Source organism: Arachis hypogaea, chromosome 18 (genome assembly GCF_003086295.3).
Source record: "Arachis hypogaea cultivar Tifrunner chromosome 18, arahy.Tifrunner.gnm2.J5K5, whole genome shotgun sequence".
In the NCBI taxonomy this organism is placed as follows: domain Eukaryota; kingdom Viridiplantae; phylum Streptophyta; class Magnoliopsida; order Fabales; family Fabaceae; genus Arachis; species Arachis hypogaea.
In genome coordinates this window covers 682,522-754,610 of record NC_092053.1, presented here as the reverse complement: position 1 = coordinate 754,610, position 72,089 = coordinate 682,522, and the positions used below count along the sequence as shown (strand labels likewise).

At 37.6% G+C, this 72,089-nt stretch overlaps 5 protein-coding genes across 9 annotated transcripts; all 5 read right to left on the bottom strand.

Moving 5' to 3' along the window:
* Positions 1–15,640: 15,640 nt before the first annotated feature.
* On the bottom strand, positions 15,641–24,030 carry LOC112772005 (receptor-like protein EIX2). Of its 5 annotated transcripts, XM_072225555.1 has the most exons (5): positions 23,388–24,030; positions 21,607–21,748; positions 21,262–21,416; positions 16,125–18,644; positions 15,641–15,904 (listed from the first exon to the last, which is right to left on the bottom strand). In XM_072225555.1, the coding sequence occupies exon 4, from the start codon at positions 18,395–18,397 to the stop codon at positions 16,142–16,144; it is 2,256 nt and encodes a 751-aa protein (XP_072081656.1). In that variant the 5' UTR covers positions 18,398–18,644; positions 21,262–21,416; positions 21,607–21,748; positions 23,388–24,030; the 3' UTR covers positions 15,641–15,904; positions 16,125–16,141. The 5 variants fall into 5 exon arrangements, 3 of the variants coding, with proteins under 3 accessions (XP_072081656.1, XP_025672669.1, XP_025672668.1); XR_003187301.3 differs by lacking the exon at positions 16,125–18,644 and having other exon boundaries at positions 23,388–23,954; XR_011876406.1 differs by lacking the exon at positions 16,125–18,644 and having other exon boundaries at positions 21,607–21,781; positions 23,365–23,931.
* A 792-nt stretch (positions 24,031–24,822) lies between these two features.
* Positions 24,823–28,184, bottom strand: LOC112772543 (receptor-like protein EIX2). Its single transcript, XM_072225556.1, has 2 exons — positions 25,290–28,184; positions 24,823–25,073 (listed from the first exon to the last, which is right to left on the bottom strand). The coding sequence occupies exon 1, from the start codon at positions 26,401–26,403 to the stop codon at positions 25,312–25,314; it is 1,092 nt and encodes a 363-aa protein (XP_072081657.1). The 5' UTR covers positions 26,404–28,184; the 3' UTR covers positions 24,823–25,073; positions 25,290–25,311.
* An 8,807-nt stretch (positions 28,185–36,991) lies between these two features.
* LOC112769127 (receptor-like protein EIX1) lies at positions 36,992–40,007 on the bottom strand. Its single transcript, XM_025813542.3, has 2 exons — positions 37,390–40,007; positions 36,992–37,162 (listed from the first exon to the last, which is right to left on the bottom strand). The coding sequence occupies exon 1, from the start codon at positions 39,990–39,992 to the stop codon at positions 37,407–37,409; it is 2,586 nt and encodes an 861-aa protein (XP_025669327.3). The 5' UTR covers positions 39,993–40,007; the 3' UTR covers positions 36,992–37,162; positions 37,390–37,406.
* Positions 40,008–48,759: 8,752 nt separating this feature from the next.
* Positions 48,760–51,957, bottom strand: LOC112769097 (receptor-like protein EIX1). Its single transcript, XM_025813513.3, has 2 exons — positions 49,340–51,957; positions 48,760–49,112 (listed from the first exon to the last, which is right to left on the bottom strand). Exon 1 carries the CDS (start codon positions 51,940–51,942, stop codon positions 49,357–49,359), a length of 2,586 nt encoding a protein of 861 aa, XP_025669298.3. The 5' UTR covers positions 51,943–51,957; the 3' UTR covers positions 48,760–49,112; positions 49,340–49,356.
* An 8,752-nt stretch (positions 51,958–60,709) lies between these two features.
* Positions 60,710–64,294, bottom strand: LOC112769092 (receptor-like protein EIX1). The gene is made up of 2 exons (XM_025813508.3): positions 61,290–64,294; positions 60,710–61,062 (listed from the first exon to the last, which is right to left on the bottom strand). The coding sequence occupies exon 1, from the start codon at positions 63,890–63,892 to the stop codon at positions 61,307–61,309; it is 2,586 nt and encodes an 861-aa protein (XP_025669293.3). The 5' UTR covers positions 63,893–64,294; the 3' UTR covers positions 60,710–61,062; positions 61,290–61,306.
* Positions 64,295–72,089: the final 7,795 nt, after the last annotated feature.

Below are 72,089 nucleotides of genomic sequence, written 5' to 3'. Positions count from 1 at the left end.
CTGAACCATGAGCAACTAATCCTTCATTGTTAAGGTTAGGAGATCTGTCTATTTGTATGGATTGATTCGTTTGATCTTTCTAATTTAATCCATGTTTTGATTTATATTTCAATAATTTGTTTTCGTTCTTTATTTTATGAATTTGGGTGGAACGGAAGTATGACCCGTGTTCTAATTGAGTTCTTGTATAACTTGGAAAAGCTCTATATTTGAACAACAGCTTGAAAACATGTTATCCTGAATTTCTAATTGTTTGTATTTAACGGGATACGTGACATATAATCCCTTTATTTTTAGATAATTAGGATTCTTGTGACATATAAACTGGAATTTGATCATCACCTTCTAATTGGAATTAATTGACCAAGGAATTGGCAGTTAATGAATTTTAGAGGAGACTAAGAAGGTCTACGGAATTAGGGTCTAGTCACATATAGTTTGCCATGAATTAAATCTTGCATGATTAAAATAGTTAGTAAGAAAAATTAATCCAAGAAATAGATAACTCTGAAGCCTTAACTGTTTTCTCCATATTTTATTCCCAACTCATTGTTGCTTGCTTTCTGAAATTCTTAATTTACTGTTTAATGCTCTTTGAATACCAAAACACTCTTTTCTTGTTTTTTGTTTGTTTATGCACAGGAACAGAGACAAAGAACATCTCTTAGACTTTGATCCTGAATCTGAAAGGACTTTCAGGCGATGTTTACAACAAGCAAGACTTTACAAAGCTGCAGAATCCACTATGGATCCAAATAATACTGATAATGTCAATGTGGCAAACCCGAATGGAAATGAACAACAAAGGAGAGTACTTGGCTCTTTCTCCGCTCCTACAGCAGATCTGTATGGAAAAAGCATCGTGGTGCCTCCTATTGCTGCGAACAACTTTAAGTTGAAGCCTCAACTGGTCACCCTGGTGCAACAAAACTGCCAGTATCACGGTCTTCCCCACGAAGACCCAAATCAATTTATTTCTAGTTTTCTGTAAATTTGTGATACTGTGAAGACAAATGGAGTAAACCCAGATGTGTACAAACTCATGCTCTTCCCGTTTGCTCTGAGGGATAGAGCAAAGCTATGGCTAGATTTTCAACTCAATGAGAGTTTGGATACTTGGAACAAGGTGGTTACTGAGTTTCTCACTAAATTTTTCCCACCATAGAAGCTGACTAAGCTTAGGGTGGAGGTTCAGACCTTTAGGCAAAAGGATGGTGAGACTCTGTATGAAGTTTGGGAGAGATACAAGCTACTGATTAGGCAATGCCCTCCAGACATGTTCTCCAAATGGACTCAACTAGATATCTTTTATGAGGCTTGGGTGAAATGTCCAAGATGTGCTTAGACAATTCTGCAGGAGGTTCATTGCACAAGAAGAAGACACCGGAGGAGACTATTGAGCTTATTGAATTGGTTGCTAGCAATCAATATTTATACTCATCTAACAGGAATCCTATGAACTCTAAGGCTCCTCAGAAGAAGGGTGTCATGGAAGTGGAAGCTCTTAATGCTATTCTTGCTCAGAACAAGCTTATGTCTCAGCAAATAAATATACTTACTCAACACATGGGTGGCATGCAAGTCTCAGCTATCAACACCCAAAATCCACCTCAAGAGATCTCCTATGACATGGGAGGAAATTTAGTACAAAATGATAATTATGATTATGCTCAATCCTCTTCTGAACAGGTCAATTACATGGGGAGTGGTTCTAGAAATTCCAATAATGACCCCTATTCTCAGACATACAATCAAGGATGGAGAAATCACTCAAATTTTGGGTGGAGAGACCAACCTCAGAGACCTCAGAATTTCAACAATAATTCTCAGGGCAGCTTCCAATAGAATAGTTACAATAATCACCAATCTCAGCCTCAGCAGGCTAACTCTAAATCTAAGGAAAATTCTAATTGGGAGATGATGAGGAGTTTTATGCAGGAAATCAAAGCCTCCATTAGAAACTTGGAAGTGCAAATGGGCCAGCTGAGCAAGCAAATACCTGAGAGGTCTGCGAATACATTTCCAGGTGATACAGTGGTGAACCCAAGAGAGGACTGCAAGGTTATTCACTTAAGAAGTGGTAAAACAGCTGGCTCTGAGACAAGGGCCAGTGAAGAGCTAGTTGAAAAGAAAGCTCCAGAGGAGAAAAAGGAAGAAGTGGAGCACGCCCCTCTAAAGTGTGCAGACAACCCATTCCCTGACTCTCTAGACATACATCCTACATTGTCAAAGGCTCCTGAATACAAGCCAAAAATGCCATATCCTCAGAGACTTCAGAAGGCTTCCAAAGAAAAGCAGTTCTCTAAATTTTTAGATTTCTTCAAGAAGCTACAGATCAACATTCCCTTTGCAGAGGCTCTGGAGCAAATGCCTCTCTATGCTAAATTTATGAAAGAATTGTTGACCCACAAGAGGAACTGGAAGGAACAAGAAACAGTGGTGTTAACCAAGGAATGCAATGCCATTATTCAACACAACCTTCCCAAGAAGATGCCAAACCCAGGGAGCTTTGTCATTCCTTGCACCATTGGAGATGTCACCATTCAGAGAGCTTTATGTGACCTTGGAGCTAGCATCAATCTAATGCCACTTTTAGTAATGAATAAGCTTCAAATTGAGGAGGTAAAACACACTTGTATTTCTCTTCAACTTGCTGATCTTTCTATTAAATTACGTGTGGGTGTTATTGAGGATTTACTTGTTAAAGTAGGACCATTCATCTTTCCTGTTGATTTCGTTATATTAGACATGAAAGAGGAGGTAAAATTCTCTATTATACTTGGTAGACCCTTTTTAGCTACAGATAGAGCTCTGATTGATGTACAAAATGGTGAATTAACCCTGAGGGTCAATGAAGAACAGGTGGTCCTTCATGTTTTTAAAGTTCTCAAGCACCCTAATGATTCTAAAGGGTGTATGAAAATAGATGTTATTGAACCACTTGTTCAAGAGGTACTGAAAGCTGAGGTGCTTGATGACATTCTGAATCCTATCTCTGAGTATGAATTAGTTGAAGTTGATAATTCACCACCCCAGAAGACTATGGTTTACAGGCCTAGAGCAGAGGAGGAAACCCCCAAGCTTGAGCTCAAATCCTTACCTCCTTCTCTGAAATATGTGTTCTTGGGTGAGAATGACTCATATCCAGTGATTATTAGCTCCTCCCTGAAGCCTGAAGAGGAAGAGGCGCTTATTTCAGTGCTCAAGAGCCATAAAATAGCTCTTGGGTGGACCATTAGTGACTTGAAGGGGATTAGTCCAACTAAGTGTATGCACAAGATCCTCCTTGAAGATGATGCTAAACCAGTTGTGCAACCACAAAGGAGACTCAATCCAACTATAAAAGGGGTGGTCCAAAAAGAGGTAATGAAACTATGGGAAGCAGGAATTATTTATCCTATTTCTGACAGTCCTTGGGTAAGTCATGTGCAGGTAGTTCCCAAGAAAGGAGGGATGACAATGATCAATAATGAAAAGAATGAGCTTATCCCCACAAGAACAGTCACAGGATGGATAATGTGTATAGACTACAGGAGGCTCAACACTGCTACAAGGAAGGATCATTTCCCCCTGCCTTTCATTGATCAGATGCTTGAGAGGTTAGCTGGTCATGCATTTTATTATTTTCTAGATGGATATTCTGGATATAATCAAATTGCAGTGGACCTCAAGATCAAGAGAAGACAGCATTCACATGCCCCTTTGGAGTATTTGCCTACAGAAGAATGTCTTTTGGACTTTGCAATGCTCCAGCAACTTTTCAGAGGTGCATGCTTTCAATTTTTTCTGATATGGTTGAAAGGTTTATTGAAGTATTTATGGATGACTTTTCTGTTTTTGGTAATTCTTTTGAATCCTGCCTTAAGCATTTATCTCTTGTTTTGAAACGGTGTCAAGAATCAAACCTTGTTTTAAATTGGGAAAAATGTCATTTTATGGTTACAGAAGGTATTATTTTTGGACACCGGATTTCAAGTAAGGGAATTGAGGTTGATAGAGCAAAGGTGGAGGTAATTGAAAAATTACCACCACCAACTAGTGTTAAGGCAGTCAGGAGTTTCTTGGGTCATGTAGGATTTTATAGAAGATTTATAAAGGATTTTTCTAAAATTTCTAAACCTCTAAGCAACATCTTGGTTGCTGATGTTCCTTTTGTCTTTGATTCTGATTGTTTGCATGCTTTTAAAACTCTAAAAGCAAACCTTACCTCTGCTCCCATTATAGCTCCTCTTGACTGGGATCTACCATTTGAATTAATGTGTGATGCTAGTAACTTTGCTATAGGAGCTGTTTTAGGACAGAGGCATGGTAAGCTTGTACATGTCATTTACTATGCCATTCGTGTGTTAAATGATGCCCAAAAGAATTACACAACTACAGAAAAGAAATTATTAGCTGTTGTGTATGCTGTTGATAAGTTTAGGTCCTATTTACTTGGTTCAAAGGTTATTATTTACACTGATCATGCTACTTTGGAGTACCTTCTAACCAAACAGGATTCTAAACCAAGATTAATCAGATGGGTGTTGCTCCTTCAGGAGTTTGATATTGAGATAAAAGACAGGAAAGGGTCAGAGAATCAAGTAGCTGACCATCTTTCCAGAATTGAGCCTAAAGCAGGAGTACAACCACCCACAGCTGTGACTGAGACGTTTTTGGATGAACAATTGTTCCTCATTCAGCAGGCTCCATGGTTTGCAGACATTGCAAATTATAAGGCCATGAATTTTATCCCAAGGGAGTACAGTAGGCAACAAGTGAAGAAGCTATTGACTGATGCAAAGTACTATATTTAGGAAGAACCATACCTTTTTAAAAGGTGTTCAGATGGAATCATCCGGAGGTGTGTCCCAAATGAAGAAAAACAGCAGATTCTTTGGTACTGTCATGATTCTAAGTATGGAGGCCACTTTGGTGGTGAAAGGACAGCTACAAAGGTCCTTCAGAGCGGGTTTTACTGGCCGACTCTCTTCAGGGACTCAAGGGCATTTGTAAAGCACTGTGACAGATGTGAAAAAGCCACGAATCTCCCTGCCAACCATAAAATGCCACAGCAGGGAATTCTTGAGGTTGAGTTATTTTGATGTGTAGGGTATTGATTTCATGGGACCTTTCCCCCCTCACATTCAAACAACTATATTCTAGTGGCAGTTGACTATGTGTCCAAGTGGATGGAAGTTGTGGCTTTGCCCACCAATGATGCCAAAGTGGTAATGAGCTTTCTTCAGAGATATATTTTTAGCCGGTTTGGTGTTCCAAGGACACTCATTAGTGATGGAGGAAGCCATTTCTGCAACAGACAGTTGGACTCTCTTCTGCAGAGATATGGAGTCCGTCATAAAGTGGCAACCCCCTATCACCCTCAGAAAAGAGGACATGTTGAAGTTTTCAACAGGGAACTTAAGAGGATTCTAGAGAAGACCGTCAATGTTTCAAGAAAGAACTGGTCTAGGAAGCTTGATGATGCTCTCTGGGCATACCGGACAGCATACAAGACTCCCATTGGCATGTCCCCTTATCAGTTGGTCTATGGCAAAGCCTGTCACTTGCCAGTTGAGCTGGAGCATAAAGCTTACTGGGCAATCAGGTATCTGAATCTTGATTCAAAAGCTGCAGGAATCAAGCGAATGCTTCAGTTGAATGAGCTTGATGAATTCAAATATTCAGCCTATGAGAATGCCAAGCTCTATAAGGAGAGAACCAAGCTACTGCATGACAAAAAGATTGCCATCAGAGTCTTTGAGCTAGGACAAAGAGTGCTTCTATATTATTCAAGACTCAAATTCATTTCCGGGAAGTTGAAGTCCCGATGGTCAGGACCGTTTGTGGTTATCAAAACTTTACCATATGGTCATGTGGAAATACAGGAAGAGAATTCTGATAGGAAATTTACAGTGAATGGACAGAGGTTGAAGCACTATCTTGGAGGCGAGATTGATCGCCAGATGTCCACTCATCTGATGGACTAGCAGAGCTGACCGTCAAGCTAGTGACGTTAAAGAAGCACTTGTCGGGAGGCAACCCGATAAATTCGTATCCTTAGCTATTTTTCTTAGTAGTAGTTTTTCTTTTTTAGTTTTTACTGTTTCTCTGATCATGCAGCTATGTTATTCCAGGGACCGAACACCTCAAGCTAAAAAAAACGCACACAACGCGCAAGCGTCCGTGACGCGAACGCGTCAATCATGTGTGCGTGAAAAAACAAAATTAGCAGAGAGTCACGCGGGAGTGGCGCTGGACCCATGCTTGACGCACAAACATGACCGCGCGTACGCGTACCCCACGCGTGCGCGTAGTTTGCAATTATCGCCATCCACGCGTGTGCGTCATTGATGCGTACGCGTGACCTGAAAAATCGACGTAAAAGAGTGATTAGGCAGAGAGTTATGCTGGTTTGGGGCTGGAAGTGTGCTAGACGCACAAAGTTACTCATGCGTATGCATCCCTGATGGGTGCGCGTCATTTGCAAAAATGGTTCTCCACGTGTGCGCGTGCATGACGCGAACGCTTCGTATGAAATTATTGGTTCCCAAGCCACGCGAACAGAGAGTTATGCGTACACACGGTTGGCTTCGAATCACACAAAATCCATGGCACGTGAACGCGTGCCTGATGCTAACGCGTCATTTAGAAAATTTGCGACTCACGCGTACGCGTGCTGCACGCGTACGTGTCGCCTTCGCCGCACAACTACACTTGTTTGCCGCACAGTTTTCACTTTTCTTTCTCTCTCTCCCAATCCTAATTCTCTCTTGTTCTTTTATCTTCATATTCTTCTTTCCTCTTGTTAAGTGTATAAACAATAGTAATACTGAGATAACTTGACTAAGCAAGAAAATCAAGATTTATTGTGTTAAGACTCTGTTTTAGCTATCAACTCTGCTATCAATTAGTTATTGGGCCAGGATTGAGTTCTACGTATAGGATTTATGTGGCCCATTTCATGTACATATAAAACTTCTTCTATTTCATTGAATAATAATATACACAGTACCAATTTCATTGTTACTTGCGAAATCTCCTCTGCAACATTCATCTTCAATCTTCATCTTCTTCACTCTTGATCTCTGGTATCTAACATGGTATCAGAACAAGACTCCGATCCATAAGTAAATTCCCCAGAAATCACATCTTCCAAAACCCTAACCATGACTAACAATCTTCCTCTTCTCACAAATAATTCTCAGAAATTCATGCCGATTGGTGACAAGCTTGATGAAGCAAGCTTCTTTACTTGGGAACAACTTGCTTTATTCACAATAGGAGCCAATGATCTTGAAGATCACCTCCAGAAAGAATTGGTCCCCTCCATGTTTGATTCTGAAGCAGATCGTGCATCCAACACAGTTTCAAAGAGCTACAAGCAGTGGAAACAACGTGATAATCTTCTCACTGCATGGCTTCTTCAATCCATGGATGAATCTTTCAAAACAAAAATGATTGGTTGCAAATTTGCTTATCAGATGTGGGAAAGAATTCAAGAGCACTTTGCAAAATTTTCGAAAATCAAAATCAAGCAATTGAGGACAGAATTGAAAAGCATCAAGAAAGGAGGAAGCTCAGCTAGTGAGTATCTCAAGAAAATTCGAAAAACTGCTGATTCTTTAGCTGCCATGGGTCATCATTTAACACTTGATGAGCACTTTGAAGCCATTACTGAGGGTTTAAATGAAGAATAAAAAGTCTACATCTCGATGATGTCAAAATCAGACTCTATGAGTCTAATAGATGCTGAAGCATTACTGATCTCTCATAAAAGTATGTTGGAAAAATTCATGAAACCTGATCTTGGAATCATACAATCAAACTTCACTCAAACCAGCTATCAATTCAACAATAGAGGAAATGGTAGAGGTTTTGCAGCAAGAAGAGGACGAGGAAGAACCTTTAGAGGTGGCAGATCGAATTGGAATTCTACAAATCGTCCTCAATGTCAACTCTGTGAAAGATTTGGACACACTGTAGCTTCATGTTTTCATCGGTTCGACCAGAATTTTCACACAAATTCAAACAACAATTCCAATTCCTCATCCTCAGTAACACCACCACCAAACTCTTTTCACAACCCCAGAGCCTATTTTACAACACCTAAATCTGATGTTGAATCCTCCTGGTTTCTAGACACTGGAGCCTCACATCATATCACCAATGATCAGACCAATCTTTACTCCTCTTCGGATTTTCAAGGGGCAGAACAGGTAGTGCTAGGTAATGGTTCTCAAACTCCTATTGCACACATTGGTCATTCCTATCTCATCTCTTTAGATAATAATAATCAAAGATTTATTTTAAAACAATTACTTCATGCACCAGATATCTCTCATAATCTAATCAGTGTACATCAATTCACAGTTGACAACAATTGCTATTTTGAATTTCATCCTGATGCATGTTATGTAAAATCACAGGGCACCCACCAGATTCTACTCCAAGGATCTCCTAAGCAAGGAGTGTATGAATTTGAGAGGGTTGCTATAACTAAATCATCTAAAATTCAATCCAATCCTCTTACTTTTACTGCTGTTTGTATTGATTTTCAGGTCTGGCATCAAAGATTGGGTCATTGTGCCCCTAAAATTGTATCTTCAGTACTTAATTCTTGTAATCTTTCTTCGATTCGTATGAATAAAAATGATATTAACCATTCATCTCTATGCAAGTCTTGTTGTATGTCCAAAATGCATTCACTGCCTTTTACCATTGACAATTTTAAATTCAATCATCCATTAGAAATGGTCTACACTGATATTTGGGGACCCTCATCAGTCATTTCTCATCATGGTTTCTCATATTATGTTTCATTTCTAGATGCATGCACAAGATATCTTTGCATCTACTTAATATCCTCAAAGTCACAAGTGTTCGCTGCTTTTCAGCAATACAAAAATCAGATGGAAAATTTTACTGGTTTGAGAATTAAACAATTACAATCTGATCATGGTCAAGAGTATTTGTCTCATTCTTTTAAATCCTTTTTAGCAACAAATGGCATCATACATCGATTTTCATGTCCCTATACTCATCAACAAAATAGTAGAGTTAAGAGGAAACATAGACATTTAGTCGAAGTAGGCCTTTCATTATTAGCTACTGCATCCATGCCTCTTAAACACTGGGATGATGCATTTTTAGCTGCTGCATTCATTATAAATAGATTACCTTCCACTGTAACATCAAAAAAATCACCATTTGAACTTTTACATAAACAAGTGTCAGATTATAGTTTTTTTAAAGTGTTTGGATGTGGATGCTATCCTCTACTTACACCTTATAACTCTACTAAATTTCAATTTAAATCTGATTTGTGTGTCTTTATAGGATATGCCCCACATCACAAAGGCTATAAGTGTATGAATTCTCAAGGTAAGATATTTATTACTCGTCATGTGCTTTTTGATGAAACGATTTTTCCATATAGTTCTATGTTTTCAGCACAGTGCAACATGCCAGCCAGAAATCCTACTGTCACTTCTATATTGTCGGTTCCTATATTGACTACCACTACCGATTCTACACCTAATTTAGTTTCTCCTTCACTCATCACTCACACATCTACCACACCAATTCCTAGTACTAGCACTCCAGCCTCCTCCTCAGATACAATAGCTAATTCTCCAACCCCAAATCCTATCTCTATAGGGGACATTGAAATTCCACCTCCGTCCATTGCCAACTCCAACACCACCAATGTTCATTCTATGGTCACACGCTCAAAGACTGGGTCCCTAAAGCCTAAAGCTTTGCAATCCACAGTGAAAGCTCCTCCTGATCTTCTCAATGAAATACCCCCCAATACTAAACTTGCTCTTACAACAACACATTGGACCAAAGCCATGGAGGAGGAGTTGGCTGCTCTGCATCGAAATCAAACTTGGACAATGGTTGAACCACCAAAAAATAGCACAGTGATAGGTTGTCGTTGGGTCTTTGCTATCAAACGACATCCCGATGGAACAATTCTCAAATATAAAGCACGACTAGTGGCCAAAGGCTTTCATCAACGAGAAGGAATTGACTATGATCAAGTTTTCAGCCCTGTCATCAAGCCAGCAACTATTCGTATCATTTTAACACTTGCAATTTCTCAATCTTGGCCAATTCGACAATTCGATTTCAACAATGCTTTTCTCAATGGTGACCTTCAAGAAACTGTTTACATGCAACAACCTCCCTCCTTTCCCCAAGGCTCCCCAAATCAAGATTGCAAATTTCATAAATCAATTTATGGTTTGAAACAGGCCCCTCGAGCCTGGTTCACTAAATGGGCTGCCACTTTGTCTCGATTTGGCTTTCAGAATACCAGGTCAGATCCTTCTTTGTTCTTACGATTTACTAAATCTTCTACTATGTATGTTTTAGTGTATGTTGATGATATTCTTGTTACTTATAATAGTGATTCTGAGATTGTTCAACTTATATCACAACTTAATTCCATTTTTGCTTTGAAGGACTTGGGAGAATTCAATTTCTTTTTAGGCATAGAAGCAACAAAAACAACATCAGGATCTTACATATTATCACAATCAAAGTATATTAGAGACCTTTTAGTTAGATCTAAGATGCATAAATCTCATCCTATGCCTACTCCCATGATTACTAGTACTAAACTCTCAACTCATGGCAGTGATGTATTTGATAATCCAACTCATTACAGATCAATTGTTGGAGCCCTTCAGTATGCCACTCGAACCAGGCCTGACATTGCCTATGCTGTGAATAAGGTTTCTCAGTATATGCATAAACCTCTTCTCCCACACTGGAAGTGTGTTAAGAGAATTTTGAGATATTTAGTAGGTACCATTGATCAAGGACTTTTCTTTCAATCTTGTACTGATTTGACTTTGTTTGCCTTTGCAGATTCAGATTGGGGTTCGGACGTTGATGACCGTCGATCCACAACTGGCTTCTGTGTCTATCTTGGCACCAATATGGTCTCTTGGGCAAGTAGGAAGCAACATTCTGTCAGCAAGTCCAGTGCTGAGGCTGAGTTTAGGAGCATTGCTGCAGCCGAAACAGATCTTCGGTGGATATTGAACTTGTTCACTGAACTTCGACTCCAATGGTCAAACACTCCTGTGATTTACAGTGACAATATCAGTGCTGTCATGCTCACCGCCAATCCTATCCTCCATAACAAAACCAAACACTTTGACCTTGATCTCCATTCAGTACGGGAGCGAGTAAATCGCAATCAGCTTGTTGTAGTTCACATCCCAGCCATAGACCAAGTTGCCGATCTTTTGACCAAGCCTCTGTCCCTTCCCACCTTTGATCGTTTCAAGAACAAACTCAGAGTCTTGTCTAAAACGACCATGAGTTTGAGGGGGGGTGTTAAGTGTATAAACAATAGTAATACTGAGATAACTTGACTAAGCAAGAAAATCAAGATTTATTGTGTTAAGACTTTGTATTAGCTATCAACTCTGCTATCAATTAGTTATTGGGTCAGGATTGAGTTCTACATATAGGATTTATGTGGCCCATTTCATGTACATATAAAACTTCTTCTATTTCATTGAATAATAATATACACAGTACCAATTTCATTGTTACTTGCAAAATCTCCTCTGCAACATTCATCTTCAATCTTCATCTTCTTCACTCTTGATCTCTGGTATCTAACACCTCTCACTATTTGTTTTTATTTTCAGTTCTTCTTTGCTTGAGGACAAGCAAACCTTTAAGTTTGGTGTTGACGCTTCGCTTAAGGGTTTTCTGTTTATTCCCATGGCACCAAAAGGGAGGCGAATCATCTTTACTGAGGAGCACAACCTAAAGAATAAAGCGACCGCTAGGTTAACTAAGGTGGTTGAGTTCCTTTCATTTTTTTATTCCTCCCCTCTTTTTCTATGTTATGTTCCAGTTTTATGCTATTTTGCTTTGTTTGTTGCATGAGCCTTTATTAGTTAGAATCTTAGGACTAGTTTAGCTTTCTCTTAAATGCTTTAATTCTAAAAAGATGTCTCATGTATTGCCCCTTGAGCTTGAAATCAAATTTTTTTTAAATGATGTATTGCATGAGAAACTGAGTTTAATTTTAAGAATAGTCTTATTTACTTAAAGGTGGTGGTATTTTCTGTGATTTTTGAATGCATGATATGAATAGTGCATATTTGAATTTGAATCAAGGGATGTTGATGTATAAGGAACAGAAATCTAGAGAATTATTATGACTTCTCTGGAATAAACAAAAATTTAATCCTTGAAGCAAAAGAAACAGCAAAAGAAATAAATAAATAAATAAATATATAAATAATAAAAGCAAGGTCCAAGGCTTTGAGCATCAATGACTAGGGAGGTCAGACATGATTAAAAGTTCAAAGAGTTGTTTCCCTAGTCATATGCTTGTGGTGTGATTGTGTCAAGTAATCCTTGAGACAGAACACTTAGAGTCGAGATCAAGTGCGTTTAACAGAGTATGCCAAAGGCTTTGAGCACCACTGTATGGGAGTAACTGAAAGAAAAATCAGGACTCAAAGAGAGTCTCCCAATTAAGTGCTTATGGTGTTTCTGTGTCAAGTAATCCTTAAGACAAAACATTTAAAGTCACGGCTAGGCTCAAGGTGCAAAGCACCAAAGAAAAATAAATTAAAGTAAATTTTGTTGTGTTCAAGGATTAAACTGAAATATAAAAGATCAGAGAATTCATAATCTTATCCAGATTCTAATTCTGAATGACAATGGCATCCTCCTGATTCAAAGGAGAGTGAGATGCCAAACCTATTCAGGATTACAGTTATAAACCCCACTGCAAAAAGAGACATGAGCTTAATCGAACTATCATTCTCATGCAAATTCACATCCTAAGCCTATATTAGTTTTGGTTGCTTGAGGACAAGCAATAATTCAAGTTTGGTGTTGTGATGCGTGAGCATCTTTTCTATCTTTTTCTAGTGAATTTGTACTTAAATTGTTGAATTTAATAAAGAATTAATTTTCTTTTAGCCAATATGGATGCTACTTTGAGTCTTTTGCAATTTTTTTTATTTTAGGTAGCATTCAGCGGAATTTGATGGAGTTTCTGCAGCACAAGAATCAAAGGAGATGGCAGCGAGGAGTGACGCGCACGCATGCTTGACGCGTGCGCGTGATTTGGAGATATCCATGGCAACGCGTGCGCGTGACTGACGCGTACGCGTGAATTAAAGATTTGCTCAGCAACGCGTCCGCGTGACCGACGCATCCGCGTGACTTGCGAAAAAGACCATTGACACATACGCGTGACTGATGCGTACGCGTGACATGCGCCACGTGCAGAAAACGCAGAAAAACGTTGGGGGCAATTTTTGGGCTGTTTTAACTCAGTTTTCAGCCCAGAAAACACATATTAGAAGCTGCAGAATGGACAAAACATGAGGTCTCCACCCATCAACTGAAGACTTGTCAATTAAATTCAAATTTAAATTCAAATCTTATTTTTAGAAAAAGATATTATTTTTTATTTTAGATAATTAGATTTTAAATTTATTAGGATTAGTTATAAATAGGAATCTAGATGCCATCAGATGAAAAACATAGTACATTTTACCAGAATCCTAGTTTTCTTCTCTGAACCATGAGCAACTAATCCTTCATTGTTAAGGTTAGGAGCTCTGTCTATTTGTATGGATTGATTCATTTGATCTTTCTAATTTAATCCATGTTTTGATTTATATTTCAATAATTTGTTTTTGTTCTTTATTTTATGAATTTGGGTGGAACGGAAGTATGACCCATGTTCTAATTGAGTTCTTGTATAACTTGGAAAAGCTCTATACTTGAACAACAGCTTGAAAACATATTATCCTGAATTTCTAATTGTTTGTATTTAACAGGATACATGACATATAATCCCTTTATTTTTGGATAATTAGGATTCTTGTGGCATATAAACTGGAATTTGATCATCACCTTCTAATTGGAATTAATTGACCAAGAAATTGGTAGTTAATGAATTTTATAGGAGACTAGGAAGGTCTAAGGAATTAGGGTCTAGTCACATATAGTTTGTCATGAATTAAATCTTGCATGATTAAAATAGTTAGTAAGAAAAATCAATCCGAAAAATAGATAACTCTGAAACCTTAACTGTTTTCTCCATATTTTATTATCAACTCATTGCTGCTTGCTTTATGAAATTCTTAATTTACTGTTTAATGTTCTTTGAATACCAAAACACTCTTTTCTGTTTGTCTAACTAAGCCAATCACTTAACCATTGTTGCTTAGTCCATCAATCATCGTGGAATCGACCCTTACTCACGTAAGGTATTACTTGGTATGACCCAGTGCACTTGCCGGTTAGTTTGTGAGTTGTAAAATATCGCACTAAATTTTTGGCATCGTTATCGAAAATTGATAGTGATTAAAAACTATTAGTTATTTGATTGCTTAGATTAGGCTATTTATTTTTAAATATTATTAACAACTGCATATCATGCATAATGTGCTCAACATCATTGCAAACACATATTGTTTCTTCCAAAGTATATTATTGCTATTCATTGATTAATTAAAGAAAGAAAACCTGAATTATAATTATGGTTCATATCTCGCTTCTTTGTTAAGCTATGTATATATAGCAAGAGTACGATTACGATAGGTGCCATTCATACGGAGACCAAATGACTCAATATGGATGTGAAATTTTAGGGGAGACTTGACTGGCGTGTTTTCGAATGTAGAATTTTAGGGAGACTTGATTGACGTGTGTCTCTGGATGTGGAATTTTAGGGACACTTGACTGACTTGTGTATTCCTCCAGCAGCTGTGGAAAGTTTCTTCCTCTAGTAGTTAGCGCCATTTATTATGGATGATAACTTCTTTGTTACTCACAGGAACAGGATGATTGGTGTAAAGTGTAAACTGTGAAGTAAAGGAAATAGTATCATCTTGTTGGGCTCTTATTGTATTGGACTTTTACAGAAAGCTTCTTCATTAAATAGTTAGGCCCGTCCAAAAGTAGTCTTTTTTTTGGTGACTTGTCCAAAAGTAGTTTAAAACAACAGAGAGTAAATCACCCATTATTTTGTACACTGCAAGTAATAAAATGAGATACATTCCCAACAAATGTAACACATTTTGTGATAAGAAAATTCTTAGATGTATTAAAGTGGGTCTCACTTTTATCCTAACAAAACAAATAAATAAATAAAAGTATATTTTTTATCTTTAACTTTTGTGATTTCTTTAAAAACATTTTTAATATTTAATTTTATTCTAACGTTTTTTATTTATTTAATTTTATTCTTAATATTTTCGATTTTTGTCAAAATTATTCTTAAAAATTTTTAATTTTATTCCTAACATTTTATATAGAATTAAATAAGAGTTGATTGAAATAATCCAAATTTGCAAGAGTTGATTGAGATAACTAAAGATAAATATAAGTGAATATTGAACCATGAGAATTTATTAAGGAGTGCTTTGCAAATTGCAACACTTTTACTGAGTTGATAAATTAGTATACATGCATTCAAACAATATTAAGTTATTAACCCTTCATTTCCTGTCATTTAGCTGGTGTGAAATTAAAAGATACTATTTCCTTCTTAGTTGTTAACTTATTATCTTGTACACACAAAGCAGTAGCTTATAGCAAAGCACAAACTATTAATAAGAAAACAATCATCACTTGGAATATCTATATAGAACCATCACACTAGAAACAAATCCTTGTGACCTATATATATAATTAATGCATCACATACCAGTAAGCAACATTACAAAAATGATTAGAGAAACAATATTCTGCATCAAAACCAAGAAACTATATCTAGGCTTTATTTTAGAATATAAAAGTGACATTGGGATTTAATAATTAGCTAGTGATACTGTAAGCGCAATACACTGCATGAAGTATCTGCTGGATCTTTATGGCAGGTGCAGCTGATGAGATCTTATGTATTATGTTCTTCAAAAAGTACCTGCAAAGATAAGAATTTTTTTTTAAAAAAAATCTCTACCCATTCAAGTCATTTGTGCAAGTTAATCAAATAAATAAATATAACTGGTTCGTAAGAGTGCATCTCCATATATAACAGAAAATAAAACTGAAAACATTTACCTTTTAAATATGTATGTTAGATGGTAACAAAACAATAAAATACTAAGTATATATTTAGTTATGCCATATTAAGAGGTTACCTGCAGAGAATTGGATATCAGCGAAAGGAGTTGAGATTTGTGAGCAGCAGGACATAAAATCGGTCTCTCAAGTCATACAGAAATCTGAAGTAAGCATGTCTGCACTTGCGACTGAAGAAAATGGCACCACAAACTCCCCAAAAGCCTACAGCAAAGCCAACTCCTAAGCCCATATAGAGGCAGCTCAGAAAATCTGATTCATCACCATCATCATCATTCTCACCCAAAGTCTTTGTGTCATCTCCATGATTTGAGCAGTTTTTGGGAAGGGGAGGTCCACAAAGATCAGCATTCCCAATATAGCTAAGCTCACTGAATCTCTGAAGTTGGGTCCCTGATGGGATTTGGCCTCTCAAGTTATTGAATGACAGGTTCAAATTACTGAGGAAAGACAAACTGGACATGCTCTCAGGAATCTCTCCTGTGAGTTCATTTTTGGATAAATCAAGAGACTCCAGTTGTGTCATGTTTCCAATCTCTTTTGGTATGGTTCCTGTTAGCCTGTTATGGGATAGGTTCAAGAAATGCAACTGAGAGAGGCTGAACAGTTGTGGAGACATTGTTCCTGTCAGATTATTACTTGAAAGGTCAACCATGCGGATCAGCTTCAGGATTGACTGAAAATTCAATAGTTGACCTTTTACAAGCAATATAAGGTTGTCAACGTATACAACGGAAACCGTTCCATCAAAGAATTCATAGAAAATCCAACTGGTTGAATAATGCATGTCAACAAAGGATGTGATGTTGTTTAGGCATTTGGGTATATGTCCGGAGATTCTGTTATATGCAATATCCAAAACAATGAGGAAAGGCATTTGACATATCTGTGAGGGAATGTTACCAATGAATTTGTTGGACCTTAACTGGAGAATCCTTGAACTCTGCGGCATCCACTTTGGTATGTTTCCAGAGAAGCTATTCTCGCGGACATTAAGAATGGACAGGGAGCGGCAATACTGAAGTGATGAAGAAGCTATGTCCCCAGACAAGTTATTCTCATGTACATGCAGTGATGTGAGATTCGACAATAAGGCCATTGAAGGGGGTATGCTGCCATGAAGATTGTTGCCTCCCAGATTAACATGACGCAGCGACTTCCAATTCATCCAGCAGTCTGTTAGTCCTCCAGATAAATCATTATCAGAGATGTCAAGGTAATGCAATTTATTGTTGCTTTTCTTGTTATGGCACAAGAGATGGGAGATGGATCCTGATAGAGAACTGTTGGTTAGCTGGAAGAAAATAACATTGGATGAGAGCTGAGGTAGACCACCTTTCAAATTATTTGATGACAGAATGATAAAGCTGGAATTCAGCAACACTTCTGATAAGTCCCCTTCTATGGTGTTGTTGTACAAAAAGAGTTCCTCAAGTGTGGATGCAAAGCTCCAAAAGTTGTTATTGTCAGCAGCTTCAGACAAGAACTTTGAGTTTTCAATGACAAGCATTCTGAGAGATGTCTGTGTATATAACCATTGAGGAAGTGGAGGGTGCAGTTCTCCAAGGTGCAGCCCATCAAGTTGGAAAGGCGGTATCCAGTGGGGATCAAAATCAAAGGTGATGTTTGGTGATCCCAAAGACAAGAATTTTAAATTTTTCTGTTTTGCAAAATTTCTTTCGGACACAACCCCTGTGAAGAGATTTCCTTTGGCCTCGAAGGCTTCTAGGAATGACAAATTTCCCAAATTTGAAGGAAGAAATCCAGAAAAATAGTTGTCATCAATTTCTAATGCGATAAGATACTCAAGTTGGCCTATCCAATCTGGAATTGAGCCATTTAGGTAATTCTTATCCAATTCAAGCGCATTCAAAGAATGAAGTTTTGGCAATGTATTTGGTAGCTGGCCTATAAAATGATTACTTGAAAGGTCAATCTCGAGGACATGAGATCTAAGATTGAATATCCATTTAGGCAACTCTGAGTGAAAATAATTATGGGCAAGATCAATAACCTGGAGTGATGTGCTAAAATTAGCATATTCAAGAGATGGACTTATGTCTTCAAGTTTACAGCTGTCTAAGTGCAGCTCCACCAATGATGGGAGCGCCGTCATCCAGTGAAGCCAGTTAGTTTCCATGTGAAGATTTGTGTAACCAAGGTTTATGTATTTCAAGGAGGAAATGCGAGAGAGCCACTCAAGGCTGTGAATAAAAAGGTTTTCGTTGTAGAGTAGATTAATGTAAATGAGAGTTGAAGAGTTGACAGTGGAATCAGATGAGATAGTTGAAAAGTCATTGAATCTCAAATCCAAATATTGTAAGTATTCCATATCCAATATAGAGAGATTGATGTCACCTGCAAGGCATTTCTGCAAGTTATATTCTCCATGTTCTACAACATCATAATAATCACCCGGGAGAGCGAGGTTTATGACTCTGGCAGTGATGTTGTGGCAAGTGACTCCCTTCCACTGGCAGCAATCCTGCTCCTGCTGCCATGAAGATAGGAGGCCCGATGGGTCAGTGACTCCTTCTTTGAACTTCAACAGGATTTCTTTATCTCTCACGTCGCAACAACTGCATATCATGCATAATGTGCTCAACATCATTGCAAACACATATTTCCTCTTCCAAAGTATGTTATTGCTATCCATTGATTAATTAAAGAAAGAAAACCTGAATTATAATTATAATTATGCTTCATCTCTCGCTTCTTTGTTAAGCTATGTATATGTAGCAAGATTACGATTACGATAGGTGCCATTCATGCAAGACCAAATGAATCATATCTCTTACTCTTGTGGTCGAAAAGCCATTATGGATGTTGAATTTTTGGGGAGATTGACTGACGTGTGTTTCTAGACGTGGAATTTTAGGGACACTTCACTGACTTGTGTATTCCTCCAGCAGCTGTGGAAAGTTTCTTCCTCTAGTAGTTGGCGCCATTTATTATGGATGATAAATTCTTTGTTACTCACAGGAAAAGGAAGATAGGTGTAAACTGTCAAGTAAAGGAGACTGTATTATCATGTTGGGCTCTTATTGTATTGGGCTTTTAAGAAATTGTTAGGCCCGTCCAAAAGTAGTTTAAAATAACAGAGAGTAAATCACCCATTATATAAGATCATTTCTAAAGTGTTGGTTATTAGGCTTAGAAGAGTTATTGATGCGATTGTTTCACCTATCCAGAGTGCATTTGTGGGGGGTCGCCTCATTCAGGACAACATGGTGATAGTGCAGGAAATGTTTCATGCTTTAAATACAAAAGGGCAGCAGTTTGCTTCCAGGAATCGAGCTGTCAAGATTGATATGAATAAAGCCTATGACAGGGTTGAGTGGTCATTCCTAGAAGCAACTCTGAAAGCATTCGGGTTTAATCCGCACTGGGTCAAGCTGATTATGATGTGTGTCTCGCAGGTTTCTTATAAATTTAAGATCAATGGTGTGTTGTCGAGGAGGTTTATGCCGCAGAGGGGACTAAGGCAGGGAGACCCTCTTTCGCCATACTTGTTTATCATAGCAGCTGAAGTTTTTACTATTCTCATGGACAAGGCTAAAGAAGAGGGTAGAATCTCTGGTGTTAAAATTGCTCCCACTGCTCCAGCCATTTCTCATCTCCTCTTTGCGGATGATTGCATTATCTTCTCGAAGGTTAGTGAGGAGGAAGTTTATCAGCTCATTACTATTTTGAATATGTATACAGAAGCCTCGGGGCAGCGAATAAATGTTGACAAGTCTGGGATTACGTTTGGCAACCAGGTTCCGATCAGAAATAGAGTAGAAATAGAAGAGATCTTAGGGTTGCCAGCTTGGGATCAACCAGGCAAGTATCTGGGTCTTCCAGCTCAGTGGGGGAGATCTAAGAATAAAGCTCTGAGGTGGATTGAGGAGCGAGTGTCTGATAAGCTTTGCGGTTGGAAAGAAAAACTTCTTTCTCTGGGAGGGAGGTTCTCATCAAATCGGTTATTCAAGCGATACCTGCCTATGCTATGAATGTCGTCCTTTTCCCTAAAGGTTTTTGTCATCGCCTTTGTCAAAAAGTGGCTAAATTTTGGTGGGCCTCCACTGGTAAGGATAAGGGTATGCATTGGAGAAGTTGGGATAAAATTTCTGCTAGCAAAACGGATGGAGGAATTGGGTTCAAGGATTTTTATAGTCAAAATTTAGCGCACTTGGCAAAACAGGCATGGAGAGTGTTCGAATGCCCTAATGCGGTATGGGTTCAGGTGCTTAAGGCTGTCTATTTTCCAAATGAGGATTTCAAAGTAACTAAGGCGGGAAGGGGAGCATCTTGGATCTGGAAAAGTATTGTGCATGGTAAGGATTTCCTTTTGAGAAATGGGAGATGGCTAGTTGGGAATGGAGAAAGACTGCATATTTTACATGACAATTGGATACTGAACATGACGAATAGTCCTGTTGTTATCAATGATGATGTCACATTTGTAAAGGAGCTGATTAGTGAAGGACAGGGGTGGAATATAAGCGAGTTAAAGAAACATTTTGATGAAGATACTGTTGGGAAGATCATTAGAACTCCGGTGAGTGTTATTGGTAGAGAAGACAAGCTTAGTTGGCCTCTTAAACCAGATGGCAAGTATACTATCAAAACCGGTTATCATGCTGCCAGGAAAGAACAGCATCTCGATAATAGCAATAGCCCATCAACGAGTGATGACTTTAAGGATTTATGGAGAGATATTTGGAAACTAAAAGTGCCTCAAAAGATTAGAACCTTTCTATGGCGGGCCTCGCATAACATTTTACCGGTATTCCAAAATCTTTATAAGAAGAAAATCTCTAACACTCCTATCTGTCCTATTTGTTTGCAGGAACCAGAGACCACTGAGCATGCGCTTCTACTCTGCCCTTGGACAAGGGCTGTATGGTTCGGAGCCCAAATCCAATGCTGTCCTACGGCCTATACTGTATCATCTTTTGGGAAATGGGTCATGGATCTTTTCAAAAGTATGAAGATCGGCACAGGAACTGATTATGTGCTGAGTAGCAGCAGAGTTGGTTTTTTGGTATGGGGGATTTGGAAAGCAAGAAATCAGGCAGTACATCACAAGTCTAAACATAGTCCTTTACTAGCAATTGAAAATGCTAAACAAATGGAAATTGATTTTGCAAATGTTATAGAAGAACCAGCTATAAGTTCTATTCATCATAGAAGGACAGATAGAAGGGTTACCTGGAGACCGCCTCCGCAAGGATGGATTAAGTGCAATGTGGATGCAGCGTTTCGCGAAGTGTACTCTGGAGGAGCAACAGCGGCAGTATTCAGAGACCATACTGGAAGCCTCCTTGCAGCTTCAAATTCTAGAATTGCAGCTTCCTCACCTCTAGCTGCGGAAGCATTTGCGGTTAGGGAAGCATTAATAATGGCTAAAAACTTTCAACTGGATAGAATTATTGTTGAATCTGATAGTTTGTTACTCATACAAGCTTTAAAATCAAAAGCCCCAGTTGCAGAAATTCAAGTGATTTTGGATGACATTTTGGAATTAGTGCGAAGTATCACAAATTGTGGGTTTACCTGGGTGCCTAGAGAAGGGAATGGCTTAGCACACGAAGTAGCCAGGCTTTCGGCTGACGGTTCTCTTCAACAGAATTGGCTCAGCTGCAAGCCGCGAACCATCATCAACATTTTGGCAGAAGAGCACTATATGTCTTTGCAACTGGCAAACAGATCATGCAACCAGAGAATATCACTATGTGAAAATTGTTACAACACATAGACTTCTTTCTCTCACCGGCACCCCAGTACACCCACACTCTTTCAAAGCAAATATCTAACTACACCTCACAACACTCTCTAATCAAAGAGTACAGAGGAAAAGAAAAATCAGATACAAGCTTAAAGTGTTTCTGACTGGTGCAAAAACAAATGGAGAACTTAGCCTCATATTTATAGCCTAGGCCACCCACTCCATTTGCTATCCTAAGCAATGTGGGACTAATTCAACCAAATCCTAACAATCTCCACCTTGATTGAAATAGTCACACATCTTCAGCTTCCATTGTCAACACCGACAATTCTTTGCTGCCATTGTCTATACCGACAATCATAGTTCAGAGAACTATCATACTCCACCATGAAAGTATACTCACTTGGAATTAGACCACTCCAAGAATTTCGCCTTGGTACAGATCGAAACCTTGCTGAAAATTCATGGTGCAACTTCCAAATTGGCTTTTCCTGGAAGTTCTTCAGCCATCGACCTAACTCCGCCACACACCTTGCATCTCAACGCCAACCAATGCCCGTGTGCAATTGTGGACCTGATTGCCACAACTCATCCTTATCCATGGCAGTGCGGTAATACCATGAGGATACTTCTTGTCTTCTAGAGAACATCATCTTCTCTCATAGAGAGAGCAACCAGAGATCTTCTCCTTCAACGCCTTGTGCAAACCTGATTGTATCAACACATCCTTGACTTGTACTTGCCACAAGCCAAAATTGATTCTTCCATCAAATTTCTCTATTTCAAGCTTCACAGCACTTGAATATCCTGACATTGTTGCAACCGTATACTGGAATATTATAACTCAACTGTAGACCGTGCACTAGGAAGGGTCCCCAGGAAAGAGAGGTGGGTCACAATGGACACACTTAAATACCAAGTCTTTCCTTAGCCAGAACCTTTTCCAAACTGCACTCTCACAGAGTCACACTGCCTTCCAGCAACAACAACAGCAACCAAAGAGATTAGACTAGGCTGCAACCACAGAGCATACTAAGAATAAATCCCACCGAATCGAAGCTCTGATACCACTTGTTGGGAATAAGACACAATTCCCCCTTGAGAAAACACCTTTGACAGAGAAATAAAATAGACACAATCACAACACAAGAATTTAACGTGGAAACTCCAATTACCGGAGAAAAAACCACGGCCGTTGTCAAATGACAACCAGAGAATATCACTATGTGAAAATTGTTACAACACATAGACTTCTTTCTCTCACCGGCACCCCAGTACACCCACACTCTTTCAAAGCAAATATCTAACTACACCTCACAACACTCTCTAATCAAAGAGTACAGAGGAAAAGAAAAATCAGATACAAGCTTAAAGTGTTTCTGACTGGTGCAAAAACAAATGGAGAACTTAGCCTCATATTTATAGCCTAGGCCACCCACTCCATTTGCTATCCTAAGCAATGTGGGACTAATTCAACCAAATCCTAACAATCATGAGTATCATGTCTATTTTGTTATTTTTTGGCTATGTATAAAAATCAAATCAGGCAGGGAATTAATTGGATTGCAGATTGAAAGTTTGGAGGCATTATGGATATGCATTTTGGTACCTTGTTTGTCGGGAGGGGGGGAATGCCATGTTTGTTGTTTGGCGATGTACTTCTTTGTCTCGCCAGCTTAGCTTGCCTTCTGCTAGTCCGGAGGGTCAGAAAACCAGAGTCCTGCGTTTCGGAGTGCACGGTTCTGCTTAGAATCCATCTGCTTTGAGCTTTCCAGGATCTCAGTACTGAGTGACCAATGGGCAGTTTGAGGAGGTGTTGATGCGGCTGCTAAGGAATGTGCCAGGGAGGCTGGACAGGCAGGGAACTAGCTAAGAGGGGAGAGTAGTCATGAATAACCACATGCATGCATTCAGTTTCATCAAACAGGAAGATTGGCTTATGCTCCTTTGGGTCTTGTTTCAGCTGACGCTTGGATCGGATACAGTGAGATAGCCTCATCGTGCGACTCGGTGCTACTGCATCTGCTCAGAATCCTTCTGGTTAGGTTCCTACTTTGTTTGACTAATGACTGAAGTGGCTGTGACCATTGATATCGTCGCGCAGAATATTGCAGTGGTAGGTATTGAGTTTGGCATCGGATTGAAGCTTCACCTACAGAATGAGGAGGGAGACCTCTTCCATTGCCGGGTCGAATGTAGGTTTCAGGATCTGGGTTGGGTTTCTGGTTTGTTTTGGTTTGGGCATTCTGTAGGCCTGGACTTGCCCCAAAAAAAAAAATCACCCATTATTTAGTACACTGCAAGTAATAAAATGAGATGCATTCCCAAAAACTGTAAATCAAATCACTCTTTAATTCTAGAAGACCAACACTGTTTTTTGCTTTTATCTTAGATTTAGACCAATACAAGCCCATTTTTTATACTGACAGGGTTGAGCTCTAGCATTATATATATGTAACACATTTTGTGATAAGAAAATTCTTAGTCGTATTAAAGTGGGTCTCACTTTTATCCTAACAAAAAAAATAAATAAATAAAAGTATAATTTTTTTTTTTAACTTTTGTGATTTTTTTAAAAATATTTTTCATATTTAATTCATTTAATTTTATCCTAACGTTTTTTATTTATTTAATTTTATCTTTAATATTTTCGATTTTTGTCAAAATTATTCTTAAAATTTTTTAATTTTATTCCTAACATTTTATATAGAATTAAATAAGAATTGATTGAAATAATCCAAATTTGCAAGAGTTGATTGAGATAACTAGATAAATATAAGTGAATATTGAACCATGAGAATTTATTAAGGAGTGCTTTGCAAATTGCAACACTTTTACTGAGTTGATAAATTAGTATACATGCATTCAAACAATATTAACCCTTCATTTCCTGTCATTTAGCTGGTGTGAAATTAAAAGATACTATTTCCTTCTTAGTTGTTAACTTATTATCTTGTACACACAAAGCAGTAGCTTATAGCAAAGCACAAACTATTAATAAGAAAACAACCATCACTTGGAATATCTATGTAGAATCACCACACTAGAAACAAATCCTTGTGACCTATATATAATTAATGCATCACATACCAGTAAGTAACATTACAAAAATGATTAGAGGAACAATATTCTGCATCAAAACCAACAAGCTTTATTTTAGAATATAAAAGTGACCATTGGGATTCAATAATCAGCTAGTGATACTGTAAGCGCAATCCACTGCATGAAGTATCTGCTGGATCTTTATGGCAGGTGCAGCTGATGAGATCTTATGTATTATGTTCTTCAAAAGAACCTGCAAAGATAAATTTTTTTTTTTAAATCTCTACCCATTCAAGTCATTTGTGAAAGTTAATCAATTAAATAAATATAACTGGTTCGTAAGAGTGCATCTCCATATATAACAGAAAATAAAACTGAAAACATTTACCTTTTAAATATGTATGTTAGATGGTAACAAAAATAATAAAATACAAAGTATATATTTAGTTATGCCATATTAAGAGGTTACCTGCAGAGAAGAGAATTGGATATCAGTGAAAGGAGTTGAGATTTGTGAGCAGCAGGACATAAAATCGGTCTCTCAAGTCATACAGAAATCTGAAGTAAGCATGTCTGCACTTGCGACTGAAGAAAATGGCACCACAAACTCCCCAAAAGCCTACAGCAAAGCCAACTCCTAAGCCCATATAGAGGCAGCTCAGAAAATCTGATTCATCACCATCATCATCATTCTCACCCAAAGTCTTTGTGTCATCTCCATGATTTGAGCAGTTTTTGGGAAGGGGAGGTCCACAAAGATCAGCATTCCCAATATAGCTAAGCTCACTGAATCTCTGAAGTTGGGTCCCTGATGGGATTTGGCCTCTCAAGTTATTGAATGACAGGTTCAAATTACTGAGGAAAGACAAACTGGACATGCTCTCAGGAATCTCTCCTGTGAGTTCATTTTTGGATAAATCAAGAGACTCCAGTTGTGTCATGTTTCCAATCTCTTTTGGTATGGTTCCTGTTAGCCTGTTATGGGATAGGTTCAAGAAATGCAACTGAGAGAGGCTGAACAGTTGTGGAGACATTGTTCCTGTCAGATTATTACTTGAAAGGTCAACCATGCGGATCAGCTTCAGGATTGACTGAAAATTCAATAGTTGACCTTTTACAAGCAATATAAGGTTGTCTCTGTATATAAAGAAAGCCCCTCCATCAAAGAATGTGTAGAAAATCCAACTGGTTGAATAGTGCATGTCAACAAAGGCTGTGATGTTGTTTAGGCATTTGGGTATATGTCCTGAGATTCTGTTATATGCAAGATCCAAAACAATGAGTAAAGGCATTTGACATATCTGTGAGGGAATGTTACCAATGAATTTGTTGGACCTTAACTGGACAATCCTTGTACTCTGCGGCATCCACTTTGGTATATTTCCAGAGAAGCTATTCTGGCGGACATTAAGGATGGACAGGGAGCGGCAATACTGAAGTGATGAAGATGATATGTCCCCAGACAAATTATTTTCATGCAGATGCAGTGATGTGAGATTCGACAATAAGGCCATTGATGGGGGTATGTTGCCACTAAGATTGTTGCCTCCCAGATTAAGACGACGCAGCGACTTCCAATTCATCCAGCAGTCTGTTAGTCCTCCAGATAAATTATTATGAGAAAGGTCCAAGTACTGCAACTTATTGTTGCTTTTCTTGCTGTGGCACAAGAGATGAGAGATGGACCCTGATAGAGAACTGTTGTTTAGCTGGAAGAAAACAACATTGGATGAAAGTCGAGGTAGATCACCTTTGAAATTATTTGATGGCAGCTCTATGATGCTGGAGTTCAGCACCACTTCTGACAAGTCCCCTTCTATTGTGTTGTTGTACAAATCTAGATGTTGAATTGTGGATGTAAATCTCCAAAAGTTGTTGTTATTTTCAGCAGCTTCAAGCAAGAACTCCGAGTTTTCAATGATGAGAGAATAGAGAGATGTCTGTGTATATACCCATTGAGGAAGTGTAGGGTGCAGTCGTCCAAGGTACAGCTTCTCAAGTTGGAAAGGTGGTATCCAGAGGGGATCAAAATAAAAATCAAACTATTTCAAATTTTTCAGTTTTGCAAAATTTCTTTCAGACACAACCCCTGTGAAGAGATTTCCCACTACCGACAAGGAGTCTAGGGATGACAAATTTCCCAAATTTGTAGGAAGAGATCCACAAAAATAGTTGTCATCAATGTAAGGCTGGTAAGATACTGAAGTTGGCCTATCCAATGTGGAATTGAGCCATTTAAGTAATTATCATGCAATGAAAGCCAAGTCAAAGAATGAAGTTTTGGCAACGTATCTGGTAGCTGGCCTATAAAATGATTACTTGCAAGGTCAATCCATAAGACATGAGAACTAAGATTAAATATCCATTTAGGCAACTCTGAGTGAAAATAATTATTGTAAAGATCAATAAACTGGAGTGATGTGCTAAAATTAGCATAGTCAAGAGATGGACTTATGTTTTCAAGTTGACAGCTGTCTAGGTGGAGCTCCACCAATGATGGAAGCACCGTCATCCAGTGAAGCCAATTAGTTTCCATGTGAAGATTTGTGTAAGTAAGGTGTATGTATTCCAAGGAGGGAATGCGAGAGAGCCACTGAAGACTCTTGATAAAAAGGTATTTGTTGTATGATAGATCAATGTAATTGAGAGTTGAAGAGTTCACAGTGGAATCAGCTGAGATAGTTGAAAAGTCATTGTAACTCAAATCCAAATGTTGTAAGTATTCCATGTCTAACAGAGAGAGATTGATGTCACCTGTAAGGCATTTCTGCGAGTTATATTCTTCATCTTCTTTAGCATCATAATAATCACACGAGAGAGTGAGGTGTATGACTCTGGCAGTGATGTTGTGACAACTGACTCCCTTCCACTGGCAGCAATCTTGCTCCTGCCGCCATGAAGATAGGAGGCCCGATGAATCAGTGACTCCTTCTTTGAACTTCAACAGGATTTCTTTATCTTTCTCGTTGCAACAAATGCACATCATGCACAATGTGCTCAGCATCATTGCAAAAACATATTTCCTCTTCCAAAGTGTATTATTGCTTTCCATTGATTAATTAAAGAAAGCGAACCTGAATTGTAATTAGGGTTCATATCTCGCTTCTTTGTTAAGCTGTGTATATATAGCAAGATTACGATTACCATACAAGTCATTCATGCAAGACCGAATGAATCATATCTCTTACTCTTGTGGTCGGAAAGCCATTATGGATGTGGAGTTTTAGGGAGACTTGACTGACGTGTGTTTCTGGATGTGGAAATTTAGGGACACTTGACTGACTTGTGTATTCCTCCAGCATCTGTGGAAAGTTTCTTCCTCTAGTAGTTAGCGCCATTTATTATCGATGATAACTTCTTTGTTACTCACAGCACAGGATGATAGGTGGAAACTGTAAAGTAAAAGAGATAGTATTATCATGTTGGGCTCTTACTGTATTGGGCTTTTATAGGAACCTTTTTCATTAAATTGCATTCTCCTTTCTGACCAACTAAAATAGTAAGGCCCGTCCAAAACTATTTTAAAACAAAAGAGAGTAAATCGCACTTTATTTTGTAAATTGCAAGTAATTAAATGAGATGCATTCCCAAAAAAATAAGAAGCAAAGCACTCTTTAATTCTAGGAGACCAACACTGTTTTTTGCTTTTATCTTAGATTTGAACGAATACAATTATATATATAACACATTTTGTGATAAGAAAATTCTGAGATGTATTAAAATGGGTCTTCACTTTGCATGAATGACTGATTATGACTCGTTATTGAACGTTTAAAAAACTGTCTGAAAAATACTATTAAGAGCATCTCTGCATGAGTAGTCAATGACTAATTGCATTGTAATTTATAGCTTATCAAACATGTTCCAGATTTATATATAATTTTAAAAGGCCAGAACGTGCTGTGACAGTGATGAGGTTAAAAAAGCTGAGCCAATGGCATAGTTGAGAATTTGTTGGCGGCTAAAAAAGCTGCCATGAAGATAGGAGGCCCCATGAGTCAGTGACTCCTTCTTTGAACTTCAACAGGATTTCTTTATCTCTCTCGTTGCAACAACTGCATATTATGCATAATGTGCTCAACATCATTGCAAACACATACTTCCTCTTCCAAAGTATATTATTGCTATCCATTGGTTAATTTAAGCAACCAAACCTGATTTTTAGGCTTTCTTGCTAACCTATGAATATATATAGGAAGATTACGATTACGATACAAGTCATTCATACAGAGACCAGACGAATCGTGTGTTAGTCTTGTGGTGAGAAACTCGTTATGGATGTGAAATTTTGGGGGAGAGTTGACTGACATGTGTTTTCCCACAGCAGCTGTGGAAATTTTCTTCTGTAGTGAGCACGGATCATATGGTTTTTCTTTTTTTCATCTTTTATTATAAAAAAAATAAAAAAGGTTAAAAACACAGACGAGAAGAACCCGAACCCGAACCCGCACCGAAATATGGTGCAGCATCCACCTCCATTTAGTCTCCTTGCATGGACCATGAGCATCGCCGTGAGCAAGTCAGCATCTCTGCATGAGTAATCAATGACTAATTGCATTATAACTTATAGCTTATCAAGCAATGCAGGGAATCCTTATAGTAATCAAGTATGATAAAATTAATTAAATCATCATATAGTAATTCAACTAAATAATTCTCAGAAGTATATATTAAATGCTTTTTTTTTTTTGAAACTCCGAAAAGTCAAATGTGTATTTGTGGTGTTTAAACTTTAAAGTCAATAAGTAACTCCAATGTGCATTTGTGTTAATTGAGTATACTCAACTAGGGAAAAAACAGTTATTGTCATTTTTTAGGAGAATTAATATTTCATCAAGGCAAGTATAACAGGGCCCCTGAACATTTTATGGTGAAATATTTTTGGGCATTAGTAATGAAGTGAGATTTAGTCTTATAATTTTGTGTCTCATGCATGCCTTTCACGGAACAAGAGGGAAATGACTACAAAGCCGTAATTGCTTCAATTCTTCCATTATTACTTCCCTTCTTCAAACGTGTCCAGTCAACGTTTTTAGTTGACTCACCGGTAGAGCCGTTATCAAATTTCTAAGCTAGCAACTCCGTCCAATGTGCGACACATTATAATCTATTTGTTTGGTATTATATTAAAAACAATTTTAACTTCTCAAAAAGTTAATTTGCAGTTTTTTGAAAAAGTAGAAATATATGACTTCTTACTTCTGGAGGAGTCATTCTATCACTTACTTAACAAAAATTAATTTTAAAACAAAAAAAATCTACTTTTCTTCTTGATTCTATGAAAAATACTGACCTTTCATCATCATTTTCACACAAGGTCTGTTAGAAACACTGTCCTTCCAAGCTTCCACCATCATTCTCACGCAATGTTCCAAGTCTCACCATTTTTACATAATGAAACATGTGATGGAAGTACTGATCTTCCACCACATTTTCAGACAATATTACATCTAAACAACTTACTGCATATATTCCTTCTACATATTTTTTTTTTATTATTTTATCACTATTTTTTATTATTAATTTGTATTCAAGTGTGGTATGAAATTTCAGTTTTAATTTTATTTTTTCATATGTAATTTTATAGCTTATTATTATTTTCATAGTTAATTATAACAAGTTCTTGACCTCAATAAAGGAGAAGAGAGTTCTAATATGAGTAAAAATAAAAAATAAAAAACAGCAATAAAATATACATTGACACACATTTTATATTTATTTTTTATTTTTACCTACCATATCATACACAATATTAGTGATTAGGTTATGTAAAATCAACATTCAATATTGGAAAGTATTTGTTATCATCGTTATTTTAATATTCATTCTCTTTTGTAAAAAAAATTTATCTTTTGAGTTATTTATGCAAACGCTACAACTTTAAAATAAGTATTTTTATAACTAAAAATCCAAATACAAAATAATTGTCCTTATGTTTTAAGCTTCTTTTTTCAAAAAAACTTATTTAAGTTACGGAATTCCTTTGCATGCATGGTCGCCAGAAACGTTCAAGAAAATAGGAGAGCAGTGGGGCAATGTGCTTCAGTGTGATGTAATTACTGGGGAAAAAGCCTCCTTCACAGTGGGAAGGATTCAAGTTGAGACGGGGGTGTTCGATGCAATCAGAGAATGGATGCAAATTGTTGTTGGAAAAACAGCATTTGGGATTTTTGTGAAGGAGGTAGGCTGCCAGGAGGATGCTGCGGTCAGTATGGAGAGAAGCAGAAGTGGCTATGATGAGAATGCAGCTTCTGGCGCCGCTGGCACGGCCCTGGAAAAGGGGGTGGGTAACTGGGATCCGGCGGCAGAATTGGTTTCCGACAAGCTTACAGAGGCTGCGCACGGAGAGGGCAGAATAGTAACTTCTGATGTCTTTTTGAATGATGTGAACGTTGAGTATTTGAATTTCAAAAAGGATACGGTTGTACCAGATTCAGATAGTACCAAGGAAGGTGGAGTAGCAGATTCTAAGGGGTGTGAGGTGGTTCATGAGGGGGAGTCGGAGAATACGGTTACGCAGGTTTGTGGAGGTGTGAGAGGAGATCATGTGGAATGGGCTGGTACTTATGGTATGTATGACGAGGCCCATCAGGTGTGTTACAAGGCTGGGGCGTGTGTGGGTTATTGTAGAGGGGTGGGCTGGTCTTCAGTTGGCCCAATAGCAAATCAGAGGGTAGATGGGAGGTTGACTGTGTACGAAACACGCCTGCGAAGGGAGCCAGCTGTTGGGCTGGGCCAGGCTAGTCTACTGCATGCAACGGTCCATGGACCTCTCTCCATTGGGGGCAAGGCCGGGTCGGGTACTCTTATGATCCGGCAGGTCCCACGAGATCTGGGTGATGCGGCGCAAATGGTAGGTTTGCGAGAGAGGCTGGGGTGCCAAGACGAGGAGGAACTTGAGGAGGGAGAGGTGAGGCACACAGCTAGGGGCTCGTTGGAGGATAGGATCCAGGTTTTGGAAGAGAAGGTGGAGGGAGTAGGGCCGACTGAGGAGGCTGGTGTTGAGTTGGATTGTGGCGGTGTAGCGCATGAGGGGACGAGGGTGGGGGAAGCAAATCGCCGGCAGATACAAGGGGCGCAGCACGGTGGTGGTGAGACCGGTCTCCACGATGATGGTTCCCAAACGAGTCTAAGCCGAAAAACGAGGAAGGGTGAAACCTCAGAAGCTAAAGGCAACACAGAGGGAGACATACTGGGGGTGGCTGCTAAAAGCGACGCCCGGGGGGGTGGGGCAGGGAATGAGCTGGGCCCAGGTGGTCATGTAGAAGGGGAGGAGTACATGGGTACGCAGGGAGTACAGAGCCAGGAAAACCAAGCAACCTGGGCACTGGCTGTGGAATCGGGAGCGGTTTTATACGATGAGGAAGAAGACATTATGGCGATTCTACAAGCACAAAATGAGGAAATAGCGGCAAAGAGAAGGCTAGCGAAGCAGAAGGAAAAGGCGAGAAGGAGTCGGCCAAAAAATAAACAAAAGGTGAGCAAAACTTTATTTAAATGATTGTGGGCAGTTGGAATATTAGGGGGTGGAGGGGGGACGGTAAAATGAGCATGCTGAAGTCTTTGAAAAGTAAATATAAATTGAACATGTTGGGGTTGGTTGAAACAAAAAAAGAAGTGATTACTAAATATGAGGTTGCAAGGCTTTGGGGATCTAGTAATGCTGGTTGGGATTTTGTGGAAGCTGTAGGAACAGCCGGGGGGTCTGCTATTAATTTGGGATGATGGAGTGTTTCAAGTCCGTCACAGATATAAAGGTGAGAGGTGGCTGTGTGTTGAAGGCATCTTAACAAGGACCAACTTTTACTGTGCTTTTTGTTTGGTGTACGGGGCGCATGGGAGGGAGGCAAAGAGGGGGGTGTGGGAGGAACTGAGTTATGTGGCAGGGCTGTGTCAGGTTCCGTTCTGTTTTATGGGAGACTTTAATGAAATTTTACAAGTTGGGGAGCGTAAAGGAGTTACTAGCTTGCCGGCATCATCGGAAGAGTTTAAGGGATGGGTGCATGACATGCAGTTGATTGATTTGCCTCTTACGGATAGGAAGTTTACATGGTTTAGGGGGCGGTCCTGTAGTCGGATTGATAGAGTGATGGTGACTATTAGAAAGGAATTGCACTGGAAACAGATGTCTCGATCTAAGCATGCTGCAAACATGGATAAGAATACCAGATACTTTCATAACATTGCCTCAGCCAGAAGACGGAATAACAGGATTTCTGTGATACAGGCTATACAAGCGGAGACTCTTTCGGCTGAAATAACGAGTTATAGTTTCACGAGCTCCGTTTGGAAAGGTTTTGTTCCTCCGAGGATTGAGCTATTTGGGTGGTTTGTGCTAGTTGATCGAGTTAACACCAAGGAGCGGCTGGGTAAAATAGGAGTCAACATTCTGGGGGATAGTTTGTGTGTAATGTGTACTAAGGAATTAGAATCTGCTGAGCATTTATTCCTTAGGTGTGAGGTAGCTTGGCAGGTGTGGTGTAAGTGGTTGAGGTCACTAGGTAGAGAGTGGGTGATCCCTGGAACCATTAGGGAAATGTTTGAAAGCTGGCATGGCTTGCATAATAGACAACAAGGGCAGCAGATGTGGATGACAGTGTTCTTTGCAGTTATTTGGAACATCTGGTTGAAACGGAATGCCCGAATCTTTAAGAATACAAGAGCAAGCCTGGAGGTAATCCACACAAAGACGGTGATGAGCTATACAGAATGGCGTGGTGGTGATTCTGGGGGAGGCTGTTGATAGGTCTGGGATGTTAGGTGTTGGTTTGGTTGGTAGCTCGTTGTGTGTCTTCTTCTTTACTTTATGCTCCACTTTAATGTGTTGAGCTTTCTATGTTTCAAAAAAAAAAAAGTTATTTACCCAAACTGTGCCTAAAAACGCTGGCTAACAAAATCCTGCATTTAAGCACGTTAGAGACAGTTAAACCATGCGGTTCTTCCAGTAATATATGCATACCTGCCAAAATGCAATACAATACTATACTAATTATTTGGAATTGAAAGAAAGCAAGGAACCATGCATCCTAAACCCAAAAGATTTCCTCAGATTATGATAACAATATTACAATTAATTTATGTTAATGTTGTAAGTGTGGAGATCAAATTCGAATTACACTTCCCTATTAATTCTCTATTAATTCGAATTGATGTGATTCAAATTATTCTTGGTTTCCTAATTCGAATTAGCTTGATTCAAATTACATAGAAACATGTTTTTGGGTGATCCTTGTCACGTTTTTTCTCTTTGGTAAAATCCTATAATTTCTCCTACCATTTGGTTTAATATTGTGATTTGCCTTAAAAACTATAGTTTTTGTCCTTTAACATTTTTTTTTAAATATTTTTAATGGTTAATTTTATTCAATTTTGTTTTTTAACATTTTTAATTTATTTAATTTTGTCTCTAACGTTTTATATAAAATTAGTGTTTAAGGATAATTTTGATACTAATAAAAAATATTAGAGACAAAATTAAATGAAACTAAATGTTAAAAATATTTTTTTTAAAAATTACAAACTTAACAATAAAAAACATACTTTATCCACACACAAAATAAAAGAAAAAAATAGCACAGAAATTTATTGAGATAACTAAAGATAGATGTAAGATGAATATTGAACCATGAAAATTTTTTAAGGAGTGTTTTGCAAATTGCAACACTTTTACCGAGTTGATAAATTACTATACATATTCAAACATTGTTAACTATTTATTTTCTTATTATCTTGTACGCACACAAAGACACAAAGCAGTAGCCTATGCCCTATGGAAAAGCACAGACTATTAGTAAAAAACATCATCACTTGGAATATCTACGTAGAAGAACCATCACACTAGAATTATATCCTTGTGCCCTATATATATAACTAATGCATCACAGATCACATACCAGTAAGAGCATCTCCAATTCGATGTTTATAGAATATCATTTAATATTTTCAAAAAATGAATTAATTTAAAATTAAAATTAGTTTATAAAATTAAATCGATATTATTTTAGAGATATTAATTATTTTAATAAAATTTTGTTATGTATATAATTATGTTGATAAAATAATTAAAAATAATACAAAATTTTAATTAAACTAATACTAAATATTAGATGATCAAATTTTATTTTATTTGATGTCAGCTCTATGATGCTGTAGTTCAGCAACACTTCTGACAAGTCTCCTTCTACTGTGTTGTTGTACAAATCTAGATGCTGAATTGTGAATGTAAATCTCTAAAAGTTGTTGTTATTATCAGCAGCTTCAAGCCAGAACTCTGAGTTTTCAATGATGAGAAAATAGAAAGATGTCTGTGTATATATCCATTGAGGAAGTGTAGCGTGCAGTCGTCCAAGGGACAGCTTCTCAAGTTGGAAATGTGGTATCCATTGGGATCAAAATCAAAGGTGATGTTTGGTGATCCCAAAGACAAGAATTTCAAATTTTTCAGTATTGCAAAATTTCTTTCAGACACAACCCCTGTGAAGAGGTTTCCCGTGGCCATGAAGCTGTATAGGGATGACAAATTTCCCAAATTTGTAGGAAGAGATCCAGAAAAATAGTTTTAAAAAATGTACAGGATGGTAAGATACTGAAGTTGGCCTATCCAATCTGGAATTGAGCCACTTAAGTAGTTATCATTCAATGAGAGTTTCCAAGAATTGAGGATTTGACAACGTATTTAGTAGCTGGCCTATAAAATAATTTTGTGAAAGGTCGATCTCAAGGACATGAGAACTGAGATTGAATATCCATTGTGGCAACTCTGAGTGAAAAGAATTACCTGGAGTGATGTGCTAGAATTAGCATATTCAAGAGTCTTCAAGTTTACAGCTGTATAAGTACAGCTCCACCAATGATGGGAGCGCCGTCATCCAATGAAGCCAGTTAGTTTCCATGTAAAGATTAGTGTAACCAAGGTTTATGTGTTCCAAGGAGGAAATGCGAGAGAGCCACCAGTAGCTTAATTGTACTAATATATATAGAGTTATCATTAGTCAATAATGAAATTTGTATGTAATTCGATGTTAGTATTCGGTATTTTCATTACCCACCTATATATATTGGCTAACTTTTATTTATCACAAAAAATGGGATACATATCTCAAATAAACTACTTTTATGATTATATCTATATTTACATATGTATATACATGTTATTATAATTTTGTTCATACAAGAAAAATTTTATGATTTATTTTTATAAACCAAGTCAACTTCTTCACATCTCAAAGAACAGATAAAAAACAAATAAACATAATAGATCTACTGAAAAAATAAAAAAATAATATAAATAGATAGAAGTTCATACCTAATATGTGATAGAGATGTATTTGTGTTGAAATTTGTGAAGATTAAGTTAAAAAATAAAAAATATATGAAGCCTGTGTGTTAGAATGTGTGAAGATTAAGATGAGAAGTTAGAAATATACGAGAGATTTCAACGGCAATATAATAGCGGGAAATATGTGCGGAAAAATAAATAAAATTTGACAAGCACAAGCCAATTTTAAAAAAGTTCCTGCTTAGATACTTTTAAAAGCACCTTAACTTTTAAAAGCTGCAAGTACAAACACTTAACATTTTAATTTACTAAACACAAAATGAAGTGTTTGTACTACCTCTTGAAAAAGCCTTTACTAAACCCAGCCTAATTGCATCGTAACTTATATAGCTTATCAAACATGTTCTAGATCTAGATTTACATATAATTTTAAAACGCCAGAACGTGTTGTGACAGTTGATGAGGTTAAAAAACCTGAGTTAACGGCATAGTTGAGAATTTGTTGGCGGCTAAAAAAGCTGCAGAGTTCCAATCCTAGGTTAAACACTTAACCTCAAGAAGTGGAATATAAAACTTATAGTAATGTGTGTGAGTGAGTTCTGTGTTGTGTAAAACCAAAAGAAAAAGAGAAAAGATGAATATTGAACCATGAAAATTTATTAAGGAGTAGTTTGCAGCACTTTTACTGAATTAATAATTTATTATTCATACATTCAAATAATATTAACCCTTTATTTCCTTATTAGTTATTATCTAGTACACATAGTAGTAGCTTATGGCAAAGCACAAACTATTTGTTAGAAAACATCGTCACTTGGCATATCTATGTAGAACAAACACACTGGAAATAAATCCTAGTTATTAATGCATCACATCCAAACTAAGAAACTATATCTACGCTACTTTCTCTTTAGGATATAAAAGTGAAATTGGGCTACATTAATAAACTAGTGATACTGTAATGACAATACACTTGATACATGCTAAAATAGCACAAGTCTGCTGTATCTTTTTGGTAAGTGCAGCTAATGAGATCTTGATGTATTATGTTTTCTCAAAAGAACCTGCAAAGATAAGAAATTAAACTTCTTTGTTTCTAATCTCTACCCATTCAAGTCATTTGTGCAACTTAATCCAAGAAATAAATATAATTGGTTCCTAAGAGTGCATGTACATATATAACAGAAAATTAAACTGAAAACATTTTACCTTTTAAATATGTATGTTAGATGGTAACAAAAATAATAAAATACAGAGTATATATTTAGTTATGCCATAATTAAGAGGTTACCTGCAGAGAATTGGATATCAGTGGAAGGAGTTGAGATTTGTGAGCAGCAGGACATAAAATCGGTCTCTCAAGTCATACAGAAATCTGAAGTAAGCATGTCTGCACTTGCGACCGAAGAAAATGGCACCACAAACTCCGCAAAAGCCTGAAGCAAAGCCAACTCCTAAGCCCATATAGAGGCAGCTCAGAAAATCTGATTCATCACCATCATCATCATCATTCTCACCCGAAGCCTTTGTGTCATCGCCATGATTTGAGCAGTTTTTGGGAAGGGGAGGTCCACAAAGATCAGCATTCCCAATATAGCTAAGCTCACTGAAGCTCTGAAGTTGGGTCCCTGAAGGGATTTGGCCTCTCAAGTTATTGAATGACAGGTTCAAATTATTGAGGAAAGACAAACTGGACATACTCTCAGGAATCTCTCCTGTGAGGTCATTTTTGGACAAATCAAGAGACTCCAGTTGTGTCATGTTCCCAATCTCTTTTGGTATGGTTCCTGTTAGCCTGTTATGGGATAGGTTCAAGAAATGCAACTGAGAGAGGCTGAACAGTTGTGGAGACATTGTTCCTGTCAGATTATTACTTGAAAGATCAACCATGCGCATCAGCTTCAGGTTTGAATAATAATCCGATTGTTGGCCTTTTACAAGCAATATAAGATCGTCAATGTATATAAAGAAAACCCTTCCATCAAAGAATTTATAGAAAATCCAACTGGTTGAATAGTGCATGTCAACAAAGGATGTGATGTTGTTTAGGCATTTGGGTATATGACCTGAGATTCTGTTATATGCAATATCCAAAATAATGAGGAAAGGCATTTGACATATCTGTGAGGGAATATTACCAATGAATTTGTTGGATCTTAATTGAAGAATCCTTATATTCTGCGGCATCCACTTGGGTATGTATCCAGAGAAGCTATTCTCGCGGACATTAAGAATGGACAGGGAGCGGCAATACTGAAGTGATGAAGAAGATATGTCCCCAGACAAATTATTTTCATGCAGATGCAGTGATGTGAGATTCGACAAAAAGGCCATTGATGGGGGTATGTTGCCACTAAGATGGTTGCCTCCCAGATTAACATGACGCAGCGACTTCCAATTCATCCAGCAGTCTGTTAGCCCTCCAGATAAATTATTATCAGAGATGTCCAAGTACTGCAACTTATTGTTGCTTTTCTTGCTGTGGCACAAGAGATTAGAGATGGACCCTGATAGAGAACTGTTGTATAGTTGGAAGAAAACAACATTGGATGAAAGTCGAGGTAGACCACCTTTGAAATTATTTGATGACAGGTGTATGATGCTGGAGTTCAGCAACACTTCTGATAAGTCCCCTTCTATTGTGTTGTTGTACAAACTGAGATGCTGAATTGTGGATGTAAATCTCCAAAACTTGTTGTTATTGTCAGCAGCTTCAAGCAAAAACTCTGAGTTTTCAATGATGAGAAAATAGAGAGATGTCTGTGTATATACCCATTGAGGGAGTGTAGGGTGCAGTCGTCCAATGTACAGCTTGTCAAGTTGGAAAGGTGGTATCCAGAGGGGATCAAAATCAAAGTTGATGTATGGTGATTCCAAGAACAAGTATTTCAAATTTTTCAGTTTTGCAAAATTTCTTTCCGACACAACCCCTGTGAAGAGGTTTCCCTCTGCCAACAAGGTGTCTAGGGATGACAAATTTCCCAAATTTGTAGGAAGTGATCCGGAAAAATAGTTGTCAGAAATGTCAAGGGTGGTAAGATACTGAAGTTGTCCTATCCAATGTGGAATTGAGCCATTTAAGTAATTATCATGCAATTGAAGGCTAGTCAAAGAATGAAGTTTTGGCAACGTATCTGGTAGCTGGCCTATAAAATGATTACTTGAAAGCTCAATCCCTAAGATATGAGAACTAAGATTGAATATCCATCTTGGCAACTCTGAGTGAAAATAGTTATTGTGAAGATCAATATACTGGAGTGATGTGCTAAAATTAGCATATTCAAGAGATGGATTTATGTCTTCAAGTTTACAGCTGTATAAGTACAGCTCTACCAATGATGGGAGCACCGTCATCCAGTGAAGCCAGTTAGTTTCCATGTGAAGATTAATGGTACTGAGGTCTACGTATTCCAAAGAGGAAATCCGAGAGAGCCACTCAAGACTCTTAATAAAAAGATTTTTGTTGTAAGATAGATCAATGTAATTGAGAGTTGAAGAGTTGACAGCGGAATCAGATGAGATAGTTTTAAAGTCATTCATACTCAGATCCAAATGTTGCAAGTATTCCATGTCTAACAGAGAGAGATTGATGTCACCTGCAAGGCATTTCTGCGAGTTATATTCTTCATCTTCTTCAGCATCATAATAATCACACTCGAGAGCGAGGTGTATGACTCTGGCAGTGATGTTGTGACAGGTGACTCCCTTCCACTGGCAGCAATCCTGTTCCTGCTGCCATGAAGATAGGATTCCCGATGGGTCAGTGACTCCTTCTTTGAACTTCAACAGGATTTCTTTATCTTTCTCGTTGCAACAACTGCACATCACGCATAATGTGCTCAACATCATTGCAAACACATACTTCCTCTTCCAAACTATATTATTGCTATCCATTGGTTAATTTAAGCAACCAAACCTGATTTTTAGGCTTTCTTGCTAACCTATGAGTATATATAGGAAGATTACGATTACGATACAAGTCATTAATACAGAGACCAGATGAATCGTGTGTTAGTCTTGTGGTGAGAAACTCGTTATGGATGTGAAATTTTGGGGGAGAGTTGACTGACATGTGTTTTCCCACAGCAGCTGTGGAAAATTTCTTCTGTAGTGAGCGTGGATCATATGCTTTTTCTTTTTTTCTTCTTTTATTAAAAAAAAATAAAAAAAGGTTAAAATAAAAACACAGACGAGAAGAACCCGAACCCGAACCCGCACTCAAATATGGTGCAGCATCCACCTCCATTTAGTCTCCTTGCCTGGACCATGAGCATCGCCGTGAGCAAGTCAGCATCTCTGCAGGAGTAATCAATGACTAATTGCATTATAACTTATAGCTTATCAAGACAATGCAGGGAATCCTTATAGTAATCAAGTATGATAAAATTAATTACATCATCGTATAGTAATTCAACTTGGAAAAGTCTAAAAGGCCAGCAATTTTATTGAATTTTGGCCAGCATATAACCAGCAGAGAATGGTGAGTCATTGGATGAAATCTCACATCAATCTCACACCATTAAATTATCATTGATGGCTATTTGATGACTACCAATCACAAAAGTTGCTGGCCTCCTAACATTGCTCATTCAACTTAATAATTTCATCAAGGCAAGTATAACAGGGCCTGAACATTTTATGGTGAAATATTTTTGGGCATTAGTAATGAAGTGAGATTTTGTCTTGTGATTTTGTGTCTCATGCATGCCTTTCACGGAACATGAGGAAAATGACTACAAAGCCGTGATTGCTTCAAACTTTGTTGCTTCAATTCTTCCATTTTTAATTCCCTTGTTCAAACGTATACAATCAAAATTTCTAGTTGACTCACCAGTGGAGCCGTCATCAAATTTCTAAGTTAGCAACTCCTTCCAATGTGCGACACATTATAAACTAAAAATGCTAGCTAACAAAATCCTGCATTTAAGCACGTTAGAGACAGTTAAACCATGCGGTTCATCCAGTAATATATGCATACCTGCCAAAATGCAATACAATACTATACTGTATAAGCCCATTATCTCCCTCAACCAAAATGCATTTCACAAAAAACTAAAAAAGGGATAAAAATATAGTTTTTATCCTTTAACGTTTTTTTAAATATTTTTAATGGTTAATTTCATTCAATTTTATTCTTTAACGTTTTTAATGTATTTAATTTTATCCCTAATGTTTTATATAAAATTAAAATTAGTTTATAAAATAAAATCGATATTATTTTAGAGATATTATATTATTTTAATAAAAAATTAATAAAATTGTTCATACACTGGCCCAACACTAAGACTCAGGTCCAAATACACCAAAAGGTCCAATCCAAAGATTGGCCTTCGTTATTCACCGACCTCTTTAGAAGAGGTCGGACTCAACACAGACTTCTTTCTAAAGAAGTCGGGCTCAAGAGATAGCTGGCAGATAACACTTATTCAAATAAGTAACTGCCCCTAAAATCTCTCTAACCACTTCTAGAAGTCATATCCCAACAATCCCTATATAAAAGGGACGGTTATCCACTTAAAAAGGTGGCACTACTCCAACGGTGGTTATTGGATCACCACTATAAATACCCTGACACCCATCAGGTATCTCTAAGTTCCAATACATTCTAAACCTGCTTAATCCCATGCGGCATCGGAGTGTCTTTGCAGGTACCACCCCCCATCTCTTGGAACACACAACTCGGAGGCGGCTCCCAGACGTAAACCAAGTCGGAGACCACACTCCTCCAACGCTTGGGTCTCAGACAAGCCCAACCACCGTCCGGTTCTAGGTAAGCCCCGGAACATTGGCGCCGTTGCCGGGGACCTGGAGCTCAACTCTTGATAATGGCGGATGATCAATAACATAGTCAGACAACCACTCGACATGAATAAGATGCAAGCATGTTAAAAAGAAGCTGGAATACAGTTTCTATGGATACCAGAAATCCCGTAAAAACTTCTCCCAGTGGGCAGAGATATCAAATAGGGATGATGATTCTACTTCTACAGTTAAATTGGATTAAAAGAGAAGAAAGCACCGTCCCAAGGCCATTGTAGAAAGCAAACCAAGACGAACTCGAAAGCCAATTGAATAAAAGAATTTTCAATTCAGAAAATTCAATTGGCAAAAGAAGTTACGTGGAAAAAAAAAAGACGAACTCGAAAGCCAATTGAATAAAAGAATTTTCAATTCAGAAAATTCAATTGGCAAAAGAAGTTACGTGAAAAAAAAAAAGACGAACTCGAAAGCCAATTGAATAAAAGAATTTTCAATTCAGAAAATTCAATTGGCAAAAGAAGTTACGTGAAAAAAAAAGACGAACTCGAAAGCCAATTGAATAAAAGAATTTTCAATTCAGAAAATTCAACTGGCAAAAGAAGTTACGTGAAAAAAAAAAGACGAACTCGAAAGCCAATTGAATAAAAGAATTTTCAATTCAGAAAATTCAACTGGCAAAAGAAGTTACGTGAGAAAAAAAAAGACGAACTCGAAAGCCAATTGAATAAAAGAATTTTCAATTCAGAAAATTCAATTGGCAAAAGAAGTTACGTGAAAAAAAAAGACGAACTCGAAAGCCAATTGAACGTAAAAAAAAAAGACGAACTCGAAAGCCAATTGAATAAAAGAATTTTCAATTCAGAAAATTCAATTGGCAAAAGAAGTTACTCGAAAGCCAATTGAATAAAAGAATTTTCAATTCAGAAAATTCAATTGGCAAAAGAAGTTACGTGAAAAAAAAAAGAGGAAAAGGGAACGTGACTAATCCCAACCTCTTCGTGAAATAGGATGGATAATGACATCTGTGCCAACTTACAATCTCAGAAAAATCCATGATACCCACTCATGAAATGGAACAGTTGCATGTTCCAAATACACAGCATCAGCCAATTTGAACGCAACCCAATCCGACAACGGAGTGATGAATCCAGTTTTTTCTTCAGTGGATTCACCTGTCAATTACAACAGTGAATAACACAAAGAATTCTCATGGTACATCTTTCGTTGGTTGCTCACAAATTACATCACTGCCAATGAATATGGAAAGAAATATTCTTGTGGTAGAATTTGATGTTGTTTGCACACCAATAAAGATGGATGTCTTCCAGGAAGAAAACTGGAATCCGATCCAAAGGAAAAAGAAAGTCGGGGTGGCAAAGGCCCAGTCTTCATTGGAGGGAATGATGGTCAGACTTTTCTTCAAAGGTCGGATGAGCCGGGAGCTCACAAAGAAAATTCGACCTCTTTTAGAAAGCTCATGAAGAAAAGTCCGACCTCTTTTAAAGGTCAGACTTTACAATAAGGTCGGATGAGTTGGGAGTTCACCAAAGAGAATCCGACCTCTTTTAGGGAGTTCACCAAAGAAAATTCGACCTCTTTTAGAGAGCTCACGAATAAAAGTCCGACCTCTTTTTAAAGATCAGACTTTACAATAAGGTCGGATGAGTTGGGAGCTTACCAAAGAAAATTCGACATCTTTTAGAGAGCTCATGAAGAAAAGTCCGACCTCTTTTAAAGGTTAGACTTTACAACAAGGTCGGATGAGTTGGGAGCTCACAAAGAAAATCCGACCTCTTTTAGATCCCATGAAGAAAGTCCGACTTCTTTTAAAGGTTAGACTTTACAACAAGGTCGGATGAGTTGGGAGCTCACAAAGAAAATCCGACCTCTTTTAGATCCCATGAAGAAAGTCCGACCTTTTTTAAAGGTTAGACTCTACAATGAGGTCTAAAACCTCATTGCTCAGAAGAATCCGACCTCTTTAGATCCGACAAAGAAAAAATCCGACCTCGTTTTGGAGTCTGTAAAAAATCCGACCTCTTTCACGATCAACTCTACAATGAGGTCAAAAACCTCGAAGAATATCAGAAAGAGATTCCGACTTCTTTTAAAAGATCAGAGTCTACAATGAGGTCGAAAACCTCCAAGCTTAGAAAGAAAGTCCAACCTCTTTCCAAGCTTAGAAAGAAAAATCTGACCTCTTCTAAAGATCCAAGCTTATGAAGATAATTTGACCTCCTCTGAGGATTCAAGTCTACAAATAAAAATCCGACTTCCTTTAAGAGCTTACAAAGAAAAGTCCGACTTCTTTCTTGAGGTACAACTTCGAGAACCAGATCCCAAGCCTAAATGGCCATGAGAAGGTCATACGAAGAAATTTCTCAACTGACAACCTCGTCTTGATCCAAAATGACATCGGACCAAAAGCGGACGAAGAAAAGCCAACACCAAAATGAAAAGATCCAACAAAGTCACTTAAGACTTGAAAAAAAACTACTACAACATACTCAACTTACTCGAAAACAATCTACCTAGATTGTGCCATGTTTACAACAAAAGGGATACTACAGCTAGAAAGTGCACCTTACTCCTTAATGCACACTTTTTCTGACTTGAAGTGATGAGATCCAAAGTGGCGTAAGAAGTTATAAATGCAAATCGTGGTCCGACCTCATTAAGCCACTTGTACTAAATCAAACTGGCAAGGGGCAAAGCCTAAAACGAATTGCACAAATAACTTAAGGACAACGTGATCATAATCAAACATCAACACGAAGAGGATGTAAACCCGACGTCACAACAATTTGTTTAAAACAAATTGAGAAAGGATGGCGATTTATAAGAATGCCTCCTCAAGCCAAGAGATAAGTATCCGACCTTACTAAGTTGACACAACAAGTATAAAACAAGTTATCCGACCTCCCAAACAGAGAGTCCAAAATAACTTGTAAAAGTCACATAGAAACAAATAGTAAGATTCAAGAATGGCATGACTGAATACTCGAGTCCGACTTTATGAAGCTCGACCTCGAGTAGGGGCACTGGCTTATCATGAAAGCTAAGTCCAAAATTATTAAAAACTAAAGACAATATTCTACAATGATGCTAGAGCACGAAAGAAGAACGTAACCCCCTTCCAGAAACCTGAGAGCAAACTCAGATAAGGAAAGAGCTCTTGAGACAAAGGATGGCTACGAGATTCGCCGCAAAAGACCTCATCTTGATAAGAAAAAATATCAGGCTACTGAATTCGGGCGAATGAAAGCTGACAACAAAAAGGATAGGACCCTACAAGATTACTGAGATCTTAGGAAAATGTTATTACAAGGTGATCGACTTAAACAGCACCGAGCTACCAAGGTCGTGGCATGCTTGTAACATGAAAAGGTACTATAGCTAAAAGCGAACTCTACTCCATGAACCTTCGCAAATAAATAAAGATCTTTTATCTCTTATAAATTTCTTCTCGTTTTTCTTTCTTTCTACGAAACGCGCCGACTTAAGCTCGACAAAGCGTGAAAATCCCATGAACCGACCTAGATGGTCGTCAGGATAAAACGACGAGGTACAAGTCGGTGTAAAGAGGTTATAAAAGTCGATCGTAATAAACTCGGAAATTATCTGACTCACAAGTCGGAAAAACCGAGAAAAAGGGAAACGCATCGCAAAAATAACCTAAATCATAAGAGCTCAATAAATCAAAAATTGAGTATAAGGAATACCAAAAAGAGATCAGGAAACCTATTGAAAGCACTAAGGCAAAATGTTGTCCCGAGTTGTTAAGGAAAACTTAACTTAAAGAAAGGGACAGTCAGCCAAGAAAAAGGTTTTTCAAAATAAAGATCAAAAATGTTTTTTCTAAGATTACTGAAATCTTAGAAAAGGGCTACTACAAAGTGTCTAACTTCGAGGGTGAAAAACTACCCAGGTCGCAACACACCTCCAACATAAGGAGATAAAATAATTCCTTATGAAAATTGATTTTCTACAATTAACACACACCAATTGAAGCTCGATAAACCGCGAAAATCACGGGCCGATCATATAGAAATCGCCTGGATGAAGCGACGAGGAACCAATTGGTGGAAAGAAGTTACATATGCGAATTGGAAAGAAAACACCTCGAAAAAGCTTGGGCCAAACGGGTTGAAAAAGTTGTGTTTAGAACAAGTCGCAAAAGTAACTTAACTAAATATGCCCCTTGAGGCATAAATACGATCTAACAACTCGATCCACACGGATAACAAATGGATCGTACAAAATCTCAAGCCCACAATCTCATCTCTACAAGTTCTAAAAATAAACGACCTAGTCGTATAAAATGGAACACTTTCACAAAAACAAGTTGTTCCAAGAAAACTCGTTCTAGCATTCACAACAACATAAGGATAACTTGGATTAAACGAGTTATGCCAGTCAACCATATTTTCAACGAAATTGTGTTAAGCACAAGTCGTGTCTATCTAAAAGCAAAGCTTTAAAAGTGATTTGTATCAAAATGAATCACTTCAACCAAACGACTTGTATAGAAACGAGTTAAAAAGGAAGGATTGTAAACGTTTCTAAACAAAATCGAAACGTAAAAACTATCCTCCAAAACAACTTGGATAAAACAAGTTGTATCATACACAAGGACGACAACCTTGTAAAAACTAGAAAGGGGAGGGAATAAACATATAATCCTTTTACCTAAGGCGCCAATTTATGCTCGACAAAGCGCAAAAATCACAAGCTGGCCTTTTCAATGGTCGCTCGGATAAAGCGACGAGGTATAAATTGGTGTCCAATGGTTATTATACGGCTTGATGATTTAAAACAACTCAAGCCCATGAGTTGAACAAAATCGAGTAAAAAATAACCATATGATCTAAGTAATTTGTATTAAAATAAATTGCGCAAAACAACTTGATATATAACGAGTTGTGCTTCAAAAAAGTGACTTGTATAAAAAACAAGTCATCTAGAAAACTCAGAATGAATGAGTTCAACAAAAAAAGGCTTCATTCGAAAATCCTTTCTGCTTGATTGCTCGAGTCCGACTTCATAAAGCTCGACCTCGAGCAGGGGCATAATGGATAAAGCAACGGAGTCCGATGGTTATAAAGATGATCTGATAGTTTAAAAGGACTCAAAATAAACAATTTGTACTTGAAACAAGTTGTGAAGTCCTAAAAAACAGCTCGATTTTAAATGAGTTGTATGAAATTAGATCAAGAAATAGCCACATTTTAATTAAACGATTTGAAATGAAACAAATCGTAAGACCTTAAAACTACTCGCATCGAACGAGCAAGATAAGGTTATACTAAAAAATACGAGTTTTGAAATAAACGATTTGTATCAAAACAAGTCGTAAGAAATCAGAATAAGTTTCAGAAAGGTGATTTGTATTAAAACAAGTCATGTATCCTCAAAACAACTCGAATTGAACGAGTTGTACGAAACTAGGACAAGAAATATTCTTTGGTTAAGTAAGATGTGCTAAAACCAATTATACAGAGCCTACAAGCCCGAGTTTAAATACTCGAATCCAACTCTTAAGAAAAAGAGATTGAACTCGAGTAGGGGCACTGTTCATACACTGGCCCAACACTAAGGCTCAGGTCCAAATACACCAAAAGGCCCAATCCAAAGATTGACCTTCGTTATTTACCGACCTCTTTAGAAGAGGTCGGACTCAACACAGACTTCTTTCCAAAGAAGTCGGGCTCAAGAGATAGCTGGCAGATAACACTTATTCAAATAAGTAACTGCCCCTAAAATCTCTCTAACCACTTCTAGAAGTCATATCCCAACAATCCCTATATAAAAGGGACGGTTATCCACCTAAAAAGGTGGCACTACTCCAACGGTGGTTATTGGATCACCACTATAAATACCCTGACACCCCTCAGGTATCTCTAAGTTCCAATACATTCTAAACCTGCTTAATCCCATGCTGACTTAGGCATCGGAGTGTCTTTGCAGGTACCACCCCCCATCTCTTGGAACACACAACTCGGAGGCGACTCCCAGACGTAAACCAAGTCGGAGACCACACTCCTCCAACGCTTGGGTCTCAGACAAGCCCAACCACCGTCCGGTTCTAGGTAAGCCCCGGAACAAAAATTTTGTTAGTTATATAATTATGTTGATGAAATAATTAAAAATAATATAAAATTTTAATTAAACTAATACTAAATATTAGATGATCAAATTTTATTTGATTTGATGTCAGCTCTATGATGCTGGAGTTCAGCAACACTTCTGACAAGTCCCCTTCTATTGTGTTGTTGTACAAATCTAGATGCTGAATTGTGGATGTAAATCTTCAAAAGTTGTTGTTATTGTCAGCAGCTTCAAGCAAGAACTCTGAGTTTTCAATGATGAGAAAATAGAGAGATGTCCGTGTATATAACCATTGAATAAGTGTAGCGTGCAGTCGTCCAAGGGACAGCTTCTCAAGTTGGAAAGGTGGTATCCATTGGAGATCAAAATCAAAGGTGATGTTTGGTGATCCCAAAGACAAGAATTTCAAATTTTTCAGTATTAAAAAACTGTCTGAAAAATACTATTAAGCTACTGGTGTTTTATTTAGCAAGTTAAAGAGCTTCTCTGCATCATAACTTATAGCTTATCAATGACTAATTGCATCATAACTTATAGCTTATCAAACATGTTCTAGATTTAGATTTACATATAATTTTAAAACGCCAGAAGGTGCTGTGACAGTTGATGATGTTAAAAAAGCTGAGGTAATGGCATAGTTGAGAATTTGTTGGCGGCTAAAAAAGCTGTGTGAGTGAGTATGTGTTGTGTAAAACCAAAAAAAAAAAAAGAAAAGATGAATATTGAACCATGAAAATTTATTAAGGAGTAGTTTGCAGCACTTTTACTGAATTAATAATTTATTATACATACATTCAAACAATATTAACCCTTTATTTCCTTTTTAGTTATTATCTAGTACATAATAGTAGTAGTTTATGGCAAAGCACAAACTATTTGTAAGAAAACATCGTCACTTGGCATATCTATGTAGAACAAGCACACTAGAAATAAATCCTAGTTATTAATGCATCACATCCAAACTAAGAAACTATATCTACGCTACTTTCTCTTTAGGATATAAAAGTGAAATTGGGCTACATTAATAAACTAGTGATACTGTAATGACAATACACTTGATACATGCTAAAATAGCACAAGTCTGCTGTATCTTTTTGGTAAGTGCAGCTAATGAGATCTTGATGTATTATGTTTTCTCAAAAGAACCTGCAAAGATAAGAAATTAAACTTCTTTGTTTCTAATCTCTACCCATTCAAGTCATTTGTGCAACTTAATCCAAGAAATAAATATAATTGGTTCCTAAGAGTGCATGTACATATATAACAGAAAATTAAACTGAAAACATTTTACCTTTTAAATATGTATGTTAGATGGTAACAAAAATAATAAAATACAGAGTATATATTTAGTTATGCCATAATTAAGAGGTTACCTGCAGAGAATTGGATATCAGTGGAAGGAGTTGAGATTTGTGAGCAGCAGGACATAAAATCGGTCTCTCAAGTCATACAGAAATCTGAAGTAAGCATGTCTGCACTTGCGACCGAAGAAAATGGCACCACAAACTCCGCAAAAGCCTGAAGCAAAGCCAACTCCTAAGCCCATATAGAGGCAGCTCAGAAAATCTGATTCATCACCATCATCATCATCATTCTCACCCGAAGCCTTTGTGTCATCGCCATGATTTGAGCAGTTTTTGGGAAGGGGAGGTCCACAAAGATCAGCATTCCCAATATAGCTAAGCTCACTGAAGCTCTGAAGTTGGGTCCCTGAAGGGATTTGGCCTCTCAAGTTATTGAATGACAGGTTCAAATTATTGAGGAAAGACAAACTGGACATACTCTCAGGAATCTCTCCTGTGAGGTCATTTTTGGACAAATCAAGAGACTCCAGTTGTGTCATGTTCCCAATCTCTTTTGGTATGGTTCCTGTTAGCCTGTTATGGGATAGGTTCAAGAAATGCAACTGAGAGAGGCTGAACAGTTGTGGAGACATTGTTCCTGTCAGATTATTACTTGAAAGATCAACCATGCGCATCAGCTTCAGGTTTGAATAATAATCCGATTGTTGGCCTTTTACAAGCAATATAAGATCGTCAATGTATATAAAGAAAACCCTTCCATCAAAGAATTTATAGAAAATCCAACTGGTTGAATAGTGCATGTCAACAAAGGATGTGATGTTGTTTAGGCATTTGGGTATATGACCTGAGATTCTGTTATATGCAATATCCAAAATAATGAGGAAAGGCATTTGACATATCTGTGAGGGAATATTACCAATGAATTTGTTGGATCTTAATTGAAGAATCCTTATATTCTGCGGCATCCACTTGGGTATGTATCCAGAGAAGCTATTCTCGCGGACATTAAGAATGGACAGGGAGCGGCAATACTGAAGTGATGAAGAAGATATGTCCCCAGACAAATTATTTTCATGCAGATGCAGTGATGTGAGATTCGACAAAAAGGCCATTGATGGGGGTATGTTGCCACTAAGATGGTTGCCTCCCAGATTAACATGACGCAGCGACTTCCAATTCATCCAGCAGTCTGTTAGCCCTCCAGATAAATTATTATCAGAGATGTCCAAGTACTGCAACTTATTGTTGCTTTTCTTGCTGTGGCACAAGAGATTAGAGATGGACCCTGATAGAGAACTGTTGTATAGTTGGAAGAAAACAACATTGGATGAAAGTCGAGGTAGACCACCTTTGAAATTATTTGATGACAGGTGTATGATGCTGGAGTTCAGCAACACTTCTGATAAGTCCCCTTCTATTGTGTTGTTGTACAAACTGAGATGCTGAATTGTGGATGTAAATCTCCAAAACTTGTTGTTATTGTCAGCAGCTTCAAGCAAAAACTCTGAGTTTTCAATGATGAGAAAATAGAGAGATGTCTGTGTATATACCCATTGAGGGAGTGTAGGGTGCAGTCGTCCAATGTACAGCTTGTCAAGTTGGAAAGGTGGTATCCAGAGGGGATCAAAATCAAAGTTGATGTATGGTGATTCCAAGAACAAGTATTTCAAATTTTTCAGTTTTGCAAAATTTCTTTCCGACACAACCCCTGTGAAGAGGTTTCCCTCTGCCAACAAGGTGTCTAGGGATGACAAATTTCCCAAATTTGTAGGAAGTGATCCGGAAAAATAGTTGTCAGAAATGTCAAGGGTGGTAAGATACTGAAGTTGTCCTATCCAATGTGGAATTGAGCCATTTAAGTAATTATCATGCAATTGAAGGCTAGTCAAAGAATGAAGTTTTGGCAACGTATCTGGTAGCTGGCCTATAAAATGATTACTTGAAAGCTCAATCCCTAAGATATGAGAACTAAGATTGAATATCCATCTTGGCAACTCTGAGTGAAAATAGTTATTGTGAAGATCAATATACTGGAGTGATGTGCTAAAATTAGCATATTCAAGAGATGGATTTATGTCTTCAAGTTTACAGCTGTATAAGTACAGCTCTACCAATGATGGGAGCACCGTCATCCAGTGAAGCCAGTTAGTTTCCATGTGAAGATTAATGGTACTGAGGTCTACGTATTCCAAAGAGGAAATCCGAGAGAGCCACTCAAGACTCTTAATAAAAAGATTTTTGTTGTAAGATAGATCAATGTAATTGAGAGTTGAAGAGTTGACAGCGGAATCAGATGAGATAGTTTTAAAGTCATTCATACTCAGATCCAAATGTTGCAAGTATTCCATGTCTAACAGAGAGAGATTGATGTCACCTGCAAGGCATTTCTGCGAGTTATATTCTTCATCTTCTTCAGCATCATAATAATCACACTCGAGAGCGAGGTGTATGACTCTGGCAGTGATGTTGTGACAGGTGACTCCCTTCCACTGGCAGCAATCCTGTTCCTGCTGCCATGAAGATAGGATTCCCGATGGGTCAGTGACTCCTTCTTTGAACTTCAACAGGATTTCTTTATCTTTCTCGTTGCAACAACTGCACATCACGCATAATGTGCTCAACATCATTGCAAACACATACTTCCTCTTCCAAACTATATTATTGCTATCCATTGGTTAATTTAAGCAACCAAACCTGATTTTTAGGCTTTCTTGCTAACCTATGAGTATATATAGGAAGATTACGATTACGATACAAGTCATTAATACAGAGACCAGATGAATCGTGTGTTAGTCTTGTGGTGAGAAACTCGTTATGGATGTGAAATTTTGGGGGAGAGTTGACTGACATGTGTTTTCCCACAGCAGCTGTGGAAAATTTCTTCTGTAGTGAGCGTGGATCATATGCTTTTTCTTTTTTTCTTCTTTTATTAAAAAAAAATAAAAAAAGGTTAAAATAAAAACACAGACGAGAAGAACCCGAACCCGAACCCGCACTCAAATATGGTGCAGCATCCACCTCCATTTAGTCTCCTTGCCTGGACCATGAGCATCGCCGTGAGCAAGTCAGCATCTCTGCAGGAGTAATCAATGACTAATTGCATTATAACTTATAGCTTATCAAGACAATGCAGGGAATCCTTATAGTAATCAAGTATGATAAAATTAATTACATCATCGTATAGTAATTCAACTTGGAAAAGTCTAAAAGGCCAGCAATTTTATTGAATTTTGGCCAGCATATAACCAGCAGAGAATGGTGAGTCATTGGATGAAATCTCACATCAATCTCACACCATTAAATTATCATTGATGGCTATTTGATGACTACCAATCACAAAAGTTGCTGGCCTCCTAACATTGCTCATTCAACTTAATAATTTCATCAAGGCAAGTATAACAGGGCCTGAACATTTTATGGTGAAATATTTTTGGGCATTAGTAATGAAGTGAGATTTTGTCTTGTGATTTTGTGTCTCATGCATGCCTTTCACGGAACATGAGGAAAATGACTACAAAGCCGTGATTGCTTCAAACTTTGTTGCTTCAATTCTTCCATTTTTAATTCCCTTGTTCAAACGTATACAATCAAAATTTCTAGTTGACTCACCAGTGGAGCCGTCATCAAATTTCTAAGTTAGCAACTCCTTCCAATGTGCGACACATTATAAACTAAAAATGCTAGCTAACAAAATCCTGCATTTAAGCACGTTAGAGACAGTTAAACCATGCGGTTCATCCAGTAATATATGCATACCTGCCAAAATGCAATACAATACTATACTGTATAAGCCCATTATCTCCCTCAACCAAAATGCATTTCACAAAAAACTAAAAAAGGGATAAAAATATAGTTTTTATCCTTTAACGTTTTTTTAAATATTTTTAATGGTTAATTTCATTCAATTTTATTCTTTAACGTTTTTAATGTATTTAATTTTATCCCTAATGTTTTATATAAAATTAAAATTAGTTTATAAAATAAAATCGATATTATTTTAGAGATATTATATTATTTTAATAAAAAATTAATAAAATTGTTCATACACTGGCCCAACACTAAGACTCAGGTCCAAATACACCAAAAGGTCCAATCCAAAGATTGGCCTTCGTTATTCACCGACCTCTTTAGAAGAGGTCGGACTCAACACAGACTTCTTTCTAAAGAAGTCGGGCTCAAGAGATAGCTGGCAGATAACACTTATTCAAATAAGTAACTGCCCCTAAAATCTCTCTAACCACTTCTAGAAGTCATATCCCAACAATCCCTATATAAAAGGGACGGTTATCCACTTAAAAAGGTGGCACTACTCCAACGGTGGTTATTGGATCACCACTATAAATACCCTGACACCCATCAGGTATCTCTAAGTTCCAATACATTCTAAACCTGCTTAATCCCATGCGGCATCGGAGTGTCTTTGCAGGTACCACCCCCCATCTCTTGGAACACACAACTCGGAGGCGGCTCCCAGACGTAAACCAAGTCGGAGACCACACTCCTCCAACGCTTGGGTCTCAGACAAGCCCAACCACCGTCCGGTTCTAGGTAAGCCCCGGAACATTGGCGCCGTTGCCGGGGACCTGGAGCTCAACTCTTGATAATGGCGGATGATCAATAACATAGTCAGACAACCACTCGACATGAATAAGATGCAAGCATGTTAAAAAGAAGCTGGAATACAGTTTCTATGGATACCAGAAATCCCGTAAAAACTTCTCCCAGTGGGCAGAGATATCAAATAGGGATGATGATTCTACTTCTACAGTTAAATTGGATTAAAAGAGAAGAAAGCACCGTCCCAAGGCCATTGTAGAAAGCAAACCAAGACGAACTCGAAAGCCAATTGAATAAAAGAATTTTCAATTCAGAAAATTCAATTGGCAAAAGAAGTTACGTGGAAAAAAAAAAGACGAACTCGAAAGCCAATTGAATAAAAGAATTTTCAATTCAGAAAATTCAATTGGCAAAAGAAGTTACGTGAAAAAAAAAAAGACGAACTCGAAAGCCAATTGAATAAAAGAATTTTCAATTCAGAAAATTCAATTGGCAAAAGAAGTTACGTGAAAAAAAAAGACGAACTCGAAAGCCAATTGAATAAAAGAATTTTCAATTCAGAAAATTCAACTGGCAAAAGAAGTTACGTGAAAAAAAAAAGACGAACTCGAAAGCCAATTGAATAAAAGAATTTTCAATTCAGAAAATTCAACTGGCAAAAGAAGTTACGTGAGAAAAAAAAAGACGAACTCGAAAGCCAATTGAATAAAAGAATTTTCAATTCAGAAAATTCAATTGGCAAAAGAAGTTACGTGAAAAAAAAAGACGAACTCGAAAGCCAATTGAACGTAAAAAAAAAAGACGAACTCGAAAGCCAATTGAATAAAAGAATTTTCAATTCAGAAAATTCAATTGGCAAAAGAAGTTACTCGAAAGCCAATTGAATAAAAGAATTTTCAATTCAGAAAATTCAATTGGCAAAAGAAGTTACGTGAAAAAAAAAAGAGGAAAAGGGAACGTGACTAATCCCAACCTCTTCGTGAAATAGGATGGATAATGACATCTGTGCCAACTTACAATCTCAGAAAAATCCATGATACCCACTCATGAAATGGAACAGTTGCATGTTCCAAATACACAGCATCAGCCAATTTGAACGCAACCCAATCCGACAACGGAGTGATGAATCCAGTTTTTTCTTCAGTGGATTCACCTGTCAATTACAACAGTGAATAACACAAAGAATTCTCATGGTACATCTTTCGTTGGTTGCTCACAAATTACATCACTGCCAATGAATATGGAAAGAAATATTCTTGTGGTAGAATTTGATGTTGTTTGCACACCAATAAAGATGGATGTCTTCCAGGAAGAAAACTGGAATCCGATCCAAAGGAAAAAGAAAGTCGGGGTGGCAAAGGCCCAGTCTTCATTGGAGGGAATGATGGTCAGACTTTTCTTCAAAGGTCGGATGAGCCGGGAGCTCACAAAGAAAATTCGACCTCTTTTAGAAAGCTCATGAAGAAAAGTCCGACCTCTTTTAAAGGTCAGACTTTACAATAAGGTCGGATGAGTTGGGAGTTCACCAAAGAGAATCCGACCTCTTTTAGGGAGTTCACCAAAGAAAATTCGACCTCTTTTAGAGAGCTCACGAATAAAAGTCCGACCTCTTTTTAAAGATCAGACTTTACAATAAGGTCGGATGAGTTGGGAGCTTACCAAAGAAAATTCGACATCTTTTAGAGAGCTCATGAAGAAAAGTCCGACCTCTTTTAAAGGTTAGACTTTACAACAAGGTCGGATGAGTTGGGAGCTCACAAAGAAAATCCGACCTCTTTTAGATCCCATGAAGAAAGTCCGACTTCTTTTAAAGGTTAGACTTTACAACAAGGTCGGATGAGTTGGGAGCTCACAAAGAAAATCCGACCTCTTTTAGATCCCATGAAGAAAGTCCGACCTTTTTTAAAGGTTAGACTCTACAATGAGGTCTAAAACCTCATTGCTCAGAAGAATCCGACCTCTTTAGATCCGACAAAGAAAAAATCCGACCTCGTTTTGGAGTCTGTAAAAAATCCGACCTCTTTCACGATCAACTCTACAATGAGGTCAAAAACCTCGAAGAATATCAGAAAGAGATTCCGACTTCTTTTAAAAGATCAGAGTCTACAATGAGGTCGAAAACCTCCAAGCTTAGAAAGAAAGTCCAACCTCTTTCCAAGCTTAGAAAGAAAAATCTGACCTCTTCTAAAGATCCAAGCTTATGAAGATAATTTGACCTCCTCTGAGGATTCAAGTCTACAAATAAAAATCCGACTTCCTTTAAGAGCTTACAAAGAAAAGTCCGACTTCTTTCTTGAGGTACAACTTCGAGAACCAGATCCCAAGCCTAAATGGCCATGAGAAGGTCATACGAAGAAATTTCTCAACTGACAACCTCGTCTTGATCCAAAATGACATCGGACCAAAAGCGGACGAAGAAAAGCCAACACCAAAATGAAAAGATCCAACAAAGTCACTTAAGACTTGAAAAAAAACTACTACAACATACTCAACTTACTCGAAAACAATCTACCTAGATTGTGCCATGTTTACAACAAAAGGGATACTACAGCTAGAAAGTGCACCTTACTCCTTAATGCACACTTTTTCTGACTTGAAGTGATGAGATCCAAAGTGGCGTAAGAAGTTATAAATGCAAATCGTGGTCCGACCTCATTAAGCCACTTGTACTAAATCAAACTGGCAAGGGGCAAAGCCTAAAACGAATTGCACAAATAACTTAAGGACAACGTGATCATAATCAAACATCAACACGAAGAGGATGTAAACCCGACGTCACAACAATTTGTTTAAAACAAATTGAGAAAGGATGGCGATTTATAAGAATGCCTCCTCAAGCCAAGAGATAAGTATCCGACCTTACTAAGTTGACACAACAAGTATAAAACAAGTTATCCGACCTCCCAAACAGAGAGTCCAAAATAACTTGTAAAAGTCACATAGAAACAAATAGTAAGATTCAAGAATGGCATGACTGAATACTCGAGTCCGACTTTATGAAGCTCGACCTCGAGTAGGGGCACTGGCTTATCATGAAAGCTAAGTCCAAAATTATTAAAAACTAAAGACAATATTCTACAATGATGCTAGAGCACGAAAGAAGAACGTAACCCCCTTCCAGAAACCTGAGAGCAAACTCAGATAAGGAAAGAGCTCTTGAGACAAAGGATGGCTACGAGATTCGCCGCAAAAGACCTCATCTTGATAAGAAAAAATATCAGGCTACTGAATTCGGGCGAATGAAAGCTGACAACAAAAAGGATAGGACCCTACAAGATTACTGAGATCTTAGGAAAATGTTATTACAAGGTGATCGACTTAAACAGCACCGAGCTACCAAGGTCGTGGCATGCTTGTAACATGAAAAGGTACTATAGCTAAAAGCGAACTCTACTCCATGAACCTTCGCAAATAAATAAAGATCTTTTATCTCTTATAAATTTCTTCTCGTTTTTCTTTCTTTCTACGAAACGCGCCGACTTAAGCTCGACAAAGCGTGAAAATCCCATGAACCGACCTAGATGGTCGTCAGGATAAAACGACGAGGTACAAGTCGGTGTAAAGAGGTTATAAAAGTCGATCGTAATAAACTCGGAAATTATCTGACTCACAAGTCGGAAAAACCGAGAAAAAGGGAAACGCATCGCAAAAATAACCTAAATCATAAGAGCTCAATAAATCAAAAATTGAGTATAAGGAATACCAAAAAGAGATCAGGAAACCTATTGAAAGCACTAAGGCAAAATGTTGTCCCGAGTTGTTAAGGAAAACTTAACTTAAAGAAAGGGACAGTCAGCCAAGAAAAAGGTTTTTCAAAATAAAGATCAAAAATGTTTTTTCTAAGATTACTGAAATCTTAGAAAAGGGCTACTACAAAGTGTCTAACTTCGAGGGTGAAAAACTACCCAGGTCGCAACACACCTCCAACATAAGGAGATAAAATAATTCCTTATGAAAATTGATTTTCTACAATTAACACACACCAATTGAAGCTCGATAAACCGCGAAAATCACGGGCCGATCATATAGAAATCGCCTGGATGAAGCGACGAGGAACCAATTGGTGGAAAGAAGTTACATATGCGAATTGGAAAGAAAACACCTCGAAAAAGCTTGGGCCAAACGGGTTGAAAAAGTTGTGTTTAGAACAAGTCGCAAAAGTAACTTAACTAAATATGCCCCTTGAGGCATAAATACGATCTAACAACTCGATCCACACGGATAACAAATGGATCGTACAAAATCTCAAGCCCACAATCTCATCTCTACAAGTTCTAAAAATAAACGACCTAGTCGTATAAAATGGAACACTTTCACAAAAACAAGTTGTTCCAAGAAAACTCGTTCTAGCATTCACAACAACATAAGGATAACTTGGATTAAACGAGTTATGCCAGTCAACCATATTTTCAACGAAATTGTGTTAAGCACAAGTCGTGTCTATCTAAAAGCAAAGCTTTAAAAGTGATTTGTATCAAAATGAATCACTTCAACCAAACGACTTGTATAGAAACGAGTTAAAAAGGAAGGATTGTAAACGTTTCTAAACAAAATCGAAACGTAAAAACTATCCTCCAAAACAACTTGGATAAAACAAGTTGTATCATACACAAGGACGACAACCTTGTAAAAACTAGAAAGGGGAGGGAATAAACATATAATCCTTTTACCTAAGGCGCCAATTTATGCTCGACAAAGCGCAAAAATCACAAGCTGGCCTTTTCAATGGTCGCTCGGATAAAGCGACGAGGTATAAATTGGTGTCCAATGGTTATTATACGGCTTGATGATTTAAAACAACTCAAGCCCATGAGTTGAACAAAATCGAGTAAAAAATAACCATATGATCTAAGTAATTTGTATTAAAATAAATTGCGCAAAACAACTTGATATATAACGAGTTGTGCTTCAAAAAAGTGACTTGTATAAAAAACAAGTCATCTAGAAAACTCAGAATGAATGAGTTCAACAAAAAAAGGCTTCATTCGAAAATCCTTTCTGCTTGATTGCTCGAGTCCGACTTCATAAAGCTCGACCTCGAGCAGGGGCATAATGGATAAAGCAACGGAGTCCGATGGTTATAAAGATGATCTGATAGTTTAAAAGGACTCAAAATAAACAATTTGTACTTGAAACAAGTTGTGAAGTCCTAAAAAACAGCTCGATTTTAAATGAGTTGTATGAAATTAGATCAAGAAATAGCCACATTTTAATTAAACGATTTGAAATGAAACAAATCGTAAGACCTTAAAACTACTCGCATCGAACGAGCAAGATAAGGTTATACTAAAAAATACGAGTTTTGAAATAAACGATTTGTATCAAAACAAGTCGTAAGAAATCAGAATAAGTTTCAGAAAGGTGATTTGTATTAAAACAAGTCATGTATCCTCAAAACAACTCGAATTGAACGAGTTGTACGAAACTAGGACAAGAAATATTCTTTGGTTAAGTAAGATGTGCTAAAACCAATTATACAGAGCCTACAAGCCCGAGTTTAAATACTCGAATCCAACTCTTAAGAAAAAGAGATTGAACTCGAGTAGGGGCACTGTTCATACACTGGCCCAACACTAAGGCTCAGGTCCAAATACACCAAAAGGCCCAATCCAAAGATTGACCTTCGTTATTTACCGACCTCTTTAGAAGAGGTCGGACTCAACACAGACTTCTTTCCAAAGAAGTCGGGCTCAAGAGATAGCTGGCAGATAACACTTATTCAAATAAGTAACTGCCCCTAAAATCTCTCTAACCACTTCTAGAAGTCATATCCCAACAATCCCTATATAAAAGGGACGGTTATCCACCTAAAAAGGTGGCACTACTCCAACGGTGGTTATTGGATCACCACTATAAATACCCTGACACCCCTCAGGTATCTCTAAGTTCCAATACATTCTAAACCTGCTTAATCCCATGCTGACTTAGGCATCGGAGTGTCTTTGCAGGTACCACCCCCATCTCTTGGAACACACAACTCGGAGGCGACTCCCAGACGTAAACCAAGTCGGAGACCACACTCCTCCAACGCTTGGGTCTCAGACAAGCCCAACCACCGTCCGGTTCTAGGTAAGCCCCGGAACAAAAATTTTGTTAGTTATATAATTATGTTGATGAAATAATTAAAAATAATATAAAATTTTAATTAAACTAATACTAAATATTAGATGATCAAATTTTATTTGATTTGATGTCAGCTCTATGATGCTGGAGTTCAGCAACACTTCTGACAAGTCCCCTTCTATTGTGTTGTTGTACAAATCTAGATGCTGAATTGTGGATGTAAATCTTCAAAAGTTGTTGTTATTGTCAGCAGCTTCAAGCAAGAACTCTGAGTTTTCAATGATGAGAAAATAGAGAGATGTCCGTGTATATAACCATTGAATAAGTGTAGCGTGCAGTCGTCCAAGGGACAGCTTCTCAAGTTGGAAAGGTGGTATCCATTGGAGATCAAAATCAAAGGTGATGTTTGGTGATCCCAAAGACAAGAATTTCAAATTTTTCAGTATTAAAAAACTGTCTGAAAAATACTATTAAGCTACTGGTGTTTTATTTAGCAAGTTAAAGAGCTTCTCTGCATCATAACTTATAGCTTATCAATGACTAATTGCATCATAACTTATAGCTTATCAAACATGTTCTAGATTTAGATTTACATATAATTTTAAAACGCCAGAAGGTGCTGTGACAGTTGATGATGTTAAAAAAGCTGAGGTAATGGCATAGTTGAGAATTTGTTGGCGGCTAAAAAAGCTGTGTGAGTGAGTATGTGTTGTGTAAAACCAAAAAAAAAAAAAAGAAAAGATGAATATTGAACCATGAAAATTTATTAAGGAGTAGTTTGCAGCACTTTTACTGAATTAATAATTTATTATACATACATTCAAACAATATTAACCCTTTATTTCCTTTTTAGTTATTATCTAGTACATAATAGTAGTAGTTTATGGCAAAGCACAAACTATTTGTAAGAAAACATCGTCACTTGGCATATCTATGTAGAACAAGCACACTAGAAATAAATCCTAGTTATTAATGCATCACATCCAAACTAAGAAACTATATCTACGCTACTTTCTCTTTAGGATATAAAAGTGAAATTGGGCTACATTAATAAACTAGTGATACTGTAATGACAATACACTTGATACATGCTAAAATAGCACAAGTCTGCTGTATCTTTTTGGTAAGTGCAGCTAATGAGATCTTGATGTATTATGTTTTCTCAAAAGAACCTGCAAAGATAAGAAATTAAACTTCTTTGTTTCTAATCTCTACCCATTCAAGTCATTTGTGCAACTTAATCCAAGAAATAAATATAATTGGTTCCTAAGAGTGCATGTACATATATAACAGAAAATTAAACTGAAAACATTTTACCTTTTAAATATGTATGTTAGATGGTAACAAAAATAATAAAATACAGAGTATATATTTAGTTATGCCATAATTAAGAGGTTACCTGCAGAGAATTGGATATCAGTGGAAGGAGTTGAGATTTGTGAGCAGCAGGACATAAAATCGGTCTCTCAAGTCATACAGAAATCTGAAGTAAGCATGTCTGCACTTGCGACCGAAGAAAATGGCACCACAAACTCCGCAAAAGCCTGAAGCAAAGCCAACTCCTAAGCCCATATAGAGGCAGCTCAGAAAATCTGATTCATCACCATCATCATCATCATTCTCACCCGAAGCCTTTGTGTCATCGCCATGATTTGAGCAGTTTTTGGGAAGGGGAGGTCCACAAAGATCAGCATTCCCAATATAGCTAAGCTCACTGAAGCTCTGAAGTTGGGTCCCTGAAGGGATTTGGCCTCTCAAGTTATTGAATGACAGGTTCAAATTATTGAGGAAAGACAAACTGGACATACTCTCAGGAATCTCTCCTGTGAGGTCATTTTTGGACAAATCAAGAGACTCCAGTTGTGTCATGTTCCCAATCTCTTTTGGTATGGTTCCTGTTAGCCTGTTATGGGATAGGTTCAAGAAATGCAACTGAGAGAGGCTGAACAGTTGTGGAGACATTGTTCCTGTCAGATTATTACTTGAAAGATCAACCATGCGCATCAGCTTCAGGTTTGAATAATAATCCGATTGTTGGCCTTTTACAAGCAATATAAGATCGTCAATGTATATAAAGAAAACCCTTCCATCAAAGAATTTATAGAAAATCCAACTGGTTGAATAGTGCATGTCAACAAAGGATGTGATGTTGTTTAGGCATTTGGGTATATGACCTGAGATTCTGTTATATGCAATATCCAAAATAATGAGGAAAGGCATTTGACATATCTGTGAGGGAATATTACCAATGAATTTGTTGGATCTTAATTGAAGAATCCTTATATTCTGCGGCATCCACTTGGGTATGTATCCAGAGAAGCTATTCTCGCGGACATTAAGAATGGACAGGGAGCGGCAATACTGAAGTGATGAAGAAGATATGTCCCCAGACAAATTATTTTCATGCAGATGCAGTGATGTGAGATTCGACAAAAAGGCCATTGATGGGGGTATGTTGCCACTAAGATGGTTGCCTCCCAGATTAACATGACGCAGCGACTTCCAATTCATCCAGCAGTCTGTTAGCCCTCCAGATAAATTATTATCAGAGATGTCCAAGTACTGCAACTTATTGTTGCTTTTCTTGCTGTGGCACAAGAGATTAGAGATGGACCCTGATAGAGAACTGTTGTATAGTTGGAAGAAAACAACATTGGATGAAAGTCGAGGTAGACCACCTTTGAAATTATTTGATGACAGGTGTATGATGCTGGAGTTCAGCAACACTTCTGATAAGTCCCCTTCTATTGTGTTGTTGTACAAACTGAGATGCTGAATTGTGGATGTAAATCTCCAAAACTTGTTGTTATTGTCAGCAGCTTCAAGCAAAAACTCTGAGTTTTCAATGATGAGAAAATAGAGAGATGTCTGTGTATATACCCATTGAGGGAGTGTAGGGTGCAGTCGTCCAATGTACAGCTTGTCAAGTTGGAAAGGTGGTATCCAGAGGGGATCAAAATCAAAGTTGATGTATGGTGATTCCAAGAACAAGTATTTCAAATTTTTCAGTTTTGCAAAATTTCTTTCCGACACAACCCCTGTGAAGAGGTTTCCCTCTGCCAACAAGGTGTCTAGGGATGACAAATTTCCCAAATTTGTAGGAAGTGATCCGGAAAAATAGTTGTCAGAAATGTCAAGGGTGGTAAGATACTGAAGTTGTCCTATCCAATGTGGAATTGAGCCATTTAAGTAATTATCATGCAATTGAAGGCTAGTCAAAGAATGAAGTTTTGGCAACGTATCTGGTAGCTGGCCTATAAAATGATTACTTGAAAGCTCAATCCCTAAGATATGAGAACTAAGATTGAATATCCATCTTGGCAACTCTGAGTGAAAATAGTTATTGTGAAGATCAATATACTGGAGTGATGTGCTAAAATTAGCATATTCAAGAGATGGATTTATGTCTTCAAGTTTACAGCTGTATAAGTACAGCTCTACCAATGATGGGAGCACCGTCATCCAGTGAAGCCAGTTAGTTTCCATGTGAAGATTAATGGTACTGAGGTCTACGTATTCCAAAGAGGAAATCCGAGAGAGCCACTCAAGACTCTTAATAAAAAGATTTTTGTTGTAAGATAGATCAATGTAATTGAGAGTTGAAGAGTTGACAGCGGAATCAGATGAGATAGTTTTAAAGTCATTCATACTCAGATCCAAATGTTGCAAGTATTCCATGTCTAACAGAGAGAGATTGATGTCACCTGCAAGGCATTTCTGCGAGTTATATTCTTCATCTTCTTCAGCATCATAATAATCACACTCGAGAGCGAGGTGTATGACTCTGGCAGTGATGTTGTGACAGGTGACTCCCTTCCACTGGCAGCAATCCTGTTCCTGCTGCCATGAAGATAGGATTCCCGATGGGTCAGTGACTCCTTCTTTGAACTTCAACAGGATTTCTTTATCTTTCTCGTTGCAACAACTGCACATCACGCATAATGTGCTCAACATCATTGCAAACACATACTTCCTCTTCCAAACTATATTATTGCTATCCATTGGTTAATTTAAGCAACCAAACCTGATTTTTAGGCTTTCTTGCTAACCTATGAGTATATATAGGAAGATTACGATTACGATACAAGTCATTAATACAGAGACCAGATGAATCGTGTGTTAGTCTTGTGGTGAGAAACTCGTTATGGATGTGAAATTTTGGGGGAGAGTTGACTGACATGTGTTTTCCCACAGCAGCTGTGGAAAATTTCTTCTGTAGTGAGCGTGGATCATATGCTTTTTCTTTTTTTCTTCTTTTATTAAAAAAAAATAAAAAAAGGTTAAAATAAAAACACAGACGAGAAGAACCCGAACCCGAACCCGCACTCAAATATGGTGCAGCATCCACCTCCATTTAGTCTCCTTGCCTGGACCATGAGCATCGCCGTGAGCAAGTCAGCATCTCTGCAGGAGTAATCAATGACTAATTGCATTATAACTTATAGCTTATCAAGACAATGCAGGGAATCCTTATAGTAATCAAGTATGATAAAATTAATTACATCATCGTATAGTAATTCAACTTGGAAAAGTCTAAAAGGCCAGCAATTTTATTGAATTTTGGCCAGCATATAACCAGCAGAGAATGGTGAGTCATTGGATGAAATCTCACATCAATCTCACACCATTAAATTATCATTGATGGCTATTTGATGACTACCAATCACAAAAGTTGCTGGCCTCCTAACATTGCTCATTCAACTTAATAATTTCATCAAGGCAAGTATAACAGGGCCTGAACATTTTATGGTGAAATATTTTTGGGCATTAGTAATGAAGTGAGATTTTGTCTTGTGATTTTGTGTCTCATGCATGCCTTTCACGGAACATGAGGAAAATGACTACAAAGCCGTGATTGCTTCAAACTTTGTTGCTTCAATTCTTCCATTTTTAATTCCCTTGTTCAAACGTATACAATCAAAATTTCTAGTTGACTCACCAGTGGAGCCGTCATCAAATTTCTAAGTTAGCAACTCCTTCCAATGTGCGACACATTATAAACTAAAAATGCTAGCTAACAAAATCCTGCATTTAAGCACGTTAGAGACAGTTAAACCATGCGGTTCATCCAGTAATATATGCATACCTGCCAAAATGCAATACAATACTATACTGTATAAGCCCATTATCTCCCTCAACCAAAATGCATTTCACAAAAAACTAAAAAAGGGATAAAAATATAGTTTTTATCCTTTAACGTTTTTTTAAATATTTTTAATGGTTAATTTCATTCAATTTTATTCTTTAACGTTTTTAATGTATTTAATTTTATCCCTAATGTTTTATATAAAATTAAAATTAGTTTATAAAATAAAATCGATATTATTTTAGAGATATTATATTATTTTAATAAAAAATTAATAAAATTGTTCATACACTGGCCCAACACTAAGACTCAGGTCCAAATACACCAAAAGGTCCAATCCAAAGATTGGCCTTCGTTATTCACCGACCTCTTTAGAAGAGGTCGGACTCAACACAGACTTCTTTCTAAAGAAGTCGGGCTCAAGAGATAGCTGGCAGATAACACTTATTCAAATAAGTAACTGCCCCTAAAATCTCTCTAACCACTTCTAGAAGTCATATCCCAACAATCCCTATATAAAAGGGACGGTTATCCACTTAAAAAGGTGGCACTACTCCAACGGTGGTTATTGGATCACCACTATAAATACCCTGACACCCATCAGGTATCTCTAAGTTCCAATACATTCTAAACCTGCTTAATCCCATGCGGCATCGGAGTGTCTTTGCAGGTACCACCCCCCATCTCTTGGAACACACAACTCGGAGGCGGCTCCCAGACGTAAACCAAGTCGGAGACCACACTCCTCCAACGCTTGGGTCTCAGACAAGCCCAACCACCGTCCGGTTCTAGGTAAGCCCCGGAACATTGGCGCCGTTGCCGGGGACCTGGAGCTCAACTCTTGATAATGGCGGATGATCAATAACATAGTCAGACAACCACTCGACATGAATAAGATGCAAGCATGTTAAAAAGAAGCTGGAATACAGTTTCTATGGATACCAGAAATCCCGTAAAAACTTCTCCCAGTGGGCAGAGATATCAAATAGGGATGATGATTCTACTTCTACAGTTAAATTGGATTAAAAGAGAAGAAAGCACCGTCCCAAGGCCATTGTAGAAAGCAAACCAAGACGAACTCGAAAGCCAATTGAATAAAAGAATTTTCAATTCAGAAAATTCAATTGGCAAAAGAAGTTACGTGGAAAAAAAAAAGACGAACTCGAAAGCCAATTGAATAAAAGAATTTTCAATTCAGAAAATTCAATTGGCAAAAGAAGTTACGTGAAAAAAAAAAAGACGAACTCGAAAGCCAATTGAATAAAAGAATTTTCAATTCAGAAAATTCAATTGGCAAAAGAAGTTACGTGAAAAAAAAAGACGAACTCGAAAGCCAATTGAATAAAAGAATTTTCAATTCAGAAAATTCAACTGGCAAAAGAAGTTACGTGAAAAAAAAAAGACGAACTCGAAAGCCAATTGAATAAAAGAATTTTCAATTCAGAAAATTCAACTGGCAAAAGAAGTTACGTGAGAAAAAAAAAGACGAACTCGAAAGCCAATTGAATAAAAGAATTTTCAATTCAGAAAATTCAATTGGCAAAAGAAGTTACGTGAAAAAAAAAGACGAACTCGAAAGCCAATTGAACGTAAAAAAAAAAGACGAACTCGAAAGCCAATTGAATAAAAGAATTTTCAATTCAGAAAATTCAATTGGCAAAAGAAGTTACTCGAAAGCCAATTGAATAAAAGAATTTTCAATTCAGAAAATTCAATTGGCAAAAGAAGTTACGTGAAAAAAAAAAGAGGAAAAGGGAACGTGACTAATCCCAACCTCTTCGTGAAATAGGATGGATAATGACATCTGTGCCAACTTACAATCTCAGAAAAATCCATGATACCCACTCATGAAATGGAACAGTTGCATGTTCCAAATACACAGCATCAGCCAATTTGAACGCAACCCAATCCGACAACGGAGTGATGAATCCAGTTTTTTCTTCAGTGGATTCACCTGTCAATTACAACAGTGAATAACACAAAGAATTCTCATGGTACATCTTTCGTTGGTTGCTCACAAATTACATCACTGCCAATGAATATGGAAAGAAATATTCTTGTGGTAGAATTTGATGTTGTTTGCACACCAATAAAGATGGATGTCTTCCAGGAAGAAAACTGGAATCCGATCCAAAGGAAAAAGAAAGTCGGGGTGGCAAAGGCCCAGTCTTCATTGGAGGGAATGATGGTCAGACTTTTCTTCAAAGGTCGGATGAGCCGGGAGCTCACAAAGAAAATTCGACCTCTTTTAGAAAGCTCATGAAGAAAAGTCCGACCTCTTTTAAAGGTCAGACTTTACAATAAGGTCGGATGAGTTGGGAGTTCACCAAAGAGAATCCGACCTCTTTTAGGGAGTTCACCAAAGAAAATTCGACCTCTTTTAGAGAGCTCACGAATAAAAGTCCGACCTCTTTTTAAAGATCAGACTTTACAATAAGGTCGGATGAGTTGGGAGCTTACCAAAGAAAATTCGACATCTTTTAGAGAGCTCATGAAGAAAAGTCCGACCTCTTTTAAAGGTTAGACTTTACAACAAGGTCGGATGAGTTGGGAGCTCACAAAGAAAATCCGACCTCTTTTAGATCCCATGAAGAAAGTCCGACTTCTTTTAAAGGTTAGACTTTACAACAAGGTCGGATGAGTTGGGAGCTCACAAAGAAAATCCGACCTCTTTTAGATCCCATGAAGAAAGTCCGACCTTTTTTAAAGGTTAGACTCTACAATGAGGTCTAAAACCTCATTGCTCAGAAGAATCCGACCTCTTTAGATCCGACAAAGAAAAAATCCGACCTCGTTTTGGAGTCTGTAAAAAATCCGACCTCTTTCACGATCAACTCTACAATGAGGTCAAAAACCTCGAAGAATATCAGAAAGAGATTCCGACTTCTTTTAAAAGATCAGAGTCTACAATGAGGTCGAAAACCTCCAAGCTTAGAAAGAAAGTCCAACCTCTTTCCAAGCTTAGAAAGAAAAATCTGACCTCTTCTAAAGATCCAAGCTTATGAAGATAATTTGACCTCCTCTGAGGATTCAAGTCTACAAATAAAAATCCGACTTCCTTTAAGAGCTTACAAAGAAAAGTCCGACTTCTTTCTTGAGGTACAACTTCGAGAACCAGATCCCAAGCCTAAATGGCCATGAGAAGGTCATACGAAGAAATTTCTCAACTGACAACCTCGTCTTGATCCAAAATGACATCGGACCAAAAGCGGACGAAGAAAAGCCAACACCAAAATGAAAAGATCCAACAAAGTCACTTAAGACTTGAAAAAAAACTACTACAACATACTCAACTTACTCGAAAACAATCTACCTAGATTGTGCCATGTTTACAACAAAAGGGATACTACAGCTAGAAAGTGCACCTTACTCCTTAATGCACACTTTTTCTGACTTGAAGTGATGAGATCCAAAGTGGCGTAAGAAGTTATAAATGCAAATCGTGGTCCGACCTCATTAAGCCACTTGTACTAAATCAAACTGGCAAGGGGCAAAGCCTAAAACGAATTGCACAAATAACTTAAGGACAACGTGATCATAATCAAACATCAACACGAAGAGGATGTAAACCCGACGTCACAACAATTTGTTTAAAACAAATTGAGAAAGGATGGCGATTTATAAGAATGCCTCCTCAAGCCAAGAGATAAGTATCCGACCTTACTAAGTTGACACAACAAGTATAAAACAAGTTATCCGACCTCCCAAACAGAGAGTCCAAAATAACTTGTAAAAGTCACATAGAAACAAATAGTAAGATTCAAGAATGGCATGACTGAATACTCGAGTCCGACTTTATGAAGCTCGACCTCGAGTAGGGGCACTGGCTTATCATGAAAGCTAAGTCCAAAATTATTAAAAACTAAAGACAATATTCTACAATGATGCTAGAGCACGAAAGAAGAACGTAACCCCCTTCCAGAAACCTGAGAGCAAACTCAGATAAGGAAAGAGCTCTTGAGACAAAGGATGGCTACGAGATTCGCCGCAAAAGACCTCATCTTGATAAGAAAAAATATCAGGCTACTGAATTCGGGCGAATGAAAGCTGACAACAAAAAGGATAGGACCCTACAAGATTACTGAGATCTTAGGAAAATGTTATTACAAGGTGATCGACTTAAACAGCACCGAGCTACCAAGGTCGTGGCATGCTTGTAACATGAAAAGGTACTATAGCTAAAAGCGAACTCTACTCCATGAACCTTCGCAAATAAATAAAGATCTTTTATCTCTTATAAATTTCTTCTCGTTTTTCTTTCTTTCTACGAAACGCGCCGACTTAAGCTCGACAAAGCGTGAAAATCCCATGAACCGACCTAGATGGTCGTCAGGATAAAACGACGAGGTACAAGTCGGTGTAAAGAGGTTATAAAAGTCGATCGTAATAAACTCGGAAATTATCTGACTCACAAGTCGGAAAAACCGAGAAAAAGGGAAACGCATCGCAAAAATAACCTAAATCATAAGAGCTCAATAAATCAAAAATTGAGTATAAGGAATACCAAAAAGAGATCAGGAAACCTATTGAAAGCACTAAGGCAAAATGTTGTCCCGAGTTGTTAAGGAAAACTTAACTTAAAGAAAGGGACAGTCAGCCAAGAAAAAGGTTTTTCAAAATAAAGATCAAAAATGTTTTTTCTAAGATTACTGAAATCTTAGAAAAGGGCTACTACAAAGTGTCTAACTTCGAGGGTGAAAAACTACCCAGGTCGCAACACACCTCCAACATAAGGAGATAAAATAATTCCTTATGAAAATTGATTTTCTACAATTAACACACACCAATTGAAGCTCGATAAACCGCGAAAATCACGGGCCGATCATATAGAAATCGCCTGGATGAAGCGACGAGGAACCAATTGGTGGAAAGAAGTTACATATGCGAATTGGAAAGAAAACACCTCGAAAAAGCTTGGGCCAAACGGGTTGAAAAAGTTGTGTTTAGAACAAGTCGCAAAAGTAACTTAACTAAATATGCCCCTTGAGGCATAAATACGATCTAACAACTCGATCCACACGGATAACAAATGGATCGTACAAAATCTCAAGCCCACAATCTCATCTCTACAAGTTCTAAAAATAAACGACCTAGTCGTATAAAATGGAACACTTTCACAAAAACAAGTTGTTCCAAGAAAACTCGTTCTAGCATTCACAACAACATAAGGATAACTTGGATTAAACGAGTTATGCCAGTCAACCATATTTTCAACGAAATTGTGTTAAGCACAAGTCGTGTCTATCTAAAAGCAAAGCTTTAAAAGTGATTTGTATCAAAATGAATCACTTCAACCAAACGACTTGTATAGAAACGAGTTAAAAAGGAAGGATTGTAAACGTTTCTAAACAAAATCGAAACGTAAAAACTATCCTCCAAAACAACTTGGATAAAACAAGTTGTATCATACACAAGGACGACAACCTTGTAAAAACTAGAAAGGGGAGGGAATAAACATATAATCCTTTTACCTAAGGCGCCAATTTATGCTCGACAAAGCGCAAAAATCACAAGCTGGCCTTTTCAATGGTCGCTCGGATAAAGCGACGAGGTATAAATTGGTGTCCAATGGTTATTATACGGCTTGATGATTTAAAACAACTCAAGCCCATGAGTTGAACAAAATCGAGTAAAAAATAACCATATGATCTAAGTAATTTGTATTAAAATAAATTGCGCAAAACAACTTGATATATAACGAGTTGTGCTTCAAAAAAGTGACTTGTATAAAAAACAAGTCATCTAGAAAACTCAGAATGAATGAGTTCAACAAAAAAAGGCTTCATTCGAAAATCCTTTCTGCTTGATTGCTCGAGTCCGACTTCATAAAGCTCGACCTCGAGCAGGGGCATAATGGATAAAGCAACGGAGTCCGATGGTTATAAAGATGATCTGATAGTTTAAAAGGACTCAAAATAAACAATTTGTACTTGAAACAAGTTGTGAAGTCCTAAAAAACAGCTCGATTTTAAATGAGTTGTATGAAATTAGATCAAGAAATAGCCACATTTTAATTAAACGATTTGAAATGAAACAAATCGTAAGACCTTAAAACTACTCGCATCGAACGAGCAAGATAAGGTTATACTAAAAAATACGAGTTTTGAAATAAACGATTTGTATCAAAACAAGTCGTAAGAAATCAGAATAAGTTTCAGAAAGGTGATTTGTATTAAAACAAGTCATGTATCCTCAAAACAACTCGAATTGAACGAGTTGTACGAAACTAGGACAAGAAATATTCTTTGGTTAAGTAAGATGTGCTAAAACCAATTATACAGAGCCTACAAGCCCGAGTTTAAATACTCGAATCCAACTCTTAAGAAAAAGAGATTGAACTCGAGTAGGGGCACTGTTCATACACTGGCCCAACACTAAGGCTCAGGTCCAAATACACCAAAAGGCCCAATCCAAAGATTGACCTTCGTTATTTACCGACCTCTTTAGAAGAGGTCGGACTCAACACAGACTTCTTTCCAAAGAAGTCGGGCTCAAGAGATAGCTGGCAGATAACACTTATTCAAATAAGTAACTGCCCCTAAAATCTCTCTAACCACTTCTAGAAGTCATATCCCAACAATCCCTATATAAAAGGGACGGTTATCCACCTAAAAAGGTGGCACTACTCCAACGGTGGTTATTGGATCACCACTATAAATACCCTGACACCCCTCAGGTATCTCTAAGTTCCAATACATTCTAAACCTGCTTAATCCCATGCTGACTTAGGCATCGGAGTGTCTTTGCAGGTACCACCCCCCATCTCTTGGAACACACAACTCGGAGGCGACTCCCAGACGTAAACCAAGTCGGAGACCACACTCCTCCAACGCTTGGGTCTCAGACAAGCCCAACCACCGTCCGGTTCTAGGTAAGCCCCGGAACAAAAATTTTGTTAGTTATATAATTATGTTGATGAAATAATTAAAAATAATATAAAATTTTAATTAAACTAATACTAAATATTAGATGATCAAATTTTATTTGATTTGATGTCAGCTCTATGATGCTGGAGTTCAGCAACACTTCTGACAAGTCCCCTTCTATTGTGTTGTTGTACAAATCTAGATGCTGAATTGTGGATGTAAATCTTCAAAAGTTGTTGTTATTGTC

Coding starts and splice junctions, on each gene's coding strand:
- LOC112772005 (XM_025816883.3), bottom strand. CDS start 18,721: ATGGATAGCAATAACATACTTTGGAAGAGGAAATATGTGTTTGCAATG.
- LOC112772543 (XM_072225556.1), bottom strand. CDS start 26,403: ATGAATTGGAAGTCGCTGCGTCGTCTTAATCTGGGAGGCAACAATCTT.
- LOC112769127 (XM_025813542.3), bottom strand. CDS start 39,992: ATGGATAGCAATAATATAGTTTGGAAGAGGAAGTATGTGTTTGCAATG.
- LOC112769097 (XM_025813513.3), bottom strand. CDS start 51,942: ATGGATAGCAATAATATAGTTTGGAAGAGGAAGTATGTGTTTGCAATG.
- LOC112769092 (XM_025813508.3), bottom strand. CDS start 63,892: ATGGATAGCAATAATATAGTTTGGAAGAGGAAGTATGTGTTTGCAATG.